At 43.8% G+C, this 72089-nt stretch overlaps 2 protein-coding genes and 1 long non-coding RNA gene across 3 annotated transcripts in view; all 3 read right to left on the bottom strand.

The window, feature by feature from the left end:
• Positions 1-9826, bottom strand: part of LOC138792699 (retinol dehydrogenase 7-like) — a 15182-nt gene extending 5356 nt beyond the window's left edge. Inside the window, exons 1-4 of the mRNA XM_069970412.1 lie at positions 9646-9826; positions 5195-5528; positions 3542-3800; positions 1132-1298 (exon numbers count right to left, since the gene is read on the bottom strand). Coding sequence (XP_069826513.1) covers positions 1132-1298; positions 3542-3800; positions 5195-5507 — 739 coding nt within the window. The 5' untranslated portion in view covers positions 5508-5528; positions 9646-9826. The remainder of the gene's footprint in view (positions 1-1131; positions 1299-3541; positions 3801-5194; positions 5529-9645) is intronic.
• A 14060-nt stretch (positions 9827-23886) lies between these two features.
• LOC138792698 (uncharacterized) lies at positions 23887-25620 on the bottom strand. The gene is made up of 2 exons (XR_011363175.1): positions 24915-25620; positions 23887-24569 (listed from the first exon to the last, which is right to left on the bottom strand). It is a non-coding gene; the product is annotated as an uncharacterized lncRNA (long non-coding RNA).
• Positions 25621-25622: 2 nt separating this feature from the next.
• LOC138792697 (retinol dehydrogenase 7-like) lies at positions 25623-50207 on the bottom strand. The gene is made up of 5 exons (XM_069970411.1): positions 50096-50207; positions 33565-33896; positions 29300-29558; positions 26676-26839; positions 25623-25977 (listed from the first exon to the last, which is right to left on the bottom strand). Exons 2-5 carry the CDS (start codon positions 33875-33877, stop codon positions 25757-25759), a joined length of 957 nt encoding a protein of 318 aa, XP_069826512.1. The 5' UTR covers positions 33878-33896; positions 50096-50207; the 3' UTR covers positions 25623-25756.
• Between the last annotated feature and the right edge of the window lie 21882 nt (positions 50208-72089).

Raw genomic sequence — 72089 nt, 5'->3', positions numbered from 1 at the left:
CTGTGGGGTGCAGGAGGAGAGGCTGGGGGTGCAGGAGGAGAGGCTGGGGGGTGCAGGAGGAGAGGCTGGGGGGTGCAGGAGGAGAGGCTGGGGGAGAGGCTGGGGGGTGCAGGAGGAGAGGCTGGGGGTTGCAGGAGGAGAGGCTGGGGGGTGCAGGAGGAGAGGCGGGGGGGTGCAGGAGGAGAGGCTGGGGGTGCAGGAGGAGAGGCGGGGGGGGGTACAAGAGGAGAGGCTGGAGGGGGGTACAAGAGGAGAGGCTGGAGGGGGGGGTACAGGAGGAGAGGCTGGAGGGGGGGTACAGGAGGAGAGGCTGGAGGGGGGGTACAGGAGGAGAGGCTGGAGGGGGGTACAGGAGGAGAGGCTGGAGGGGGGGTACAGGAGGAGAGGCTGGAGGGGGGGTACAGGAGGAGAGGCTGGAGGGGGGTACAGGAGGAGAGGCTGGAAGGGGGTACAGGGCCCCCCCCATGTCTCTTAGGGTCCGGGCCCCATATGGCAGTACCGGTTGTACTGCCCTATCGGCGGCCCTGATCACATGCACAGATTTGCTTTAAATAATTGGGAGGGTTTCAACCACCATGAGACTTAATAACCTTGTATTTTCACTATTGTTATATAAGGTAAAAAAATGCCATAATGTCACTACCTTATTTATTACATTTATAAATGCTGATGAAATAAAAGTTATAATCAAGTCTAGCGTCTTATATATCATTCTTCTATTTTTTACTAAGGGCCCTTTTACATAGGCCGATTATCAGCAATTATTATTGCTAGAAGTGCTAATTTGCCTGATAATGGGCCATGTAAAAGTGTTAGCAAGAGCAGGAAAACACCCCACTCATTGGCTCATCGCATCTTTTGTGCAGGCCTAGTCATCACTGGTTATCAACCGAACATCTCTCTGTGTAACCAGAAGACATGTGGCCGATAGTGATACATTAGAATGTCCACACGAATGATAAAAGGATCGTTCATGTGACCTAGCTGCACGATTAGTTATGCAGTGTAAAGGCACTACAAAGGAATGCCAATCTTGCTGATCGGTCGTCTCTTGTGGCTGCAGGCCGCCGATGACTCTTTACTATAAAAGGACCATAAGCTGTAACTAAGTATATGTACACATCAACTTACATTGTTCATAGTATTTCTGGCCATAGCTATCTTTAACTCCTGCAGGGAGATTTTCCCAAAGACGTTTCAAGTTATTTACATGAACATCAACTGAGAGTGTCATATGTGTCTGGAAACAGCCAGGTTCTATGATTGAGACTTTTATTCCAAAGTCACATACTTCCCTCCTAAAAAAAAAAAAGTTAAAGTTACTATAGGTACCTCCGCTCCCCTTCTTTCCCTCCCCTCCCCTCCCCTTCCTCCTCTGATGCCGTTGCAACAAAGGCATTGTGGCTGATACCCCAATGTACACACCATTTTTCTTCACTTTGGGCCTTAAGTATGATTCCCTACAGGTGTTACATTTAGATCCTTATACATCACACTTTCTTTAGTTAGTTAGTGCCTGGTAGGATGTCTATAGCCTTTTCTCTAGAGCTAGTAACCCCAACTATGTGTTGCTAAACTTAAACCCCAGGGTAACTGGAGATAAGGGAGCAACCCCCTTGCCTACCCCCTTAAACTCAGGACAGTCAACCCCCTAAAGAAAGGAGAGGAACACTAAGACTATGCTGCAGCAAAACACAGTGCAAGACAGCTCTCTACTGACTTTCGCTCGGCTGAGCAGGAAGGAAACTAGTACCAGAGACAAAGGCCTGGGACTCATACTTCCAATCAGGACAGAAACCCAACACTGAGAAGCAGAAGAGCAGTCAGATGAGATAACTGAGACTCATCAATACGAGAATACGAGGAGTTCTTCAAGTACTTAAAGCACTGTTATTACTTTTATTGCACTGAAGATATTATTTTTCTAAGTAAAGCTGAATACTGTTTAAAGTGGGACTCTGTCATCTCTGTCGCCTCATCCACACCTACACTCTTACCTCACATCGGCCCTAACTAAGGTCCAGTTACCGTGTGTCCGGGGGTGGGTGTTACTGTGGGGTCCCACCATGGGTGTTACTAGTATGTTACACCCCTCGCAAAAGCCTGTACTTGTGGTGGTGGTACTTGTAACTGTGGTAATGAAGTAGTACCTACGTTTTGCCACAGGATACCGCTATTGTATGTAACTGTACTTGTATTTTGCACAGCTGCAGGTAACTAAAGGGGTATTGTTTGTTGTAATTTGTACACCAATGAGGACCTTCTCTTCTTCTCTACCTATCTCTAAGCTCATTTCTTTCTATGCTTTCTTCTTTACCACTCACAGGGCATATTACACCTCTCTAGGAAGTTGTCACATGGGGAGAGGAAGTATACACCCACTCTTAGGCTTAGTCTGGTTATTGAGCAGAGAAGACACAAAACAAGTTGGTCCCTGCAGTGGTCCAGCTGGGCCCTGGCTTTGACAGGTCCCTACTCCAGAACTAGTCTATAGTGTGATCTAGTTGGTGGTAGTGAACAGACGCTCATGGGAGATGCAGACACCAGTTTCTTGAAAGCAGCACTTCTACACACTATGCAGTGTTAAGCTACTTAAGGGAGAGGACAAGTCAGAGAAACCCCAGCCCACGCCGAGAACAAGTCTAAAAGTGCAGGACAGTATCCTGATAACAAGAGGAACTGATCCGGATAGAGCAAAGTTGCTAGAAGCCTACATACTCTATCTTGCAATGCATGTGTAACCAGGAAACCTGGACCACTCTGCTCAACCCAGGTAACAAGGTCTGGGGCTTGTGTCACCCTCATAGGACGGGTCACCGGACACTGGCGGGCAAAAGGTGGTATAGCGACAAAGGTCAAAACACGGGCACAAGTAAACTTCTATTTTTAAGTCTAAAGTATTCTACTACTTCTTCTTCTTCTAAAGTTCCGGTCGAGCACATTACTACTTGGGTTGGGACTCTCACGACTATTCTCAGCTCTACTACTCTAAAGATCCTCAGTACAGCTTCTGTCTTGTCAAGTCTACAGACTGCTGTCAGATATTGTATAAAGTATTCTCTCAGTAAAGAAGATCTATTTATGCTAACGGGACTCAGTGAATATTACTCAGGCATCTACACAGTAGATACCACATCCTTGGGTCATCTCCCCTTTCTAATGGGTGGCGGTGCCGATAGTCCGGGTCGGTTACAAGTACCCAAGGGACCCCCTCGCAGCCGGCAGGTAACCAACCACAAGGGAAAGGGTATAGCTCGCCACTCTAAAAGAAAAGCAGGTGTGCCTCCATACCTGTATGCCCACTTGGCACTGTCGTCACAACAGTATACCATCTGGCTGAGCTATATCTCAACCAACCACCACAGTAGTGGCGTCACACAGTACCATCTGGCAAGTGACCGGTTGAGCTTCACACGAGTGCACCACGATACCAATCCTGGCCACCGTGACAAGTAGCCCCCAAAACACCAGAGCCCACCGGCAGGCTCAATACCAGTCCAAGCAATAAAAATCTTTTCATCACCATTTTATATACACTCACCTTATACTATCTGAGAAAGCCTCCACACCATACTTGGATACGCAATATCCTCCACCAACAGTAGACAGCCTTCCCATAGCACTAGCTACATTAACAATACGTCCTTGGGCTTTTCTCAAAAGGGGCAGAAGCTGTAGGGTCACGTCTATCATACCAACCAAATTTACATTCAGGACCTTCAAGAAATCCTCCTTCTTTTGCCATTCATTGGGAGCAAAACAAAAGCAAAATCCAGCATTATTAACCAAGCCCCAGAGTCCTGAAATGCAAAAAAAAGACAAAGCAAAACTGACAAACTAAATCAACACACTACATATCAATATCAAAACTGTATTTATGTCTTGCAGGGCACTTATTGTGGCTGATTTATGAAGATGTGCGCTGATGTATGCCACATAAAAGGCACAGATGTTTGCCCAAACCACCCGGTTGGAACAAAAATCGGTGCCTTTTATGTGGCATACAGCCTGCTCGCCTGATGGGCGGACAGGGAGGCATGGAAAGGTGGGGAGGAGGTGTGCTCTTTCAGTGCCTTATTTATCACAATTTGCCTCTATTTAAAAGCAAAAATTATGAAAAAAAATGTATACCTGCTGCAAATCACGTGTAGATTTCTGCGCCTGCCAGTGTACTAGTATGCCAGGCTTAATAAATGTCCCCCTTTGTGTTAATCCTTAAAGTGGTATTCTTATCTGGAATAAGGGATTCTTGACCTATAAAGCCTGCTTGCATTTGCCATGGGTGATTTTAAAGTTGAAAAACAACTTCTAACCTGCTGATTTGTCCCTATAGCACACTGAACGCTGAGGATGAAGGTAAGATTCTCACCTTCGTCCTCTGCACTGTTTTTGGCATATTAGTAGTTTATTTAATATGCTAATGAGGCATTTTGGTGCACTCAGGGTAGGGCTATCACCCTTAGTGTACCCATCCAGCCAACCTGCCCCTACTGACTAATAGTAGTAGAGAAACACAGAGCACTGCACCCCTATTTATAAGGAGGGCCGGGCTGGACGGGCCGGATTGCTGCACTGAAACGCCTTATCAGCATATTTAGTTAGAGTAAAAAAAAATCTTCAGAAGACCACTGTAGATAGGGGAGAAATGTATGATTGTGAGGGGTCCAACTGCTGGGCTCTGCTATCTCTGGCAGACCCTATAAGCAATAAGTGAAGTGTTCATGCGTAATTACATCTCCATTCCAACGGGAGACTTGGGACCCTATTCTTGAAGTCATAGGGGGTCCTAGCATCTGAACCTCCCACGGTCAGTGGAAGCCTGATCTGTAAGACAGCTGACTGAACAACAGAGAAAAAGCACCATGTGAGTCTAAACAGTGACAGTAATGGAAGTGTTAGGGATCAAAAAGGATTCCAAGTGCAGGAGAAGACCATCGATCACGTCACTAGTGTTAGTGCAATGCTTAAATACACAGTATGGTGCCCAGAAGCAGGGTCTGTAAATATAGAGAGAAAGTTATTATCTTTCTATTTTTGGGATAAAAAAATCACAATTGTTTGTGTAATCCCCCACAAAACAAGAGGGCCACTGATGCTACATAATTATTATGAAAATCTGGCAAATCTATAAACCTTATAGCATGGCATAGTATGGAAGTTATGTACAGTAGGTAAGAAAAAAACTACTGATCACCTGAATCTCCAACTATAGTTGACACACTCTCGGCAGCAGAGCTTACACTTTTGCTGTTAGTAACATCCAGTATTATTGTTTGCAGTCTACTAGAGGTCTCTTTCTTTAGGTCCTTCGCCCCATGATCGGTCAGACAAGCAGCCAGAACCTTCATCCCACGTTTGTCCAGTTGCTTGGCCAGCAGGTTTCCAAATCCAGTGTCACATCCAGTGATAAAGACATATTTGTCTGTAAGATTCTCCAGAATCCAACTTTGTCTGTACCATCTGTACAAGAACATCAGGGCAAATACCACCAGCAGAAGGAGCCACATGATTATGGATATAGTGATATCCTGCAATAGAATTCAGTAATTCAATGTATTTTTTTTTTTTTGTTCTATATAAGTATTATGGGGAAAAACATGTCTAATGTACAATTACAGGTATAACACTAAAAATGTAGTTTTTACATTTTTAGCCAGATATATGGATCTCTAACGGTGCACAAAGTTGGATTAATTAGAAAATGGTTGTTACAGATATGTTATGTTATCCCATACTTATGAGAGAGAATGTGAGAGAATGACTAGGAAAATCCTAAAAAATAAGCTTGTATGGGGTCTACTGGAACCCAACGAGCATTCTACTATTGGGCTTGCTGGGCTGTTACTGGGCCTTCTTCTAAGTGGGTATTCTTCTATTATGCATACTGGACTTCTACAGGGCTTATTGGACTTCTAATGGGCGATCTGCTGTTGGGTCTGCGAGGTCTTCTCCCAATAGGACCTTTTATTATTGGGCCTAATGAAATGCTACTAGATATACTGAAAAGTTATAATGCCACCCGAACCTAATACTGCAAGATGATGGTATAAAAAGCTTTATAGTAATAATTTTAAAACATTGGAATTAACCAAGCAATTTTCTGTCTTTATTTCTTATGTATGTGGTATTATATGGTACACAGCAGTCCCACATAAATCATTAGCAGTAGGACCATCTATTGCCCCATTGGCCGAAATGGAGCACATTGCTGGACATATGGACTATACCTTCCCAACATCTGGATTAAAAATTGCTGAATGCAGCATTTATTGATCTGATGCCTGCACATTGGATGGCAAAAATGCCAGATGATGCAGATGCATGAAACCAGGCTAATAACTTTTATATAAAGCATTGTTATAATGAGTATAGTAAAACATTATTATTGCTTGTCAGTGTAGCATTGGCAGATTATAGCCATGGCAGCCCTGGTGAGTGTTTGTCAGGAACAGCACACAGTGAATGCTATCACTCTTTAGTAGTAGTAACAGGGGGTCTCCTTTCTCATGTCAGTTCCTTTGTATGCCATGTGGTAACTACTGACCACCTGGCATGTGAAGAGGTAACTGCCAGAAAAGGAGTAGTGGTGGTCTAGAGGCGCAGACCACTTTACATGCTCCATAGCAGACATAGATTTTTGCCATGATTTACGCCTGATAGGTGTAAATCCTGATAAATCAGGCACAGGAGATGGCCACGCTACTTCCCCGCTTGCTGCGCCTCTGCCTCCCCATTAGCCGAGCTGAGCGTACACCAGGGAAAAGGCACAGATTTTTGTACAAACCAAGTGGTTTTGTGCAATAATCCACATCTTTTCCCTGACACCCACCAGTTCAATGCATCCATCAATCAAAGGACTGCTTTCCCTAAGAGCTACCTTCTCAAGTAAGTATAGTTTTATTTTAGCATGATAACAAAAAAAAAAAAAATCAGAATGTAAATTGCAAACATTTTAAACCCTTCCTACCTACTATAAAGAGCTGGCGCAATAGTACAACTCAGTGATTGCTAGGTGTGTTATGTAGTTACACCCTGTTCTAATGAATGGGATCATAAATAACTCTGTATTATCCTGCCAGTTCATTTTACTGCCAGGCATAGTGTACTGCAACACTGCTTTAGGTAAAGTATATGCTAATGTGTTATCCATTACATTCTCCTCTAGGAGAGTGCCACCTTAAGGGGGCAAAGGGCCCTATTACACAGAAAGATTCTTGTGTGAAAAATTGTTATATCGTTTCAATCTAAGCGATAATTATAATCTTTCCGTCTGAATACAGGCGATGATCAAACATGTTCTCAAAAGTTTGCAATCATTTGTCGTTAATTGGTGGAAACGGAAAAAATTGTTTAATCTAATAGGACCCAAAGTCATAGGGATGTACAGTATGATGACATAGGTGTATTTGCTGTGTTAAAGATTAGTACAAGACAGATCCTGAGGTCAGCTTTATGTATATCAATAGGACCATTCCTGTGTATAAGATTGCAGGTAACTCTGTTTCAACCTATAATCTCATAAAGTAGAAAAAAAGCATTCCATTGTCATTTACTATAAACATGTTTTTCTGTATGTAAATTCTAAAAAACATCACATAAGCAATAGTGGAGACATGCCACCTCTTGCGTGCCTACAATCTTTTTGTGCCCTAGGGCACTTTCTCAAGGCTTGCTGATCTGCACTGCATCAGGTATAGCTGATCAGCTTCCATAGCTATGATACTGGAGCTCTCGTTTTCATAAGAACCTTCAGGGCTGTATGATCGCTTCGCACAACCCTGATGGTGAAAAGAGGGAGAAATCGCCCATTGTTTTGCCCTATAGCTGCTGCAGTTGCACTGACCACAGCATCTATAGTGTTAACTGCTAGGATCCGAGCGTGCCACAGTTGTGGCGGGTGCCTAGCTATTACTGACAGCCAAGTCCTGCCACAGATGGCACAGGCATAGCTTCGGTGCCCGATTCATCTGCTGCTGTAACTGTACGTCCATGAGCAAGATCGCACTGCAAAAGTGGATGTCCAGTTACGTCCCTGGTCCTGAATTTGTTAAAGTGATAGTAATTATTTTATTTTCTAATTAATACTTCAAATTAATTGATCAGCAATCAATCACAGGTCCTAACAGAATCACATCTGCAGTCTGGTTCAGAAAACATGGGCAGGAAGAACATGCACGTGTAATGACTTGTTTACATACGATGTAAGAAGACATGTATGCAATGTAGAAGGTATAAATAATCAGATAGCAATAGTGCAGGTGCAATATGTATGAAATAAAGAAATCGGGGTGGGCACCACCAAGTATGAATAACAACAGATCTGAAAAAAATGGGTGCAGCTGACAACCCTAGGTGTGCAACAGTGTATATAAAGAGAAGGACAGAGGGAAACTAGGGTTATTGAGTCAAGCGCACACCATGAATGATGAAATGAAAATAAACTTTATTAAACACCGGCTAAACACACAACATTAAAAACATCTAAAATCCCTGTCAGCATGCTCGGCGAGATGATTGACAGGCAGAGAGGCCCGTTACTGGTGCCTCTCCCTGTCAATCATCCCCGCTGAGCACGCTGACAGGCAAAGAGCGGTGACTAGACAAGAGGGCAGTAGGGCAAAAAAGTCTGGGCTATTTCAATCTAGTATAATACGCATTTTTTCATCCGTATTACAGCTACAAGTAAAGGAATGACTGTATGCCTAATGGCCCTCTGGTTCACCAGACCTGCAGTCAGGCCAGGACCTGTAGATATAGTATGAATGCAAAAAGCTATTCTTATTATGCTACGGTAAAACTGGCCTAAGAGTTGACATTCATGTGAAAAGTAGCAGCATGAGAGGCAAGTATTAAATCACATCGTAAAATAAAAATTCTAACATATTTCATGCAATAATAAGCAACTACAATAACTACTTTATTAAATCCATTTGATAAAAGAAAAATGTAACCTGTACCTGAGGAACTTGCTATGTTAATGCTGAGCTATGTTATGCCCTGCTGGGGATGTGACATTTCTATATTTGATTACTGGTAGAAAACAAAGTTTGGGATTTACATACACCGAACAGACAGGGAAGGGGGGGGGGGAGGGGGGCAGAAGCTGTTCAGTGTAACTCATTTAATAAATCCACAGATCCTGTCTTCTGCAACAGCAGAAAACTAAGGTCTAGTGTATTATCAATCACGAGTGAGACTGCTCCTATGAAATGTTATGTGTATAAAGTTCTGTTCACACTTTGACTGTCGGATTTTATTGAAATGTACGTTTTGACAGCCAGAAATGCCATTAAAAATTTTGATGCTCTCTATGTAGGTCGGCATAAATTGTGTATTTTTTAATTTTATCTTAATTTATTCATTGTATAATTTAAGTATAACCTGTATTGTATTTATATATTCAAACAAGCGCTGTGGAATCTGTTGGCGCTATACAAATAAATATTATTATTACTATTATTAATTATTATTAAATTTAAATCAGTTCAGCATACCTGATGTGAAACCATTGAATAATGTAAATTTTTTTTAGTTAAAATAATAAACAGGCAACTATGTTTCAACAGAACTATTGTGAAGAATGTGCTGTTTCTAAAGATAATAATGTTAGGTAGTATCAATGTGATAATATGGCTTTATACTTACTTCTTCTTTGTCTGCGCTGTCCTCGTGGACTAATGTTCAAAGCTGATTGGGCAAGTACCGTCTCCAGATGGGAACTGAGTCCTGGCAAGTCCTGCCAGTGCTGTCTGGTTGATGAAGAATACAAGTGATGAACCTTGTCTGCTGACACTATAAGTTGTGGAGTAATTCTCTAGTAGGATGTTGAGTCAGACAACTCTAGGGCTGGGTAGGTGCACCTCAAGGCACGTTTAGGCTGGGTCATGTTCTGCTAACTCTTAAGCAAAAGGTTCAGCTACGTTGTAAGGATTAAAAAGATTATAAGCAATATATAAAAGGATTATAACAAAAATACAATACGCTATGGCAGAAATACAATAACATTTTTTTTAAATAGTAAGTCGTCTTTGGAAATAATAAGAAATTGCGTACACTTTTGCATAGATGTAAATACAAAGATTAAAGGGGTTATCCGGGTAACAAAAACAATATTCAGACATCATCTGCATCATCTCCATGCACCTGTGCTGCTTCCATAGACTTACATGTGTCCCTGAGCCTAGGTTTCTGTAATATGAGAAGGTATAGTTCTATCTCTGCTTGCTGTCAGTCAACACAGGCCTAAGTACCTGTCTTTGTGTCACAGCCCTGTATATTTTAAGTGTTATAGATGTTCTTCGAATCCGGATGGAACTAGAATGTTTTCATTCACAGTAAGCAAGCAGAGATTTAAACCTAACCCCCCCTCCCCCCAGTAAACAGATGCCTGTTATGCGCGTCAGCTCTGCTACATCTTTAGCTAGTGTGGAATACATACTGGGGTGATGTGATGCAAAATCTATGAAAAAACAGTCCTGTGTTTACGCAAATGGACCAATCAGGGAAATGCGTGATGGGAAATGTAGTTTCGAATCTTTGTTATAGATCAGCTTTTAGAAAACCTTTTAACCTTGTAATGGCAGCAGCTAGAAAGACAGGAGATGGCTCAAAATTCTCAGGGGGACTTGGCGAGTAAGACCAGCTCAGACCATTTCATTTTTTTGCTCTTTGGTGCATAACCCATTCATACTGTAGTTGCCAACATCTGAGGTTTTTTTTACAGGGACATTTTAGCGTTGACAGCAAGTGGTGTGGCTTATTGTGGGTGTGGTCTCAGTGGGGTGTGGCCTATTGTGGGTGTGGTTTGCGGGTTGTGGCTTGTCACCAGTGGTTTTTTTTCAGACTTTTCCAGTTATAATTTTACAGTCAGAACAACACAAAAGGAGCATTACACACCTCAGTGTCTGGTCCCCAGTATATTACACACCCCAGTGTCAGGTCCCCAGTATATTACATACCCCAGTGTCAGGTCCCCAGTATATTACACACCCCATTGTCAGGTCCCCAGTATATTACACACCCCAGTGTCAGGTCCCTAGTATATTACACACCCCGGTGTCAGGTCCCCAGTATATTACACACCCCGGTGTCAGGTCCCTAGTATATTAAACCCCGGTGTCAGGTCCCTAGTATATTACACACCCCGGTGTCAGGTCCCTACTATATTACACACCCCGGTGTTAGGTCCCTAGTATATAACACACCCCAGTATCAGGTCTCAAGTATATTACACACCCCAGTATTATGTCCCCAGTAACCCCCCCCCCTCATCATCATCCTCATCATCATCACTGTGTGCTCACCGCCACTGATATCTGTAGGAATTAATCCTCCCATCATCATCATCACCACTGTGTGCATCATCTGTAATACTGTATCAGGATGCAGGAACAATGCTCTGAGGCTCACTCTGCTGCTCTGTCCCTTTCTATGATTTACACTGCAGCTCAGCTCCATTACAGCACCTACAGAATATAAGAGGATGTGATGTCCTCCATGATCAGCACTGCAGCTCTGCTAAATCAGGACACATACATGGAGTTGATTTGTCTATAGGAGGCTGAGGGGGATCAGTAATACAGGATCAGCTCTGGTCAGTGTAGAACCCAGATCATCATCAGTAACTCCAGCAGATGACTATAAAGCCTCAGGTGGTGCTATCTGCAGCCTAGACACAGATACCTCACCAAATCTGCTCTGACAGAAATGTGAATATGTTCCACTGGAGGAGGAACGTCTGCTTAAAGGGTTTCGGACCGGGGCTTCCCGCGACAGGGGGCGGAGCTTCCCGGGCTGTACCCAGGACATAGTTTCGCCGGGCCTTTCTCCTCAAAATCGGGACATTCCGGCAAAATCAGGACTGTTGGCAACTATGTCCATTTAAGTACTACTATCATTAGTGCTTAGTAACACCATCTGTCATTCAAGCATCAGCCACTTGCAAAGCCACAAGTGGCTAAAACAAAACATTAGCTGCAAATCGGCGCAGGACATAGGGCAGTCAATTAGGGCACCCAGTGGCCTGCTTAGTCCTGCAGTCTCCCTGGTTAGCCACTCAGGACCTTTGTCCTGAAACTGGCTAACCACTAAATAGTGTATACTGCAGTCGGCAACCACCACCACTACACTAGGGTGCCCGGCACCTCAGTCTCCCCTCCTCCTGGCTTCTAAAACACTGCTGGGCAAGCAGCACTGGGGAACCATACAAAGAGGGAGAAAGAGTGGGACCTGTGGGTCACATGACCCACAGGTCCTCAAATTTACTGTGTAGAGATTGGCCTGAGGGAAAGAGGGGAGAACAGAGCTATACCTGCTGTGTGTGGGTGAGTATGTGTGTATCTTAGCGTGTGTGTATATGTATGTCTGTGTCAGTGGAGTGAGTCTGTGTATGTGGCAGATGAAAGATGTCTTCCCTCTATCCTGTCCCCTCCTGCTGTTCTTCCGCTGTATAACTATAATGCTTGAAAAAGCACTATATTGGTATTATCTGTATTCTTCTCCCGCTTCCGCTTCTTCTTCTAGATATTCTTCTGTGATTTATACAGCCCGAAGTGCTTTGCGCACAGACTGTTCAAGCTGCATTTCTAAGCCCTCTGCAGTGACAGGTGTGCTATCTATTTTTGGTTACGATCGGATTTGTCATTTTTACGAAATTTATGTAACGGCCCATTGAAAATAATGGCCACACTGTAAACGCTAACATCCACACAGTCACATATCCACTATTGGCCAATAGAAAATGTAGAAGTTGGAAGGTTCTTAACAATTTTGTCTCACTGACATGAGTAAGATTGTCATAGTAACCGAGCAATGATCTTTACCATTATAAGTAGCAGAGTTCAGTGAGTAACGTAACAAAGCTGAGCCATCCCGACACCCGCACTGCGTAGCAGAGCTGAGGCAGCCGTGTAGCAGAGCCGACACCCGCACAACATAAGAGAGCTGAGGCAGCCATGTAGCAGAGCTGACACCCGAACTATGTAGCAGAGCTGAGGCAGCCCTGTAGCAGAGCCGACACCTGCACTACGTACGTAAAGGGAGGGTACCCAAGTCGCTCTTAAAGGGAGGGTACCCAAGTCACTCTTAAAGGGACAGTACCCAAGTCTCTCTTAAAGGGACAGTACCAAAATCTCTCTTAAAGAGGCGGTACCCAAGTTTCTCTTAAAGGGACCGTACCCAAGTCTCTCCTAAAGGGACCGTACCCAAGTCTCTCTTAAAGGGATGGTACCCAAGTCTCTCTTAAAGGGACGGTACCCAAGTCTCTCTTAAAGGGACACTACCCAAGTCGCTCTTAAAGGGACTCTACCAAAGTCGCTTTTAAAGGGACTGTACCAAAGTCGATCTTAAGGGAGGGTATCAAGGGTTAAAGTTTATTTTAAAGGGAAGTCACTGTTGAAGGGGTTCTCATTTCATACACTATGTATTTCCCTGGTAATGCAAATCTAGTTCCACATAATGTCCACTTCCAAAGATGTTGTGCAGCAGCTGCTATTAATGCTGGATTCATTATTATTCAAAAGGGTCTCCACCAAACATTGAAGGCTCCATAAATGTGTCCCTTTATGTTACACTTAAGCTTGTTTCAGCTATTAGGTGAACTAGGAGGCAGTTTTGCTTCTAAAGACGTTCTGCAGCAGCTGCTATTAATGTTAGTCTTTAATCTTAATTATGTAATATCGTATAGAATGTATTTCAATATACAGTAAATCCCAAATGTGTATAAAGTGACCAGTGTACTATGCAAACATTTGAGCATGTGAAAAAACACACAGAAAGATGGATGACCTCTCAAACAGTAATTTATAGCAGTATGCCATGGATCACCACACACTGCTGCCCCTATGCACGTTTCAGCATCTGCCTCTGTCAAGGGGTTGGCAAAGGCAGATTCCGAGAGCAAGACAGCATGCATCTTTTTTCCAGCTGTCACTCATATCCCACTCATTTACTTCATTAGAGTCTGGACAGAAAGGGGGACATTTATCAATGCTGGTGTATGGGTAAAACAGTCTTATATAAAGCCCTGCCCCCAATTTTCCGGACTGATTTACTAGGAGGCGGGCACCTCTTAGTAAATCCACCAGCAGTAGATTTCTGCCATGATTTACACTAAGCTTTCCACGCTCCCTCCTTCCTCCCCATCAGGCAAACGGGGGATACAGCTGGCGAACGCCACTGAAAAGGGCATCGTTAAATGTCCCCCAAAGAGTTGGACATTCAGCAGCCATTCAGCATAGCAAAAGTTTGTGTGTGTGTGGGGGGGGGCAAGCCATTTTGAGTTAAGCCCCTGATATCAATACCTTATCTGTGATCCTGCAGCTATGTCTCATTAACCCCTTAAATGCTGCGTTGGGGTAAGTCACTTACCTCCGTCCAGTCGGATCGGCAATCTATGAATAGAGTCTGCTCTCAGGCAGGCTCCATGCATAGATCGCCAATAACACTGATCTATGCTATGCTATGGCATAGCATAGATCAGTACATGCAATCTATTGAGCGCATGTGTTACAGTGAAAAAAAGTGTAAAAAAAAAAAGTGTAATTAAAAAAAGTTTTTTTTAAAAGTAATAAAAAAAAACCTATAAACCCCCCCCTCCCAATAAAAGTTTAAAATACCCCCTTGCCCATTATAAAAATAAAAAATGTTAAAATATAACATTATTGTTCCCGCACGGTGAAAAAAAAACACACACACACACACACCAGGATTGCTGATTTTAATAAATTATATATCAAAGACAAATTAATAAAAAGTGATCGAACATTTTCTGTTACCAATATGATATTAGTAAAAACTAGAGATCATGGCACAAAAAATGACACCTCAACCAGCCCTGTTATTGGAAAAATGAAAGCGCTATGGCTCTTAGAAGGTGAGGAGCAATCACTGGCTGCGGTAGCACAGCGCAGTGGTTAGTGGTTAAGTGGGCTGTCACTGAGCAGGGAACCCAGAGAAGCATGCGGGAGAAAGCAGAAGACACATGGACAGGTAAGGATGTCCTTATTGTTTTTTAACATCTCGAGAGCCAAATAGTTAACTTTTACAAGGCTCTATATTCTTACAGTGAAATGAAAATCCACTGCGCAAATGGAGTGCCATAGGCTTTACTAGAAACTCGCAGTGTGAAATTTGCTGTAATACATAACGTGTAGGATAAAAAATGGTCGTTTTACATTACAAAAAACTGATGTATTTTTCCCTTTTAGTTCTACTGAAGTCATGAGCGAAATGTCCCTAAGGGTAGCTTCACACATACCGTATCACTGCGTTTTTAACGCTGCGTTTTTGGTGCGATTTTTACATGCGAGTTTTGATTTTCACATGAAAATCATGTGAAAATCAAAACGCGCATGTAAAAAACGCAGCAAAAACGCAGCGATAAAAACGCGATAAAAACGCAGCGTTAAAAACGCAGCGATACGGTACGTGTGAAGGCACCCATAGGGTGCAAAATTCAAAACATGCATTTGCACTTTTTCTGGCATTTTTTTTTTAACTTTATGTTTGAATAATCTTTTTTGTGGTTTAGGCGTTTTGACTTCCGGCTAACATCTGGCCATGGCATTTTTGTTGGCGTTTTTCCATGATTTTAAGGCAATATGAAGCCAGCTTCGAAGGTGTTGTCCAGGATTAGCAAACTACTACAACTACTTTCCTGTAAAAACAGCACCACCCCTGTGTATGGTAATACAATGCAGCTCCACTTACTTCAATGGAACTGAGCTGCAAAACCCCACACCCAAATTGAGGACAAAAAGTTTCAATTTATGGCCATAAATGTTTCTGATGAAAAAATAATTGCAAGGCACTTTGAACCATTTGTGTGGCATGGTATTTGGGACATATTTCAGGATACAAATGTACAAAATACAGTGGTGCTTTAAAGTTTGTGAACCCTTCATAACTTTGTATATTTTAGCATAAATGTTACCTAAAATTACATCCGATTTTTTAAAAGATGTGAACTTTTAGGGTTGACAGATCTAGGGCCTTGAATATGGTAGGTTTGGACATCAGGTGCATTGTGAGGACTTGAGAGGCCATAGGAGAGCTGCGCAGAGGGTCACCTATTGAAACAAGTCTCTGCTGTTTGTATTGTCCCATAACCACCTTTGTGACCCTCCATACATGTTTTTAAGGTGGTCACTAAAAGGCTTTATGCTTTTTTCCTGCTTTTTTACAGCTGAGATTGCAGAAGTTTGGCTGTCAGTGTGAGTGTCATTGTGCACCAATTAACAGGACCACATAAACCTGAGATCAAGTTTAACCTGTTACACAGTATAAGGGGGGCCAGGCGACCCTGCTGCAATCCTCATACTCACCACTGCAGCCATCTTCTCCCATCTGCCATGGGCTGTGTCCCTGCTCTCTGCTGCTGCCCTGCTCTCCATTGCGGCCTTGATCCTTCGGGCCTAGCCACATGGAGCAGGATGTCTCCTCTCTCTGCCTCCCTTCATGCAGTATAGATCCAGCCTTTAGAGTAGGCACTTGCACCAGCTGTGTCCTCCACCTCTTCCTGTGGCTTTGAATGATAAAGTTTTTCTTTGGGCTGCTAAAGCATTCTTGTATTCTCCCACCTTTGTTTACCCTGCCTGGTGTTCCCGTATCCCTGTCTCCTGCTGTCTGACCCTGCACTCTAAGAGGGTTTCTGGATCCCATGTTCCTGCACGTTCCTGCTCTGTGGTGCAGGGCCGCTTCTGCCATGAGGCGGAATAAGTATTCAACCTCATGCGGCAGATTCTGCGGTCCCAGAGGGGGCGGCATTGTCTTCCCTGCTGCTGTCATTTTTGTTAAGTTTAACTTAACAAAAATGACAGCAACCACAGCCCTGCTCACCTCCATCCCACCGTCCCGCCGCCCACGCTCACTGACGTCCCCACGTCCCACCAGGTCTGGTCGGCGACGTCACCCGCCTCTGCTCTGCGCCTTTGTGAGTACTGAGAAGGGCAGGGGTCGCACCGGGGGAGGGGATTTCTTGCATTGATGATGGATGAGGGGGTCATCCGGAGTGCTGGGGGGATAGTTAGGGGGTGGGCGTGCATCTGAGGTTCCGTGATGGGGTGGCCATCTGAGGTTTGCCCCAACCTGATCTAACCCGTGTTCGTCCCAGCCCAAGTGAGTTTCACCGTGTGACCTGCACCTGTGTCTTTGTCCTTTGCTCCAGCACCTACCTTTGTTACCTGCTCCGACTGTGTCCTCTGCCTTCGAGGTTGCCAGTACTGTCTGGTTGGCGACCCCGGTGGCTAGCATCCCTTGCCATCTGGTCCACTTGGACTAGCTGCCTCGTGTCCCATCTTATGTCAAGAGATAGCGACCTTGCGTATCCTCTGGGAAAGAACAGGGTAAAGCTTAAATAACGCCCTTAGGATTGACAGGCATGTGACACAGTGGGCTCACTGATCTTAACACACTGCGAGAATCGGAGCACTCCAGGCTTCACAAATCCCTATGCTACACGTATAACTTTATTAAATTGGATGGTGGTCTTTGTATATTCAATGCAAACATATAAAGCTAAGCAAATACACAATGTAAATTTGGTAAACACACTGTGCAAACATTGTGATCAGTATAAATAAATAAACCTACTATAAGGTTTGCATTATACTTATATTTATTGTATTATTTTATCCTTGGATTGGTTTAGGGATTTGTCATGTTGAGCTAAATAAGGAAAGTTTAACGAACATTTAATAGATGGGTGGAAGAGAATAAACTATTTCCCCTGTAGCAAAAAGTAAACTCATGGCACATGATTCAAGCATCTACCTTCCTTTAATCATTACACTGAATAATCCATCAAGAATGTCATACATCATGCAACCTAGTAAACCCCCACCAAAGAGAAAAAAAATGACCAAACTGACCAGAAATATATAAGAACGCGGCGCCCCTGTAATCAGCTCATACCAAATGTAATTGTACTAAATAGTACAGAATCAACCCCATAGTGGGTAACTACAGCATTGCATGCAGACTGTCAGTACCCCACATGCCCTATGCATTTTGCCTAGATGGTTCATTATGGAAGCATAGAAGAAATTGATGTAGTCAGTTTGCGTGGAATTTTTCTTTATTTTAAACCTGTAATTGGGGATGAAAATTAGGAACTGTGGAACTTCTGATAAACACAAATACTGGAAATTTCATAGGGAAACAATAATGTAATATTTTAATAGATCGGACAATTCTGCATGCTACGATATATAATATGTTTATTTATTTAAAATATTTAGATTTTTATAATGGGCAAGGAGGTATATTAACCCCTTAACGAACAAGGGCATAAATGCACGCCCTGGCGTCGTTAAAGGAAGTTCAGAGGGGGGCCGCGCAGCGACCCCCGCTCTGATCCCAGGTGCTATTTACAGCCCGAAACCGTGGCTATAAGTGGGCACGGTCCAATCACTGTGCCTGCTAATTAGCTTTTTAGTTGACAGCTGCATTTGAAAAGCTGATCACGGAGGAGCGATCCCCGCATCTTTACCAGGCCGGGGTCTGCGCCGTAATTATGCCATTTGTCCCATGTCCGATGACGCTTGTGTTAGGGCGAAACTAGTCGCGGGCTGTTCTGTTAGTTGTTTCTCTATCCAGAGGCTTAGACAGTGTTGTGAGTAACAGACATTTTAATCAGTGCCCCTGTAAGCTGCCATTACACATGAGGTAACCACTGAACAACAACCAACAAGATATCACAGTACAGTTGAGCCATATGAACAATATAAGTAGTGAGACCCCTAGAGGCCATACACAGCATATACATATTGCTACATCCTTTCTCTTTTGAATAAAAAAAGAATGAACTATAATAAACTCAGAATTGTGAACATAAAAATATCAAGAATAGCTATAAGTCATATATAATCCTTGAGGTGGACTGGCTTTCTGATTATTCTGCCAGCTCGTGTAACATACGGGGTTTCATCACCCACATCTTGGTGCTCTTCTGATTCTGGCACATTACTTTCTAGAACTGGCTGTCTCTGGCCAGAGGCAGGGCCGTCTTAACAGTATTATGGGCCCCTGGGCAGAGGTGCGAATTGGCCCCCCCCAACCGCCACCATCAAATCCCCCTCATCTTTGCATATAGTGCCCCCCATAGTAGCCAATCCCCCATAGTAGCCAATCCCCCCCATATAGTGCCCCCCATAGTAGCCAATCCCCCCATATAGTGCCCCCCATAGTAGCCAGTGCCCACATAGTAGCCAGTGCCCCCCATAGTAGCCAGTGCCCCCCATAGTAGCCAGTGGCCCCCCACAGTAGCCAGTGGCCCCCATAGTAGCCAGTGCCCCCCATAGTAGCCAGTGCCCCCCATAGTAGCCAGTGCCCCCATAGTAGCCAGTGCCCCCCATAGTAGCCAGTGCCCCCATAGTAGCCAGTGCCCCCCATAGTAGCCAGTGCCCCCCATAGTAGCCAGTGCCCCCATAGTAGCCAGTGCCCCCATAGTAGCCAGTGCCCCCCAAAACAACAAACCAGTTACTCACCCGTCCGGCGGCCCCAGCAGCTGATGTCTCCCGTCAGCGCGCACTCCCGACATCCTCACAGGCACAGGCAGCGGGGTACAGAGAGACTGCCTGTGCCGGAAGTGACCTGCTGCATGACACATCCAGGACACAGGCAGTGTCTCTGTACTCCGCTGCCTGTGCCGGAGGATGTCGGGAGTGTGTGCTGACGGGAGAGGAGCTGCTGGGGCCGCCGGACGGGTGAGTTCCTGGACCGCCCCTTCTATCGCCGCTTAGCTGAGTCGATCAGAAGCCCAGGAAAGTGCTGCTCATTGCACTTTCCTGGGCTTCTGATCGGCTGTCAGCTGAGAAGCGATAGAAGGGGCGGGCGGAGGGGGTGGCTCAGGGCCGCTCACTATGCATATGCATAGTGAGCGGCAATAGAGGGGGCGGACGGGACAGCTTCCTTGCGGTGCTCAGCCCTGCTTGGGAGCCGTCTTTGCTTTATAGGACGCACTTAGTTTTATAAGTGCGTCTTATAAAGCTAAAAATACAGGTCACAGCGGGCAGGGGGCCCCCTAGGACGCAAGGGCCCCCGGGCAGCCGCCTACCCTGCCCAATGGATAAGACGGCCCTGGCCAGAGGTCTCCCCAACATTCTCTGTTTCGTTCTTGCCTGTATTCATAGTCTCATTGCTTTCAGTGTCCATATACTGCTCCACAGATCCTGTATTATATCGTTCTTGTGTTTTTCTCAGATGTCTCCGATTTCTCCTCAATCTTCTTCCTTCCTCTGTGAATTTCATAAGACCGCGGTCCCACTTTCTGAACAACCTTCACCTTTTGACAATGTTTGTCATATTTGTCTATTGGCTGAATCCGTATATTTTCATTTCTCTGGAGAACAGGCAGATCCTTTGCCGATTTATTGTAGTAGAATGCCTGCCTATCTTGATTCCTCTTCAGTTTGGCTTTAACATTGTCCACGAGTTTTGGCTTAAGTAATCGACTTGCCGTTGGTAGAAGAGTCCTTGTACGTCTACTCATAAGCCGCTGTGCTGGACTGGTGTCTAGGCCTTGTGTGGGTGTGTTCCTGTGGTCCAGTATAGACAGGTATATATCTGTACCTGCCTGTTTTGCTTTCCACATTAGTCTTTTGGCTGTTTTCACTGCTGACTCTGCTTTACCATTACTTTGGGGATATCCTGGAGAGGACGTCTGATGTTCAAATTCCCAACTTTCCCTAAATTTTTTAAACTCTTCCGATGTAAATTGAGCAGCATTGTCAGAGAACACAATCTCAGGGATGCCATACCTGGCAAAATGGGCCTTGAGTTTTTTAATTACTGTCTTTGCCCTTGTATCCTGTAAATAGTCCACCTCCCAGAAGTTGGAAAAGTAGTCCACAGTTACCAGATATTCTTTGCCATTCCATGTGAACAGATCTGTTCCTATTTTTGACCATGGCCTATTGGGAATTGCATGTGGTTGTAATGTTTCTTTCGGTTGCCTGTCATTGCATGAGGTGCATATTTCACACTGTGAAATAAAGTTTTTAATGTGGTCATTCATTCTAGGCCAATAAACACTTTCTCGTGCCCTACGTAGACATCCCTCTACACCTAAGTGGGAAGAGTGCAATCTCTCTATTATGTCTCTTCTGAGGGTTTCTGGTATAACAGCCCTTTCTCCTCTAAAGATTACTCCATGTTGCACAGACAGTTCATCTCTTATGTGGAAAAATGGAGAAACTTCCATTGGAGCATGTTGCTTGTATTTTGGCCACCCCTTCAAGATGACAGTCTGTAGGATCTGTAGAGTTTTATCTTCCTCTGTGCAGGTCTGTATCTGTTTCAGCCTGTCTTTTGTGACTGATAGATATTCACACATATTGATGCTTTCAATGTTTTTTTCTTCTTCCTGTGTGATGGGTAAGTACGCTCTGCTTAAGGCATCTGCTATCAGTAAGTCTTTCCCTGGACAGTAGCAAATTTCAAAATCATTTCTGAAGCCTTAGAAGCATGCGCTGTAGTCTTTTTGGGGCATTTAGTAGTGGTTTCTTTGCAATACTTTCTAAAGGCTTGTGATTGGAATGCACCATTACTTGTCGACCATAGGTGTACTGGTGGAACTTCTCCAACCTAAATACTACAGCTAGTAGTTCTTTCTCAATTTGAGCATATCCCTGCTCTGTTAGAGTTAAAGCTCTGCTTGCATATGTGACTGTCTGTTTATCCTGCATTAATGTGGCTCCAAGGCCTGTTTCTGAGGCATCACATTGTGCTTGATCTGGATCAAAATATTTTAGGGTTGCTGTGTCTGCAATAGCATGTTTTACTGTCTGGGAAGCGGTATCCTGGCTTTCTGTCCATTCCCACAGTACGTCCTTGTGAATTAGTTGTCTCAGTGGCTCACACATGTCTGACAACTGCTTATTTTTAGTTTGAATTTGTCCAGGTTCAGTTTGATTCGTTTTTTCTACATCTGTCCAGGAATTGTATCATCTTTTGATCGTGATCCTTTGTTGCAGATTCAAGGTCATCACCTTCTCCAACTATCAGTATATCATCTGCTATTGTTTTTACTCCAGAAAGTCCTTCCAAGGCTTGCATCAATTTTTGTTGGAACACTTCTGGAGCCGGGCTTACTCCCATGGGCATCCTCAGCCATTTATAGCATCCAAATGGAGAAGAAAACGTTGTCAATAGACTGGACTATGCCAGAACCCATTTTTCACATCACACACTGAAAAAAGTTAGGCCTTTGAGAGATCTGGGAGAACGTCTTCTATTGTAGGCATTGGATAATGATTTCTTTTTAGAGCCTTGTTCAGTGGCTTAGGATCAATACATATTCTTAACTTGCCTGATGGTTTTTTCACTACCACCAAACTGCTTATCCAGTCTGTGCTCTCCTGTACTGGTTCTATTATGCCTCTGAAATGCAAATCCTGCAGTTCCTCTTTAAGTGGTTGCATTAAAGCTATAGGTACTCTTCTTGTAGGCAGTCTTGTAAGCTGTTCTGTATGATCAATTTCTAGTTTGTATTTACCTTCCAAGCATCCATCACCTTCAAATAAATCAGCATACTCTGCTTTTATTTTCTGAAAATCCAAACTGCATTCTGCCTTTTGTTTAGCATGTTCATTGTTCTGAGAAACTTCCAGAACCATATGAACAATATAAGTAGTGAGACCCCTAGAGGCCATACACAGCATATACATATTGCTACACGGGCACAGAGAGTGTGTGTGTGTGATTTTAACTGCAGCCTTGCTCCCATCCCGTAAAGATGATATTAATTTGACAACAGTTTGATAGGATCTTTATTGTCATCTGCATGGTTGAGCAGACTGTGTTTTCAGTTCACATATCATATGATTTTCAGTATCACTTTCATCCTGGTTTTAGGAGTTATAGGTTACGTTTTATTGATTGGGGAATACAAGTCAGGGGACCTCTTTGTGGGCTTACGGCCCTATGTGTGTGCATAGATTTTGATTACCCCCTTCCCCAAATCATTGGGCACACCTCATCACTTAGGACCCTTCTCCCCCTAAGACAAATTAATCCAGTTACTTACAAGCTCTGCTTGCCTCCATCCTTGCATATTCCGAACTCGTTTCACATGTCTCTCCTATAGCCACTCATACTTAAGCAGTACTCACGTAAAATCACTTCTCCTACCCTTGTATCTGACACTGAAGATGTCTACAAGGTTAAAGAGATCTTGGATATGAAACATTTGAGAGGCCAAGTTTACTATCTAGTAGATTGAAAAGGCTATGGACCAGAAGAAAGGTCCTTGGAACCCCAAGAGAACATAAATGCTGTAAAATTGATCCGACGTTTTCACTAACTTCGGTCCATGAAGGGGAGTGGCCCTAAGGGGGGGGGGCTACTGTAGTGGCATGCAGCCATGTCCATTATCCCCTACCTACTGCGGGTCGCTCTGTCCTGTGGTCATCTTTACATTCTCCTGGCTGTTCACCTTTATATTTAGCCACATCTTTGTGCTTAGTCGTTGGTGTTTTGCAGTTAGCAAACCACATTTGTGCAATCTGTCACTTCCTTGCTTCCTAGCATTCTTCTAGTCGATTGGATCTTGCTCCATTTCTAATTCTCAGCTCAGCTGAACAGTGCCTTTTCATATTTTGAAGTGAGACTGCAGAAGAAGAGCATCTAGTTCTAGGCTCCAATGCCCTAAAAAGCATTTTATATTTCCCTGGTAAATTTCAGCTCACATCTGGCCACAGTGTTTTTTGGCCCCCCAGAAAAAAAAGCAGGTGAAATTGCCTGGAAAATGTTTCAATAACAAGATATACATAGTATATTAATAGGTGTTTGACTTTTAGGATTTCTACAATTAGTTTCGTCTTGCTATTGTACAGTATGTGAGATTCCACGACCTGAGGTACTCGTTCAGAAAGACAAAGATCCTTTGGCTATTGCCAGGACAATGTTTATTAGAGAGAATAGGAGTAAAACAAAAACTGACACCCTATAGATTTCTAGTAAGATAAAGTACAGTGGTACCTTGGTTTAAGAGTAACTTGGACTGAGAGCATATTGCAAGAATAGCTCACCGTTTTTCAAAATTTAACTTGGTTTAAGAACTCCCTGTACTGGGTGGGAGGGAAGGTCGGGGAGGGACATGGTCTGCAAAGCGGGGTCTACAGCACTGTACTCGGATCCAGGAAGTCTCCCGCACCTTCCAAATCATAGCAGATCCGCTTCAGGCTGGGACATGCATCAGGGAACAGGACTGTGGAGGTAGTCTCTTTATGGCTGCGTTCACACTACATATATTTCAGTCAGTATATGTATATTTCAGTCAGTATTGCAACCAAAACCAGGAGTGGATTAAAAACACAGAAAGGATCTGTTCACACAATGTTGAAATTGAGTGGATGGCCGCCATATAACAGTAAATAACGGCCATTATTTCAATATAACAGCCATTGTTCTAAAATAACAGCAAATATTTGCCATTAAATGGCGGCCATCCACTCAATTTCACCATTATGTGAACAGATCCTTTCTGTGTTTTTAATTCACTCCTGGTTTTGGTTGCAATACTGACTGAAATATACATATACTGACTGAAATATACGTAGTGTGAACGCAGCCTATGGCTGGGTTCACACACAGTATATTTCAGGCAGTATTTGGTCCTCATGTCAGGTCCTCATAGCAACCAAAACCAGGAGTGGATTGAAAACACAGAAAGGATCTGTTCACACAATGTTGAAATTGAGTGGATGGCCGCCATATAACAGTAAATAACGGCCATTATTTCAATACCACAGCCGTTGTTTTAAAATAACAGCAAATATTTGCCATTAAATGATGGCCATCCACTCAATTACAACATTATGTGAACAGAGCCTTTCTGTGTTTTCAATCCACTCCTGGTTTTGGTTGCTATACAGCCTCACAAATACAGCCTCAAATATACATAGTGTGAACCCAGCCTATAGCTGTAACCCTTCCCTGCCTGGACAGAGAGTGCTGCTATACAGTGCCCTGTACATTCCTTCATGCTCCCTGCAGTCTCTGTCAGCCCTTGTGTTTACCATCCTCTCCATTCCTGCTATAATGTGCCTGCACTTACACTCAGCTATGCACACTGCTGCTATAATGTGCCTGCACTCACACTCAGTCATTCACACTGCTGTATAGAGAAGTTTCTGTTACTGTCCTCCTGCACAGCTCTGTGATTCTCACTTCCTGATTGGTCCATGCTGAACACACCCCCTTCCCCATTGTGGTCATGTGACCACACTGACCTCTGACAGCAGCCCTGCTTCTCTGCTTCTGTATTCTAGCCTATTGTACTACGCTGCTGCATTATAGGGATCTGTGCCTCCATCCTAAATCTACAAACTGCTGCTGTTTTTTCAGGTTTATGCACTTACTATACATTATACACCACATGCTGTTTGCTATACTGTACCGTAACTTATAATATGACATATCCAGCTTTCTAAAAGTTTGTTTAATTTGTGTTACATGTTATCCAGGATTTAAAAAAATCATTATTTTTGAGGTGTGGTACCACTTCTCTGCATTTTAATGATTCCTTATGGGAAAATTTGCCATAGAGTGATTTGGATTACAAGCGCGGTCCCAAAAGGAATTATGCTTGTTATCCAAGGCACCACTGTACATATTATATAGCAGGTAAAGGTGAAAAGTAAACTGATTGCATTTCATGTTAGATTATTGAAGATTTCAATGTCAATATTTTTCTATATGCTTGGCAAATTTTCCGAGGATGGATACTGTAAAAGCTGAGTAGTAGCCAAAAATGTGTTTATAGCAATCCATGTGCTGGTTTAGGTGCTGATCTACACAGCAGATAATCGGATAAGACAGCAGGTAGATAAGATACAGGAAGGTAGTAAAGCTTGCAGTCCCAGCCAGGTGAATATCTTGTCCATGGATAAACAGCTGTCAGGGCATGTTCCATGCAGTCTGTGACACGGTAGAGTTTGGTGCTGGCACTGCCAAGTAGAGTAGAAAGGCCTTGGGCATCTGTGTGTATAAGTAAATAGAAATTATCTGTAATTGATGGAAGCAGGTTGCTTTAATTTAACATGAAATAAATGAATAATCAGCTTTGTCTCATTTGTAAATAAAAGTCCATGGGAGTGTACATAAGCCCATAGCTAGATAAGACTAGTTGTCATGATTGCTTCCAGTGCCAATATATATGCTAAGCCTTTTTGTTAATACAGAAATGAGGCTTAAGTGCCCAAGGTGCATTCCCCAGCATGGTAGTATTAGATGACCTATCTTCCCTCATTCACTGCCTTCAGCATGGAGACAATGAATAAGAGGAGATAGGCTGGATAACCTTGCTGTGCTCATTTACATATTAACAAACATAATCCCGCCTACCTCAGTGTCACCCAGTGTCTCAATGGGATGGCTCGTATGCCTCCACTCAAAGAATTGACAAGTCAGTTCTTTGAGCAGAGAGTGACGGAAGTGGAGGCGTGCGAGCCATCCCATAGAGATACCGAGGCGGGCTAAATTCTGCGGCAGGGGGCTCCGCCTCAGAATTTTGCCTGTTTTGCTCAGTGTGAACATACCCTAAGGCTGGGTTCCTACTGGCGCAATATGGACAAATTATGTCACAAGTCGAAAAATCTAACCTGCTGATAGCCCCTTTTGCATACAGGGCGCAGAGGAGGAAGGTATATTTAACCTCAAAGAACATGTTGACTTACATTGATGATAATACTTTTCTCCATAGAAAGTCTTTATTGGTTCAGGAACATTTGACCACAGGCGCTCTAGATTTTTCAAATGAGGTTCTATTACTCCCAGTGCTGTCCTAAAGGCACCTGGTTCAATTATAGAAATCTTCACTCCAAAATCTTGAAGCTCCCTTCTGCATTGAAAAAAGGATGTACAGTTTAGTTCATTATTGCTTTACTAAATTTTTTGTTGTTGTTATAATTCAAGGCGTTTTATAATGGGTGTCACAATATTTTATGAAGATGAGGAGGATATTGGGGTGAACTATGTAAATTGTTAAAGAGAATGCATCATCAGAGTGATCTCTGCAAAGTTTAAAGAGCAAGTCCAGAAGGCTTAGTGAGCAGAGGATCAGCTCAGACAAAGTGGTTTCCATTAGTAAGAGTATATAAGATAAATTCCCTTTAGTTGCAAGAGAGTGAGGTATGGGTGCCAGGGAAGGCACAGAGGGTGCTGTCACACCAGGGAATTAGGACCTGAGGGAAGATCTGCTGCATAAGAGACTACAATTGATCATTTGATTGATCAATTGATTGATTTCCTGTACTGGGATATTAATAAATAGACTATGCCTATTGTTATTACTGGGTGACATAATGGTAGGAATTATTCCCATCAGGGCTGTGGAGTCAGTAAGCCGCAGGTCTGACCCTGACTTCTAAATTTTATTAGGACCGACTCCAACTCCGAACCTCGACTCTGACTCCAGCTCCTTCATAAACGGCCAGTCAGACACCAGGGGACTTATTTGTCCAACTAGATCCTGATGATCCTGGGTTATCTTCTGAGGGAATAAGGCACAGATTCTCCCGTGTGTGCAGTGGATGCAGCCAGTCTTCAGCCACCATGTTCTGAAGAACTCAGAACTAGACTAGATGGAGCAGGTGATCTTTTCTGCTGATAATATTTTATGTTTCTAACTAAATATTCACCATACATAAAGAAACACTGGTAACAGTGCCAGATACCTGTGATATAGATACAGCTGTGTCCTGCCTCACTCACTGATTGGCTGGTCGGGCATTTCTGAGGTGGGCTATGACATCACAGGATTGGGAGCATGTTGCACTGCGGGGGCATAGGGATGGGTAAATAGGACTTCTTTATTATGATCCCAACCCCCTGACCCTCCTGGATTTTCACTGTTGCCCAGACTACCCCTTTAATTTATGCCTCTCTCTCTAACAGACACACAGCCAGCTGCAGCCATAGTACAGACACACAGCATGTTGCATCCATAGCACACACACACAGCCTGCTGCAGCCACAGTGCACACACACAAACAGCCTGTTGCAGCTATAGCACACACACACAGCCTACTGCAGCCATATCGTGCACACACACAGCCTGCTGCAGCCATAGCTCGTGCACACACACGCACACACAGCCTGCTGCAGCCATAGCATGCACATACACACAGCCTGCTGCAGCCAAAGCACTCACACACAAACAGCCTGCTGCAGCCATAGCACACACAACACAGCCTACTGCAGCCATAGCGCACCCACACACACACACACACACACACAGCCTGCTACCGCTATACAACACATGCACACACAGCTTGCTGCAGCCATAGCGTGCACACACACACACAGCCTGCTGCAGCCATACACACACACACAGCCTACTGTAGCCCTAGCACACAGCCTGCTGCAGCCATAGCGTGCACACATACACACACAGCCTACTGCAGCCATAGCACACACACAGTCTGCTGCAGCCATAGCACACGCACAGCCTGCTGCAGCCATAGCACACACACACACACACACACAGCCTGCTGCAGCCATAGCACACACACAGCGTACCGCAGCCATAGCACACACACTCACACAGCCTGCTGCAGCTATAGCACACACATAGCCTGATGCACCCATAACACACACCCACAGCCTGGTGCAGCCAAAGTGCGCGCACACACTCTTGTCCAAATTACATGTGAAAAGGACATGGAGACTTAAAGGGAACCTGTCACCCCCCGTGCCGGGGTGACAGGCTCCCGACCCCCCGTTAGAGACCCCTATACTTACCTCATCCCGCCGGGTCCCGCTTCTGGATTCGGTCGGGTCCCGGAGATCTCAGCCGCTGCAGCCCGGCGCGCGCGCTGACAGATGAGTCCAACACCCATAGAGAATGACGGAGCGCTGGACTCTCCTGTCATTCTCTATGGGTGTTGGACTCATCTCTTAGCGCGCGCGCCGGGCTGCAGCGGCTGAGATCTCCGGGACCCGACCGAATCCAGAAGCGGGACCCGGCGGGATGAGGTAAGTATAGGGGTCTCTAACGGGGGGTCGGGAGCCTGTCACCCCGGTACGGGGGGTGACAGGTTCCCTTTAAGCTTCTTTATGGCTCATTTTAATACAGATGATGTTAATCATCACCATCATCATCAATCATTATCACCATTATTAACCATATGGCTTTGTGGCCCTTCAACATTCTACAGAAGGCCCAAAACTTAGTATAGTCTCTGGAATACATTGGGGGCATTATATGTTAATTTTTGAACGTCAGTGTGTCATTTTATATTTTCATTTGTTTTATATTACCCACCCATTTATAAAGCATAGAAACATACATTATGCTTACCTAAGACTGTCAGATAAAGCTTCAACGCCAAACTTAGATGGGCAATATCCTCCCCCAACATTGGGCAGTCGTCCGCCACAGCTGGAAACATTGACAATTCGCCCTTTTGCCTTTATGATGAGAGGCAACAAGTTCACTATAACATCAAAGAGTCCCACTAAATTTATGTTCACCACCTTAGCAAAATCTGCTCTTGTTTGCCATGCATTAGGACCGAAGGTAAATCCGAAAGCGGCATTGTTCACAAGGCCCCATAAACCTGGAAGACATTAGAGATAACTGGTTAACCATTTGCCTGTTAAAATGCTTAATATGCTATTTCAGCTTTTAAGAATTGTGTGGGGGGGGGGGGGGTCTGTGGGGCCTCTGAACCATGGTGCACTGTGGCAACTGCAACCACCATAGCCGCTAATGCAACTAATGTGCACTGCTGCTACATTCGTTAAAGTACACAGTTAAATGTACACAGTTTTTCTTTTTCTTTTTTGAAATGCCGCCCGATTCCCGTGCTCGGCGACATTCTTTTCCTGTGCACCGACCCGGAGGCTGACCTGGCATCAGTGTGATCATATTCTCTCCTCTGTGTGATGCGGCTTCATTGATTCTAATGTACAAGAGCCATTTCTAAAGGTACAGCAACTTTTATCAAAAGTATTAGTAACATTTTTCATTATGGAACCCACCATAGATGTGCACGGTGCCAGAAGGGCGCCAACAAGTTACTGTGCAATGGCAATTTATGAGCAAGACCAGGAAAGCAGAAAGTCCGGTGTAAGGGAAAAGAAGATACTAATTTACTTGCAGCCACAGTCAGTTTCATCATACACTATATAATACTAAACATTATTATGTCTCTGAGTGTATGTACAGTATAGGTTTTACTGAGCAGGTACGGCAGCTAAAATTTGTGCAGTAAAGTGGAGCATGGAGCTCAAAACTTTGCACATCTAGAAATGCCTCATGATGAGCTTGTCCTTTCTACTACCCACAGCATTATAGTTAGCTATAGCCCACTACATAGCACTCATGAAAGGATGTGGAAACGTGAATGTCATGCAGTTATATGTCATCAGGGCCTCTGTGTTGGGCTGACACAGGGGAAGGAGTAGTTATTGAGTGTACAGTAATCAAACTGAATTTCTGGTGCTCCTTATATCAGGACCTTCTAGGCGACGCTGTAAACAATATCCTGAAGCTTGCCACGTTGTATACTGGGCAGGCACTGAAGAGCTGTCTGTGGCAGGAGAACCTGTGGACTATGGGACCTGGTCACAATTGCTGAGCTTTAGCGATAGCACCAAGCCAGAAAAATGCCTTTGAGGTTCTTTACTGGAACTGTCACAGATCTTCCGATCTTTATTCAGTTGTGCTGATTTTCAGTGGGGGTGCAACTTACAAAGCCTCCCTGTCAATGTGCACCAGGGGTTCAACAATTGGTGCTGCTTCCCTGATTTGTCAGTTGGCCATAATTGCCACCACAGCAACCACTGAGGTACTGTCTTTGTTTTTTACTTTTTCTTTGAGCTTTTCTGAGCACTTGTAGGCAGAAACATTTCTTCAGACAACCCTATTAAGGAAATAGTGGACACATGGTTCTGGATGATATATGTATTGAAGAAGCACTGCCTCAATCGGGGCAAAAATAAATAAAATAAAAAAATCCTAGATCTGAATGAATAATATATACTCATTGAATACTTTGTTCTGTACAAAGTTGAATGTGCTGACAACAAAATCACACAAAAATCGTCAATGGAAGTAAAATTTAATAACCAATAGAGGCTTGGATTTGGAGTCACACACAAAATTAAAGTGGAAAAATACACTACAGGCTGATCCAACTTTGATGTAATGTCCTTAAAACAAGTCAAAATGAGGCTCAGTATTATGTGTGGCCTCCATGTGCCTGTATGACCTCCCTACAACGCCTCGGCATGCTCCTGATGAGGTTGCGAATGGTCTCCTAAGGGACCTTCTCCCAGACCTGGACAAAAGCATCCACCAACTCCTGGACAGTCTGGTGCAACATGATGTTGGTAGATGGAGCGAGACATGATGTCCCAGATGTGCTCAATTAGATATAGGCCTGGGGAATGGGTGGGTCAGTCCATAGTTTTAATGCCTTCATATTGCAGGAACTGCTGACACACTCCAGCCACATGAGGTCTGGCATTGTCCTGCATTAGGAGGAACCCAGGGCCAACCGCACCAGCATATGGTCTCACAAGGGGTCTGAGGATCTCATCTTGGCAGTCAGGCTACCTCTGGCAGCACATGCAGGGCTGTGCGGCCCTCCAAAGAAATGCTTCCCCACACCATTACTGACCCACTGCCAAACTGGTCATACTGCAAGATGTTTCAGGCAGCAGATCGCTCTCCACGGAGTCTCCAGTCACATGTGCTCAGTGTGAACCTGCTTTCATCTGTAAAGAGCACAGGGCGCCAGTGGCATATCTGCCAATCCTGGTGATCTCTGGCAAATGCCAAGCATCCTGCTCAGTGTTGGGCTGTGAGCACAACCCCCATCTGTGGAAGGCGGACCCTCATACCAACCTCATGGAGTCGGTTTTCTAACCATTTCTGCAGACATGTGCATATTTGTGGCCTGCTAGAGGTCATTTAGCTGGGCTCTGGCAGTCCTCCTCCTGTTCATGCTTGCACAAAGGTGGAGGTAGCGGTCCTCCTGCTGGGTTGTTGCCCTCCTACAGCCTCCTGCACGTCTCCTGGTAGCGCCTCCAGCCTCAGGACACTATGCTGACAGACACAGCAAACCTTCTGGCCACAGCTCGAATTGCTGTGCCGTGCTGGATGAGGTGCACTACCTGAGCCACTTGTACGGGTTGTAGAGTCTGTCTCATGCTACCACGAGTGTGAAAGCACCACCAACATTCAAAAGTGACCAAAACATCAACAAGAAAGCATAGTGAGAAGTGGCCTGTGGTCCCAACCTGCATAACCAATCTTTTATTGATTGTGTCTTGCTAATTGCCAATTTCCATCTGTTATCTATTCCATTTGCACAACAGCATGTAAAACTGATTGTCAATCAGTGTTGCTTTCTAAGTGGACAGTTTGATTTCACAGAAGTTTGATTACTTTGAGTTATATTGTGTTAAGTGTTCCCTTTATTTTTTTGAGCAGTGTATATACAGTATATATGTATATATTATTCAGCTAGCATTACCTCATTTTGTCTTTTCAATCAGTTGGGTCATGTGATCTTATGATGACCCACTGGAAAATACATGTGTTTCTGTGCTCACAATGCCAGAACTTCCTATATGATCAAGCTGAGTGGACTGTTCCACACAAGCTCTTCACAGGCAGTTACTGATCATTATATAGCTCCTGTCACACAGTTATAATGGAACTGGTGACTATTTAGCCTTCAAACTGTATATTTATAGACTCTTAACTTATTCAGAGATATATAGAGAGGAGGATTATTACACTGTCCTCCCAGAAGTAGGAATAGATCTGGATTCAGCTGTTTATGTAATGTTGTGCTTTTGCATTGTGAGATTGTCAGCAGATTTAAAAGGGAGAGGATGCAGTTTGCAATCTAAAAGCCAAGATGGTGGCTAATCACATGATGCAGTAATAAAATGTGTGGCTACAGCACAGCTACAATATGACTGGAGATGAGCAAACCGGGTTCGGGTTCGAGTCGATCCGAACCCGAACGTTCGGCATTTGATTAGCTGGGGCTGCTGAACTTGGATAAAGCTCTAAGGTTGTCTGAAAAACATGGATTAAGCCAATGACTATATCCATGATTTCCACATAGCCTTAGGGCTTTATCCAACTTCAGCAGCCACCGCTAATCAAATGCCAAAAGTTCGGGTTCGGATCGACTCGAGCATGCTCAAGGTTCGCTCATCTCTAGATATGACAGATCACATAACAGGGATAGTGGTGGTAAGTGTTTGTGTTAGATGGTAAAAGAAAAAAAATGCCGGAGTGCTTTTAAAGGGAACCCAATTGAGCTAATTTGGTTTCCTGGAGCACTGTATGAAGCTCCTGTGCAGCCTGCAGTATGTATTGGCCACAGCTGCAGCAGAAGCTTTATACCGGAGAAAATTAAGTTTTTATCTGGCGGCGCATGGCAGGCAGAGGCGGGCAGGTAGTCATCTGGGTGGCTCCCCATCCAAGTGAAGTAACTGCTCTCTGCCTGTCAGCACGCTTGGAAGGGATGATTGACAGATAGAGATCGCTGATTGGTTCCCTTTAAGTGCATTTAAACTTTATGTTTTATTTTTACTCACCGTGATTTCCAACAATATTAGCAACCCATTTGGCAGCTTTTCTGACACTCTCACTATCTCCAACATCAAGAATTACGGTTTGTAGCCGACTTGATGACTCCTTCTTCAGCTGTTCAGCTCCTTTCTCAGTCAGACAAGAAGCCAGAACCTTTATGCCACGTTTGTCCAGTTGCTTTGCCAGAACATTTCCAAATCCAGTGTCACACCCAGTGATGAACACATATTTATCCGAGAGATTTTCTAAGATCTGACTCTGCCTGTACCATCTGTACAGGAGAGCTAAAGCTACCAGCACCAGCAGGGAGAGCCACATGATAGAATTTTACTGCCACCTAGAAAAAGAGACAATGTATAATGTAAATCACACCATTTATTGAATGGGTTCTGTGTTGTATAATATTGTGCTTGTTGTCCTTTGTATAGTTACTCCTTCCCCAGTATTACAGCTCGCAGTATATTGCTACACTGTTTACATTTCCTGTATAATTAACAAAACGCAGCTCTGAAACGACCTTTGATATCAATTGTGATTGCCTTATATGGGTAATTGTACAAAGGTTGTTACATACAGAGTATAATACAGAGCACAATACTTTCCTTTTTTTTTTTTTTTGTGCATAATTTATTGATATCACCAGGATGTAACATGCACATTCTAAATGTGGTAATAAAACAGAGGTAACAAATAGATGGTTTTCTTGTACATTGATATCCAAAAGGCAGAAATCTCTGACAAGTGGTCAGGGAATCAAGGCGACATATTTTTTAAAAAATAAAGCATACTTGTCATGAATGTGCCTGTACCGAACTCCATGCGCCCCTTGGCTCGTGCTGCGCGCCTGAGATGGCGCTGATATTCAGTGTTTTTGTATGTTTGTGCAGTGTCCTGAACCTTGTCTGAACACTGCTCTATTTCCTTCTGTGTTCAGCCACACCAGCTTTGCCTGAGATACTCCTGGCCACTCCGGAGTTAACTCTGATGCTGGTTAGCTAGTCTTATTGACTGTTTTCTCTGCCAGTCAGGTTGCTCTTGCCCCAGGTGTTCTGAGGAGATTAGGGGTCTGGTCCAATCAGCTACTGCACTGGACCTCTGGTCTCCTATATAGTGTCTGCCAGCCTGCCTCTCACTGCCAGATATTGAGCTTGTCTCTGCCTGGTTCTGGTTCTCCTGCTCTGATTATTCTGACTCTTTTGCTTTGTATTTCTTACCATCCCTGCTAGCTGCCTGCCCCTGACCATATTGCCTGTTTATTGACCTTGCTTCTTGGATTGTGTTTTTGTACTGCGCTGCCCGATTGTTGTGACCCGGACTGTCGACTATTCTTTATTGTGTTTTGTCTGTCTGTCTTGTCTTTGTGTCCCACCAAGCCAGTACAGGGACCGCCGCCCAGTTGCTGCCCTAGGGTTTAGCCTAGGGGGGCAAGTAGGTAGAGGACAGTGGGCGGGGCTGAGCTTAGGGTGCACTATCTCTGTGTGTCTGGTGTCACCGGTTCCTGACAATACTAGTATTTAGGTGAGGTGGTCGTTCCACTCCGTTGGTGGTAAGTTATAGCAAAGTGCTGTGGCAATGTTCGGCAAGCGGTCGGCCAATCCCTACCCAGGGAGCTTCAACTTACCCAGAGTGCCTTTTAAATCCTCGGTACATTACCACCCAGTACACGTAAAGTGTTTCATTATATTTTCTCTATCTGAGAGGATATTCTCCATCTATGGTCTCCATTTCTGGAAGAATTGCTTGGTCGATTTCTCCTGTTACAGTTGGGATTGAATCCTTAAACCAGCTGCCAACAGTGAGAGGTGTAAGCCTTTAGATCTGCATAGGCCTAATGAGGGATCAGAGGACTGAAGGAGGATGTAGTGAAAGAGACAGGTCAAAGGTTAAAGGGGCACTTCATTCGAACAAGCTCTCTTCAAGAAAGGTATGAACTCTGCCTAGAACCGTTGAATGTCAGGACAATCCCAAATTATATGGTATAAGCAGTGGCGTCGCTAGGCAGTTTTATTCGGGGCTCATGCCCCGAATAAAATGCCTGCTGCCCCGGATTTCTTCAGCCCCGCTCTTGCGAGCCAGATGCGGCTCTTTTGATGGCCGCATCTGGCTCGCAGATCGCGGCTGCTGCCCGCCTCGCCAGCTGCTCATCTTATCTACTGCCCACCCGTAGCGCCCGCCGTGCATGCTGCTCCAATCCAGCGGAGACCGGAAGTGCGGGGCCGCTGCGGCGGGCCGTGGCGCACGCGCTGATTGGATGCGTACACCACGGCCCGCCGCAGCGCAGCACATCCGGCGGCCGCTACGAGCGGCCAGTAGGTGAAACTCGGTGGAGGTGAGGTGAGGTGGAGGTGACTGTGGAGGTGAGGAGGCATGGGGGAGAGAAGCATGGGGGAAGAGAGGTATGGGGGAGAGGACCACGGGGGAGAGAAGTATCTGGGGGAGAGGAGCAAGGGGGGAGAAAAGCGTGGTGTAGAGAAGCATATGGGGGAGAAAAGCATATGGGGGAGAGAAGCATGGGGGAAGAGAAGCAAGGGGGAAGAAAAGCATGGTGGAGAGAAGCATGGGGGGAGAAAAGCATGGGGGAGAGAAGCATATGGGGGAGAGAAGCATGGGGGGAGAAAAGCATGGGGGAAGAGAAGCAAGGGGGAAGAAAAGCATGGTGTAGAGAAGCATATGGGGGAGAGAAGCAAGGGGGAAGAAAAGCATGGTGGAGAGAAGCATATGTGGGAGAAAAGCATGGGGGAGAGAAGCATATGGGGGAGAAAAGCATGGGGGAGAGAAGCATATGTGGGAGAAAAGCATGGGGGAGAGAAGCATATGGGGGAGAAAAGCATGGGGGGAGAAGCATATGGGGGAATGAAGCATGGGGGGAGAAAAGCATGGGGGAGAGAAGCATATGGGGGAGAGAAGCATGGGGGGAGAAAAGCATGGGGGAAGAGAAGCAAGGGGGAAGAAAAGCATGGTGTAGAGAAGCATATGGGGGAGAAAAGCATATGGGGGAGAGAAGCAAGGGGGAAGAAAAGCATGGTGGAGAGAAGCATATGTGGGAGAAAAGCATGGGGGAGAGAAGCATATGGGGGAGAAAAGCATGGGGGAGAGAAGCATATGTGGGAGAAAAGCATGGGGGAGAGAAGCATATGGGGGAGAAAAGCATGGGGGAGAGAAGCATGGGGGGAGAAAAGCATGGGGGAGAGAAGCATAGGGGGGAGAAAAATATGGGGGAGAGAAGCATGGGGGGAGAGAAGCATGGGGGGAGAAAAGCATGGGGGAGAGAAGCATGGGGGGAAAGAAGCATATGGGGGAAGAAAAGCATGGTGGAGAGAAGCATATGGGGGAGAAAAGCATGGGGGAAGAAAAGCATGGTGGAGAGAAGCATATGGGGGAGAGAACCATGGGGGAGAGAAGCATGGGGGAGAGAAGCATATGGGGGAGAAAAGCATGGGGGAGAGAAGCATGGGGGGAGAGAAGCAGGGTAGAGAAGCATGGGAGGAAAAGCAGGGGGGAGAGAAGCAGGGAAGAAGTATGGGGGAGAAATATGGGGGGAGAAGCATGGGAGAGAGAAGTGGGGGGAGAAGTATGGGGGAGAGAAGCAGAGGAGAGAAGCAGGGGGGAGAATTATCGGGGGAAAAGCAGGGGAGAGAAGCACAGGGGAGAAGTATGGGGGATAGAAGCAGGGAAGAGAAGCACGGGGAAGAGATGTATGGGGGAGAGAAGCAGGGGTGAGAAGTATGGGGAGAGAAGCAAGGGGAAGAAGTATGGGGGAGAAAAGCAGGGGGGAGAAGTATTGGGGAGAGAAGCATAGGGGAGAGAAGCGGGGGGGGGGGGAGAAGCATGGGGAAAAGAGGGGGCCGGGTGGGGTAGTGTGTGTGGGTGGAGAAGGTGAGGTGGGGTAGTGTGTGTGGGTGGAAGGGGTCAGGTGGGGTAGTGTGTTTGGGGATGGCAGTCGGGTTAATTGCAGGCAGGATGAGAACTTTATTACTATGGTATGTACAGCAGGCGCATTATTACTATATAGGAGGCACAGCAGAGGGGGTATTACTATATGGAGGGTACAGCAGGAGGCATTATTACTACATAGGAGGCACAGCAGAGGGTGCATTATTACTATATGGAGGGTACAGCAGGGGGCATAATAACTATATAGGGCACAGCAGAGGGCATTATTACTATATAAGGGTACACAGCAGGGGGACATTTTACAATGTGGGGTAATACAGCAGGAGGCATTGTTACTATAGGGCACAACACTGGACATTATTACTATTTGGGGGCACAGCAGAGTATCCTACCTACAGGGGGCAACATACTTACCTACCTACTCACTGACACCAGGTAGTGGAATAACTACTGTATGGGAGCCTATAGGAGGGGAAAAGGGAAGAAAATTGAAGGAAAAGTGCAGAGCCTGAGATGTTTGTCTGGCAGGTTCTGAAGAGATGAATTGCAACTGAAAGAAATCATCATGGTGGTTTGGGCCGGATGGAGAGGAAAAGGGAAAGAGAACAACTCAGATCAAAGAAGACGTCACCTGTGAGTCACTGAATGAGGTTTTTGCATTTTGTAGAACGTTATCTGGTAGGAGTTCCCCGAGGTAGAAAAGGTTGGGAAACACTGGCCTAGAGGATAGGAGCTAGGGCAGACCTCCCAGAGGCTGTGTGTACAGGGGGAGCTGTGAAGGAGCTGTCTGTGCCTGCTTAGCCACAGTTATTAAGAGTGGAGGCAATAGAGCAGGACTAATTGAGCAGTCATTGGGGTTACTAGCTTCTGCATCGGGCTCCTTCGCTAAGCGCTTATGACGGCACTCAGAGGGCCCGGGCCCCGGATGTTTTAGGACCCTAGCAACGCCCCTGGGTATAAGCCATCTCTGGGAAGTGAGCATTTGGAACAACTACGTACAGTAGGTAGTTCGTGCGAGCATTTGCATGAGAAAGGTTGAAGGCCAGGGTTGCTTTTTGGAGCAATCGCAAATATATTTCCCTCCATATTTCATCTGACACCGAGTCCCTAAAGGCCCTTTTCCACGGAACGACTATCGTCCGTATTCGGCCGTTATCGGCCGCTACAGACGATAATCGTCCCGTGGAATAGAGTGCAACGATCAGCCGACATCGTTCATGTCGGCTGATTGTTACATGTTGAAAAACAAGCGACTGATAGAGCAACGATCTGCTGCCGTCGCTCCGTTGAATAGGAGCATCAGCAGCAGACCCCCCCGCAGCTCCCCGCCACCCCTCCCGCACTCACCCGCTCCCTGCAGCTGCGTTGAATAGCGGCAGCAGCGAGCGGGAAACAAGGAGCAAACAAGCGCTGAGAGCGCTCGTTTGCTCCTCTAAACGACCCGTGAAATAGGGCTTTAACTGCCTTTGAGAAATTTGTCTCTAATATTATCTTCAGATAATACTGAGTGCCTTTGTTGGACCAGTTGTGAGGCAGTGTTTTCTCTTTAATGCTCACAAGGAAGTCAAAGTTCCCGGGTTTCTCCAAAGCTGCGAAATCTATGGCCAAAGATTGACTGAAAGATTGGATTCAAGAGTATTGAAGGAAATGTGAGGAAGGTAACTTATAACGCTGGTAGACTTAATTCCATGACAGCATGGTTCCTGTGTCTGCGTCGAGCAAGTTCCCAACCTTTTGTACAGGAGTTGTTTTCCACAAGGAAAATAGTTTGTTGTAATATCCCTTGGAGAAGGCAGAAATGTTAAACAAAGGCATACATTTTGAGATGCTGGAAGGCAATTTGTATATTTTTCATACAACCTTCCATGTAGCCATAGAATCCATTAACAGAACACGGGAACGGTTATTAGAAGGTATGCCCTTGTATTTTGTGTGTAACAAGGCCCCCAGTTGCCATGGATGCACTAATTGCCTCTCCAAGGAGATAATAGAGAAAAAGTTTGTGTCCCAATTCCAATCCCTCACATGCCTAAAAATGGCTGCTAGATTGTAAAGGTGAATGTGGGGCATTTGTAAGCCTCCACCCTGTTTTGGTAGGCACACCTTTTGGTAAGCGATACACAGGCGTTTTTTTTCTGCCATAAGAAGGAGGTGAATGAGGATTGGAGGCTTTGAATGTCTGAATGCCTCAAAAGTAGTGGTACAGTCTGTAGGAGGTAAAATAATTTGGAAAAGCTCATCATGTGAGCTCTGTCCGCCAAGGAGAGAGGCAGGCTTCTTTCCTATCTGCATTCTGCCCATCAGGCTGCAGGGCTTTGGAGTCTGCTTCGCTCCATGTCACTCTTCCTCAAGTTCTGGGAAAAGATGGATCCAGTCCTGAGAAACTTCTCCCAGTTTCCCAGTGCTGGATCCATCTTTTCCCAGCACCTGGGGAGGAGTGACATGGAGCGGAGCAGACTCCAAAGCCCTGCAGCCTGGTGGGCAGAATGCAGATAGGAATGAAGCAATTCCCTTCATTCCTACTATAGATTCTAATTGAAAAGTAGAGGTGAGGGTGGACATCCCTGCCTAGATTCCTTGTGGAGGGGGATTACATTGGACAAAAACCCTGGGGTACATACTCTTGGGGGGATTGGTAAAGAAAGCTGTAATATATGACCGAAAGTCCCCTGCGAACCCAAAGGTGACTGAAGCCAGTCCCACAATACGTTATCAAATGCTTTCTCCACTTTGATAGCATTTGATCCTTTGCACCATTTTCACTAACTTAGATAGATATGATATATATTAGATATGTAAATGAGGAGGTTTAGTGCACTGAAGATGGGACTACCGCCCACAGTATATCAATCAACCCCGACTATCCCACCCCTTTTAATAAATACTGTCACTCCGGTGCCCATCACTGCAAAGCTCTTAATGAATATTCATTAGAAGGGGTGGGCTAGTGGGGATGAATTGGTGCATTGAGGGTGCATCCACCCTGCTTTTAATTTTCCTTTAAAGGGGAACTCTGTGTAAATGAAAAGGGGAAAAAAAATTCTAAAAATTCTTTACTTTATTCCAATATCAGCGTTACAGGTAGAGAATGCAGTGTGCTGTGAGGGTGGGGCAACAATGAAATGATAAAGTACTGCAAATAATTCAGTAACACAATGAAACTGCAATGTGTGGACACAGCCTAGATGTTCTGCAATAGATTTGGGCGGGGAATGGGCAGGGTGGGGGACTATGATGAACAACTGAGGGAAAGCAATGCATTTTGGAACCAGTACTGCATTCTGGGAACTGATCAACCAGGAAGTACAGAAACACAATATAGAACAAAATCCCCCAAAACAAATACATTTTTGGTAGTTTCAAAACAGGAACAGATAGGTAAGTAATGCTTTATGCTTCTGCAGAAGTTTCATTTTTTAACCTCTACCTGGAGTTCCCCTTTAATTCATTTGGCACAACCTTTGGTTGTCTGTTCCTAGAAAAGTAAATCTAAAGCTGCTTATAGAAGGCATTTGTGTTATAATCTAAGCCATATACTGACCAGTCTTAAACTAACCTACAGGACATGCAGCCAAACCCAATCCAATGGCTCGGCAGTTGATTGATTTAGTCTGCATAAAGTATTGCCACTTTCAAAATGCCTGGAAAAGATGGATACTGTCTTAGGAGACTTTGGAATAATTCTGCAGACTAAAGCAATCACTGCCCAAGCCATCAGGTTGAGCTCAGTCACATTAACTATAATGCCACCCGCTGTACTGTACTAATGGAGGATTAGACAAATTACTGGATAAACCACAAGATACTTGGTTCTCACCAGTGGAACAGGTAAAATATCCTATTACTTTCTTTCATTGGCATTACAGTGTGATGTACTTCTTTAGATATGGATCAGTAATGTATGGTGTACAAATCTATTAGCAGCTATGCTAAATTGACTGGGGGATATTTATCAAGACTGACGTACTCCAGCCAGTCTGGCGCCAGTCCTAAATAATGCCCCACGCCTTTTTCCCCGCTGGATTTACTAAGAGGCGCTGTACTTCTTGATTTTTTACATGGGCAATGTATTCTGAATTTTAAAAAGTCTGGCTTTTGATACTTGGTCTTTGTGATTTTACCTGCCACAATCACAGTGCTGCAACACAATATGGTTATATCATTTTGAGGTATAGTTGATTGTGATAATATTTTGAGTTGCATCTGTCAGCTACACCGCCCCATCACTTTAATGTGATCTCTGATAAGCCTGAGTACATTTGCATGTTGGAACAGAAGTCATTCAATGAGAACTTTAAATGTACATACAACATTTTGTTGACATGTTTTACAGTGTGCAATTAAAGTTGTACTCTTGGCAGTATGCCCACATACCAATCAAATGTATTACCTTTTACACACTAGTTGCTTTTTTTGTTTTTAAGGCATATGAACTAAAGTTTTAGTACTTCCACAGAATATATGAAAAAAACAAACAAACATCCATAGCAACTTATTGAAAAAATGCATTTTTATTATGAGATGTTACATAGATGTCAGTTTTAGCACCCCCTGCTTTTTCTTGTTCTGTTGCAATTGCACTGACCCACTAGATAACCAGTAATGAGCGGAACCATGGACATTCGGGTTTGCAAATAAAATAAAGTAAAGTTTGCAGACCTGAACTTTTACTCTAACTTTTGCGTGAGCCCAAACTCCATTGAAGTCAATGGGGACCTGAACTTTGGGCCACAGAAATGGCTGTAAAATGGGTGTAGAAAGGCGTAGAAGACATTCTACTCTGATCAGGTTTTTTAAATATCCCCTCTATCAATTCATTCTCATGGTGCATTTACACAGGCAGATTTATCTGACAGATTTGGAAAGCCAGGATTTGAAAGCCAGGAATGGATTTGAAAAGAGGAGAAATCTCAGTCTTTCTTTTATGACCCGTTCCCTGTTTATGGTCCATTTCTGGCTTTTGCTTCAAAAATCTGTCAGATACATCTGCCTGTGTAAACGCAGGTTGCTACTCCTACAGAACGATATCAATGGGGGCAACTGGGTTCTTTCTTTTAACTGTTCATCTTCCTTTAGTATATGCCAACTATGGTGAAATATGTTTCTTATCCATTCTGACATCAGACTGAACAAATCTAATCTGTTCTTTTTATTTTTATTTTTATTTTTTATTTTTTAAAAGTTCTTTCCTATCTACACTGACTGTCACATCCAGGAAGTTTATCCGCGGATAGAATTGACATGCCAATTCTTTTAGCGGAGAGCCGCGGAGAGGCCCTATAGGGACACTGAGGCAGGTGGAATTCCGAGCGGAGTCAGCGGCAGGCATTCTGCTCAGAATTTCTTACTCCTTATATTTATTCTGAAAAATAACACATTCGTGTTTAATAATAAATGGTTTGTTCAATACACAGGAATTGCTATGGGGACTCCTGTTGCCCCTACCTTAGCAAACTTATTCCAAGCCCTCTGGGAGGAGGCATATATTAATTCTGTTAAAAAAACATATATATATTCTGCTAACAAGACAATAAGATTCATACTAAAGGATATAGAAAAAGTACTGCCACAAATTCACTGTTGCATTTCAAATGTTACCACCCACATTATGTTAAATAATCAGTCCCATATGGGCAATTTATACACTTACATAGGAATAACAGTGGTTATGAAACATTTTTGATCCAGGCCCAGGAAAGATTAAGAAAAGAAAATATCCTGAAGATGTTGTTGCAAATGCATTTTAGACAGCGCCCAGAGTAGATAGGAAAGAATTTGTTTTTAAAAATTAAAATAAAAAAGAACAGAGTAGATTTGTTTTCTCTTTTGAATTCAGTCCGATGTAAGAATGGATAAAAAACATAATTCACCATAGTTGGCATATACTCAGGGAAAATGAACAGTTAAAAGAAAGAACCCAGTTGCCCCTTTCATATCGATCTGTAGGAGTAGGAACCTTAGGATACGTGCACACTACGGGATCCCAAATCCCGGAAAACCTGTTGCGGATTTCACAGCTCGCACCCTCAGCCGCACACATTTCTGCCCGTGTCATAGACTCCATTCTATGCACAAGCGGATTCTGCAGTCCGTCCAAAGAATTAACAGGGGGATCTTTGTAAGAGACAATTCTCAATGCAATTCTTGGCAGACTAAAGCACCTGGCCATAGTTGTGACAGGAACCTAGTGTGACCCTCTGATAAATTCTTGGAGGGCAAGAGTGACAAGAAACCTAAAGACAATATTCATGCCAAACATGATGGACAATTGTGAAGCATCCAAAGTGGGCAAGAGCTAACAGTTACCAGCTCCCCACTGATGAGGGGCAAATACCCTGAAACAGCTGTCTGAGGATGGATACCGTGCTTGGAAGTTTCCCAAGTACTCTAATTTTTTACTGTAGCTTGTAAGTAGCTTAAGGTGGTTTTCTTAACTTTTGGAAGATGACCCACAGACCTGCACCATTCATCCTTTTTTGTGCTACATTGATGGAGAAAGTTCTGAGGTAAGTAGAGCACAGAATAGCTCTGGGAGATGAAGAGACACTTGAGACAATGTTTTAGGCTTAGGAAAGGGAAGTGACCAGACTTACAGTCTCTGTAAACAGGTGGCCCAGTGAATCAATATAAACACATGAAAAACACAATTAACCCTTGCATATATTACTACAGTGTATGCTTACTGTCAGTTGAAATACAATATGGACACACATTCCCCCTAAATAAAGTGTGAGCATTGCTGCCCTACAGTACACATCACATTCAACAACAGAATAATGGGAACTGGAACACTGCATATGCACTTAAATCTAGTACAATAGAACACTTTTGGGGGGTTCCCAGGGCATGAAAACAATGATCTTATTAAAAAAAAACTCCCCCATATGTTTTTGCAAAGTACTTAGAAATTTTTTTGTTGACTCTATTTTTTGAGTGTGTCCCAATTTCTCTTTACTTTTTTTTCTTTTTACATCTGGTAAAAATCAGCTCTAGCTGCTTACTTCCCAGATGGAAAGATTATTTGTCTCCTGAATTACTTTGTATTTTCACTACTGTGATCTAACAGTAGGTCTTTACAGCCCCATAAGAGCAGAAAGCTACCGTTTCGAAGCTCAGTACAGCAATCATTTTATAGACGTATATTCCTTTCTGCAGTGGGGAAAATAAGTATTTGATACACTGTTGATTTTGCAACTTTTCCCACTTACTAGGAATGGAGAGATTTGTAATTTTTATCATAGGTACATTTCAACTGTGAAAGAAAGAGGGGCAAACGTATCATTCTTTTTGTGATATTATGATATGCAAGCCATAACATTTTGCATATCATTTATGAATCAGTTTGCACTATTTTTGAGCATTTTATACCAGCTGTTCCATTTTTGAAATTTTTTGCTCAGAGGGGCGTGTTAGAGGTGTGGTTTGGGTTAACTACTTTTTTTTTAGCCAGATCTTTCATGTGTGATTTTTTATTTTGTGCAAAATCCTGATCCTGGCATAGTTTTTTTTAGCCATGTAAAAGAAAAAAAGTGATTTTTCAAAATCTTTTTATAACAAAAAAGGGTGAATCTATCTACTAACATTTACTACTAATATAAAGTACAGTTTGTGAAGAAAAAACAATCTCAGAATCACTTGAATAAGGTAAAATTTCACAAAGTTTTTAGCACATAAAACAAGACCGGTGATATTTGTAAAACAGGTTTCACAGATTCACTGTTCTCATAGTAAAGAAACCTTGTCGCCACCAAATTGAACCTTTTTCTCTCCAGGCAACAGGAGTGCCCCCATGTCTTTTGAGGGGTTTTTACCTGAAACATCTTTTCCCTGGGACAATTTTCAGTTTTGCATTTTTGTTTTTTCCTCCTTGCCTCCTAACTCTTTTATTTTTCCAGCTACAGGGCCATATAAGGGTTTGTTTTTTTCAGGAACAGGTGTACTTTGTAACAGCGCCTTTTAATCTACCATAACATGTATGATGGAACCCCAAAATATCATTTATGGGGGTATATTGGGAAAAAATATGATTCTGCAAATTGTGTGTGTGGGGGGTAATGCATTTTACGGTAAAAATTACATTTTATTTTTATTCTATAGGTCAGTCTGAATACAGCGATATGCAGCTTATATAGCTTTTCTAATGTTTTACTATTTTTATTAACAGTAAAACTTTTTTTTTTTCAAATAGGTATGATTACAATGGCCCTATTGTGACTCTTAGGGTATAAACCCACACACCGTATAAGCAGCGTATTTACTGCTGCGATACGCAGCAAATACGCAGCAAATACGCAGCAAATACGCAGCAGATTATATCTAAATAACTGAACACAGCATCAAATCTGTACCAACAAATCTGCTGCGTATTTGCTGCGTATTTGTTGCGTATCTGCTGTGTATACGGTGTGTGGGTTTGTACCCTGATAGCGTTTCTATATTTTCACGTACGGGGCTGTATGTGGTGTCATTTTTAGTGCCATGATCTCTAGTTTTTATTAATACCATATTTGTGTAGATAACACATAATTGATAAATTTTTATTCATTTTATTTCAAATAAATGTAATTAAAGTAATCAATCTTGTTGGTTTTTAACCGATTTTTGTTTACGCCATTCACCGAGCAGGAACAATATTGATTTATTTTATTAGATCGCACGATTACACACTCTACGGTATATTATATGTTTATTTATTTATTTTTATGTGTTTTATTTATTAAATGGGAAAGGGGGTGATTTAAACTTTTATTGGGTAAGGGGCTATGGTGTGTTTTTTAAAACTTAAAAATGTCTTTTTTACACTTTTTATGTCCCCCTAGGGGACTTAAACATTTTTACATTACATTCTATACACTGATCATTGCTATGCCATAGCATAGCGTTGATCAGTGTAATCTGTGATCATTGCATAGAGCTTGCCTGTGCAGACTCTATACACTGATCACCAATCTAACTGCCGGGAGGAAGGTAAGAGACCTCCGGCAGTCAGATACAATGATTGGAACCCCCACACTGCAGGGGTCACGATCAGACAGTGACAGGAGCTGCAGCTCCTGTCACTGTGTTAAGTGCAGGGGTTAATGGCGGGCCGTGACGCGATTGCAGCGGCTCGTCATTAACAGTGAGGACCTGGCTGCATTTAACAGCCTGTCCCCGCGTGCTTTGAAGTGAGCTCAGCTCCTGAGCTCACTTCAAAGCACCAATGGACTTCATGGCGTACAGGTACGGCATGGGTCCTTAAAGGAGAAGTCCGGCCAAAATTTATTTTTTATATGTTATTACTTATGGAAAGTTATACAATTTTCTAATGTACATTAATTATGGGAAATGCTCATATACTGCTATTTCCCTTAATTTAGTGTATCAGGAAGTGTTAGAATTCTCTCCGAACCAATGACGTCACGGCGAATGGTGTAATTCCTATGAGTACCATTGACTTCTATATATAGTGCGCCCCTGCTGGACACTCCATTGGAATTACAATGGATGTGTGTATGTAATGTAATGTTATGCACTGTACTTTGCGATTGAATACATTTATGGAATACTTTGGGGAGCAAATGTCCTTGCTCCCCAAAGTATCCCATAAATGTATTCAATAAATACATTTGCAGGGCAACGAGCAGGGAGGGAGAGAAGTGCCATCTACCTCCCCCTCCCTGCTCGGTGCTGGGCACATATACAAAGTACTACTCCCCCATTATCTGCAGATAATGGGGGAGTAGTACCTGTGCTATCTTATCGCCGGCCGTGCCGCCACTCATAGAAGTGCCTCCCGCTCCGCCGCCGCTCACAGAAGTGCCCCCTCCTCCTCCGCCCCCCCTCCACCTCGAAACACTATGGCCCCGCTGACTCTCCGCCACTCGCGCCGCTGACTCCCCGCCGCCACTCACACTATCCGGCCGGCCGCCGCTCTCTGCTCCTGCAGGCCGGCCGCATCAGCCCTCACCCACCCCGACCTGGGACACCAGGAAGCACCAGGAGCGCCGTGCTCCCGGCCGGGGTGGGTGAGGGCTGATGCGGCCAGCCTGCAGGAGCAGAGAGCTGCAATGTACTACAAAGCTTGGTGTCATCTGCAAAAATAGAAACAATGCTGTTAATTCCACCCTCAATATAATTAATAAACAAGTTAAACAGAAGGGGGCCCAGTTCTGACCCTTGGGGTACACCACTTATTACCGGGGACCATTCGGAGTAGGAATCATTAACCACCACTCTCCGGGTACGATCATTAAAGAGAAGCAATCAAGAACGAAAATCCATTTTTTTTAATTCCCTAATTAGATAAATTAGTAAATTATTATTTTAATAACATTTGTAAATATAATTAATTATTTTTATGGCTGCGTTTTTAAATTATTCGCTTTTTATTTTATTTTCTTTTTTAGAAAAGAGCTGGCGCCAGCCGGGAACTTCCCGGCATGCAGAGTGGTGGGATAGGATCCCATGATCCTTTTCCCGCCCATCTGTTAATACACTGTGATCTTGTGCTATCCAGCGGGAGATCGCTGTGTATTATTGTGTCCCTAATGTGTCTCTAAGTGTCCCTTAATCTCACTATCAGGCTATGTTCACACTGCGTATGAATCCGTCCGTAGATCGTGCGCCGCCGTACATGTGTGGCTGAAACTACGGGCGTGGGAAAATTAGACATGCGGCCGGATGCGTACGAACCGCGAACACACGCCCATAGTACAGTTATGCTTCCCTAGCTTGTTTTGAAGCGATCTGAGGCAGGTCATTTACTTGGAAATCTTCGCCCAGCCCCGTAAACCACACAGAACCTTTTGGATCGAAAAATCAAGTTCAATTTGGCTGAAATAAGTACTCCGTATGGGACCGCATGGAAATCCACAGCCGTGAGTTTCAACATTTCCGTCCTCAAACAATAGTCTTGTTCATTTTTCACGCCGCCGTATACGATCTGGCCGTAAGCTCATATGTAATGTGCACTGTGCGGGCGTATATCGTATACTTTCAAGCAAACGCATCAACCTCAAAACTACGTGCGTATATTCACAGTTCGCACTATGGACAGATTCATACGCAGTGTGAACATAGCCTAAAGATACAAACTGCCTTTGCAGTCTGTATCTAATACTTTACCCGATCCTCTGTTCCTTGGCTGTTCTGGTGGGGGCCGCCATCTTGGTGACGTCACTGCATTCCCACGGTGCGTTCCAGCCGTGGAAAGCAGAGGCATCATCAAGATGGTGGCGCCCACTGGAACAGCCAGGGAACAGAGGATCGGGTAAAGTATTAGAAACAGACTGCAAATGCAGTCTGTATCTTTATAGTGAGATTTAGGGACTCTTATAGAGACACATTAAGGACAGTAGATAGGTGATAGGTTCTCTTTAAGCCAGTTTTCAATCCAGTTACAGACTAAACTTTCCAAACGCATAGATCTTAACTTCAGACGTTCATGAGGGAGGGTGTCAAACGATTTTGCTAAATCTAGGTACACGTTATCCACAGCCACCCCCCATCCAGGCTTCTACTCACCTCTTCAAAGAAACATATTCGGTTGGTTTGACAGCTTCTATCCTTAGTAAAACCATGCTGGTTATCACTTATAATACTATTAGCCACTACATATTCCTGGATGTAGTCCCTTATAAGCCCCTCAAATAGTTTCCCCACAATAGATGGTAAGCTTACGGGTCTATAGTTACTTGTGGAAGACCTAGAGCCCTTTTTAAAGATCGGCACTACATTTGCCTTACGCCAGTCCCTCGGGCACAATATGAATCACCAAACAATCACTAAATATTTCATACAATGGTAAAGAAATTACAGAACTGAGTTCCCTAAGAGCTCTGGGGTGCAATCCATCAGGCCATGGAGCTTTGGTTACATTTTATTTAATTTATCTTGGCATATATCTATAGTAAGCCAGTTCAGTACATTACACGTGTTAGCAGCATTGGCCCCGCCTACCTCAGCACTGGCCCTACCTACCTGAGCTCCACCCTCTTTTTTTGTATATACAGAGATGAAGAACCCATTAAAGAACTCAGCTATCTCTTGATCCCCAGTTAATAACTCCCCGTCACCATTATTTTGGGGTCCTACATGCTCTGACCTTGTTTTTTTTGTATTGATATATTTAAAGAATTTTTATTAACCTCTTTGATTTGATTTTAATCATTTATATTTGTTACCCATAGGACTAAATTTAGCAGTACAGTTATTTAATGTGGATTTGAAGATTTCCCATTTAATAGCTGTATCAGTATGTGACAGCAGCTGCTCCCAGTCTATGCCCTGAAGTTCAGCCCTTAACCCAGGAAAATTGGCCCTTTTAAAATTAAACTTTATTGCTATCCCGACATGTCTTTGTTTTATACACTTTAAGCTAAAAGTCACTATATTGTGGTCACTGTTCCCCAGGTGTTCATGGACAGTGATATTCTCAATCAGCTCAGCATTGTTAGAAATCCTCACATTCATGACCCACTATTGAATCTTATACATTTACTTTTATATGATTTCTGACATACAGACATACAGTTCCCTTTCTGTCCACCCTGTCCCATCTGAACAAAGTAAATCCCTGAATATAGTACATTCTCATTTACATAAGGAAAGCTTGTATTTTGTGAAATGACAGTCACTTGAAATTAAGCTGCTTTAACTCACCTTTAATAGAATAAAAAGATACTTCAGGCACTCCTATGCACAAAATGTATAAAACACACTCCAAGGGAAAGAAGTGAGTGTGCGTGTAGCTGTGTAACAACACATATTGCAGGAGTGGGTGGAGAACAGATCTGAAAGGACATCTGAAACCTGGCCAGATCAGCTCTAGCAGTACAATCAGAAAAGTTCTTTACCTTTGATACTTTTTAGATACATACAGCTACAGTACCAGTCACAATTTTGTACTACAGTCTAGATTCATATTAAAAACTATAAAGGAACACATCTGGAATTAAGTAGTAATCAAAACAGTGTTTAAAGCTGTCACGAACACGCGCGCCAACCTGCGCCGGCCCTGACAAGGGGGAGGGGAATCCTAACCACACCAGGCGGAAAGGATCTAAAACAAGGACCAAAAGGGGGGGGGAGAAGGACAAGACAAGGGAATCAAAGGAACTTGGGGCTCTGGACTCCCCTGGGTTGCTCTAGCCCTACAGGTCGATTCACCTCATGCACTCACGCTTTACGCCCTGCTCCCAGGCCGTAACTCGGGCGTAAATCGCCACCTGCCGCCTTCCGCACACCCAGACACCAGACACCCACTTGGCCACGAACACTGCCTGCTCGCTGGCCAACACAAATACGACACTTCGCTGTATCTGGACCCACTAGTCGCTGTCATACACGTGACCCACTGACCGCTGCCAGACACACATCCACGAAGCACGCACACAGAACTTTGCTATGTTGGGACCCACCGGCTGTCGTCATACACGTGACCTTCCAGCCGGTGCCAGACACCCAAACACAACATACATACACAACTTTGCTGCCACCACCCTATCTATTACGTTACTGGGGAGACAGGGAACCCCAAGATTGTTCCACCCGCAAGCAGACACACCCACAAGGTAGAGTAAGCCACCTGGTCATACACTATACGGTCACACACCGCACATGCACTCTTCCTGGAGCTAACTAGGTTCGTTTAGGCTACAAGACAAACCATCAAACTTTTAGGTTTAATGCATTAAAATGGACAGTACTCGGTTACAAAAAGATGGTTACAAAAAGACATACAGACACTGCAAACAAAGAAAACAAAAAGGATAAAATAAGAAAGTTCTAATACTTAGCACAGGATGCGTCGTATGGGTTCTTCCTTCCCAGGGGATTTGGGCTTAGAAAGTGGTGCACAAACCAATTCGATTGGATCCCCAACTTTGTGACAATTACATGTTCCCTTGGTCTCCCTTTTATGTAAGATCTGAAAGGGTTGGGCTGAGGGCGTCACCTGACATCTGTAACTCAGCCCCTTTGGGCAGAGCTTCAGCCATCCCCCCTCAGCCCTCAAGGGAACACACTTGGACATATAAAAAAAAGATACTTTCCCAGGCACCATATCAATGGTATGGGCCCCTGCCCTTCTTCATAATTCATATCTCGCCGTTCTGATTCCTGGCATATCAAACATCATATGCCTCGGACACTCAGAAGGTGAGATACCCCTTATGGCATGATGAGGACAGGTAGACAGGCCATGTTTGGACTCCCCGCGATGTCCTCATCATAACCGACGCTAAGAAATTGGTTCTGTGGCTCTATGTTTTATTTGAAGAAAGTTATGGGAGATTTCATATTCCTATTCCTTTCCTCAAAGAGAGTCCACCCCCTGCTGGCATGGAGTCAGTGAGCCTGCCTCAGAGGTGCGAAGTCAACACTCTAGTCACAATCTACTCCACCATCTTCTTTACAGCTCCATGCTTATTCCCCCATGCAGAGAGACTTTTGGTCTTTTACACAGCGTAATCAGACGGCCTGACTCCAAGCTAATCAATAAGTCCATATGATTAACTTGCATCAGCTATGGGCTATTGCTATTAGACTAAATCTATAAAATATCAATCACAATCTATAAAATATCCACTGCATGAATACATATAAACCAAACCACACCTAAAACCACTTTACATATTTATGAATAAGGACAGGGCTGTCCATATTCCTTACAAAAGCATTTATATATTAAACTAATCAAAGTTGCCCCTTTCTGCATTAATTCCATATGTTCTGTCATCAGTTTTCATGTCTTCAACATAAATCTAAATGTAGAAAATAAAGAAAGCAAAAAAAACCATCAGAAGGAGCGTCCAAATGTTTTGTTGGCATTGTACATATACTGTATGAGCCTTTTCCAGTTTTCCAGATGAACTGTGTTTAGACTGTCAGGCACAATAAGCATTCAAACATAGCTGATGTTGGGGGCAGCTCCTTGAACAGATTACTTATTTAGTAGCTGGGTAGGATATGTACAGTGTATAGAAGTAATCCAAATATCATGGCCACTTTCTTCCTGAAATAGTTATGCTCAGCCAACCTGACGGGGACGACGTGCGTCAGGTATGTATGTATGTATGTATGTACACTACACTTCCGGGTCCACGTGCGGGGGTGGGGGAACACGGGGAAGGGGGCGATTCACATACATAACATACATTACAAAGTTGTATAACTTTGTAATGTGTGTTATTTTGTGAATAATTTCTTAGCGCCGCACTACCCCTTTAAAGGGGAACTCCAGATAAGAAAAACTTGTTTTCTATTAAAAGTACATTAAAAGTTATATAGATGTGTCTATACAATGTATTACCATATCTGTACGGTTCTGCCACATCGGTAGCTGATAGAAATCCAGGAAGTGAAAAAAATGGCCTCTGTGCGGATTCACATTGTCTCCTGCTCTCACTGCTCTCCCACCTTAGGAGACAAATCTTCCATGCCTCTGTCTCACATTGTGTGTGTCTGCTAGGCACAGGCTGATGATGCAGACAGGGGGCAGGGCGTGATTCACCATCTCTGACTGGCCAGAAGCAGGTGTTTCAGCTTCACTGATTGTGCAAAAGTCTACAGAGAAATTAGGGCTGTGTTCACACATGTTGGAGTGTCCTTGCAGTACTGCAGCATCTGCACAAAAATGATGCAGAAACACAATTAGATAATGCTAAACAGCAGAGAGGATAAGAGCCAACACTGCCAATCCCACCGGCACAAAAAACAAGGCATAAACAGTATATCCCATGTAAGATAATATCGTATAAAGTCCTTTTTGTGGGAATCAACTTCAACGATAAAAGATGCTTGATCATAATATGTGCGTGGAGATGAAAAGAGAAAAAAAGAAAAATTTAATTTAAAAAGTTCTTTGATTTATTGCAATATCAGCATTACAGGTAGAGAATACAGTGTGGTATGCGGGTGGGACCACAATGAAATTATAAAGTACTGTACTCCAAATAATTCAGTAACACAATGAAACTGCAATGTGTGAACTCAGCCTGCAACAGATTTGGGTGGGGAATAGGCAGGGTGGGGGGCTGTGATGGAACAGCTGAGGGAAAGCATTGCATTCTGGAACCTGTAGTACTGAGTACATCTGCTCAACCAGGAAATACAGAAACACAATACAGTACTCACAGTAAATGACCATCAGCTTTCATGCTGGTGTCAGTCATTTAACCCCTTAACGACATCGGGCGTAAATTTACGGCCGATGTTTACCCAACCGCTGCATGTAAACACGCGGCGATCGGGTAATGATGGCTGCTGTTACTAACAGCAGACCACCATAGCTTGTCGGCACGGGGGGGGTGATTAACCCCCACGTGCTGACGATCGCTGTAATTGGCTGATTTATTCAAATCAGCCAACTACAGTGATTTTCCGGTTCCCGGGTCATCGGTGACCCGGGGACCTGGAATTTAATGATGATTGGTGCTGTCCGAGACAGCACCAATTATCATTAGTGTTTACAGTGGGAGGGGCCACGGTGCCAGCCTCCCGGTCGCCGCTATTGGCTGATCAGGCCCGGCCGGCCAATAGCGGTGATCAAAGTAAAAATAAATATTTTTACTTTGATCTGCACACCTCAGTCGGTTAGCTGAGGTGTGCAGAGCAGGTGAGTGTGGTGTGTAGTGCACCATACTCACCTGATCCCGGCGTCCGGTGCGGCAAATCGGCGATCCCGTGGCGTCCGCTTCTCTGCGTCTTTGTTCGGCTCTTGTCAGGTAACTTTGTTTTTTTCCGGAGATCTTCGGCTATTTCCGTCAGGTACATAGTACTGCCCCCTAGCAGCTGGTTAGTGTATATCATACACTAATCAGTTGCTTTGGGGTGAAGAAATAGCTTCTTTTTTTTTTCCGCCCTTTCGCCGCTGAGTGCTGATCAGCATAAGTGCGCCGGGTAGGGGTTTCCCCCCCTCCTTTTTCCTTCTTTTTTTTTTATATCCTACCGCCACTGTTTGCTGATAAGTACCACACATAAGTGCGGCATTTATCAGCAACTCTTTTTTTGGCGTAGGTTTTTTTCCCCCCTCTTACTGTGAAAAACACGTAAAACACAAAACACTACACTACACTACCACACATTACATTACAATACATCTAATAAAGTTTTACACTACACCACTACACCACATTACATTTACATACCCCCCATACCCCCCTACCCCAATCCCCGTATAAAAATGTCACAGAAACGGTTTTCGGTGGAAGAGGCGTACGCACTTATCGCCTCTGACACCGAAACAGCCAGTGAGGATGAATGGGGGGATCCTTTATTCCTCCATTCATCCTCATCCTTATCATCACCATCATCATCATCCAGTGATGATGATTATCCACCACGGCGTCCAAGGAGGACGCCTCGGGCTGCCCCCGTCATTCCATCCCACCCTCTGCCCCCCAGACAAGTCATCCCATCCCGCCCCCTGCCCCCCAGACACGTCATCCCATCCCACCCCCCATCCCCCAGACAGGTGACCCCATCTGGACCCCAGACTCCCCAAATCATCAGCCCTGGATTCCTGGCTTTATGGCTATGGCGGGAATCCAGGTTAACCCCACAGGTCTCAGAGAAATAGACTTTTTCAAGCTCTATTTCTCTGATGACTGTAAATTTGATGGTGGCGCAAACAAATCTGTACGCGCAGCAATTCCTGGCCCCAGAACCCCTCCTCTTCTTTTTCTAGGCCCATGGCGTGGACCCCTGTGGATGCAGCCGAAATGACAACATTTTGGGGGCTCCTGCTGCACATGGGCCTAGTAAAAAAAAACACAATGCGGCAATACTGGAGTGGGGATATTATATATAATACCCCACTTTACAGAATGGCCATGGGACGGGTACGATTCGAAACCCTCCTAAAATTCTTGCATTTTAATGATAATGCAAGTTGCCCCCCGCGATATGACCCCTCATATCACTGACTGTACAAAGTACGGCCGTTCATAGAGCATTTCTTATCCAAATTTGCTGAGATGTATATCCCAGAGAAATACATCTCAGTAGATGAGTCCCTCCTGAGCTTTAAAGGACGACTCCATTTCCGTCAGTACCTTTCCAGTAAGAGATCACGGCATGGCGTGAAATTCTACAAACTCTGTGAGAGTACCTCAGGGTACACTTACAGATTTAGAGTATATGAGGGTAGGGACACCCAAATCCAGCCCCCAGAATGCCCCCCCCCCCCATCCCTGAGTTAGTGGGAAGATCATTTAGGAACTGATCTTCCCACTGCTGGATAAAGGTTATCACCTGTACGTTGATAACTTTTATACCAGCATCCCCCTGTTTCGGTCCCTCGCTGCCCGAGCTACTGTAGCTTGTGGCACGATCCGAAAAAATCAAAGAGGCCTCCCAAGTCATCCAGTTAGAGAAACGATGAGAAGGGGTGCATGCAAGGCCTATGCCTGTGAAAACATGTTGTTGGTCAGATATAAGGACAAGCGCGATGTCCTTATTCTGACCACAATTCACAGGAATTGCATCACCCCTGTCCCTGTATGTGGTACCACGAACGTGGTGAACAAACCTGATTGTATTCTAGACTACAATCAGTATATGGGAGGAGTTGATCTCTCAGATCAAGTCCTCAAACCATATAACGCCACGCGAAAAACATGAACGTGGTACAAAAAGATGGCCGTACATCTGGTACAAACAGCGATGTACAACGCTTTTGTGTTGTACCGATGCGCCGGCCACCCGGGAAAATCCTTGATTTCCAGGAAGCAGTAATCAAAGCCCTGATATTTGGCAGCCACGGAGCGGGCCCCAGCGCTTCTGGATATGAAGGACCCCGTATCGTACAGGGACAACATTTTCCAGGTCAAGTCCCCCACACTGGAAAAAAGGGGAGATCCCAAAAGAAGTGCAGAGTGTGCCACAAAAGGGGGTTCAGGAAGGACACCATTTACCAGTGTGACACCTGTCCTGATCACCCCGGCCTCTGCATAAAGGATTGCTTCCTTGGAGTTCTAAATTTTCAATATTCTGTCCCTTTTTCTTATTTCAGGGGTTACGTTGATCCAGGGATTATTCTGATTGCCATTATGGAGTCGGGAAGGAATTTTTCCCCTGTGATGAGGCTACTGTTTTCTGCCTCACGAGGGTTTTTTGCCTTCCTCTGGATCAACACAGGTTGAATTTGATGGACTCCTGTCCTTTTCAACCTTATAAACTTCTAATTGGCCTAATACCCCCAAATTAATTAAAATTGTCCCTTTTCCCCAACTAAATAGACATGACCTCCATTCCCATTAGAGGCTTGCCATGATGCAATTAGAAAGCCCCTGTGCGGCCAGGACAGTACAAACCCCCCACAAGTGACCCCATTCTGGAAACTAAACCCCATAAGGAATCTAACAAGTGGGGTAGCGGGGATATGGACCCCTAGTGACGGCCACATTAGTGTCTTTACAGCACATGTTCTACATATGTTCCCCATCACCAGTAGGGTCCATATCCTCACTGCACCCCTTGTTAGATTCCTTGAGGGGTGTATTTTCCAGAATGGGGTCACTTGTGGGGGGTTTCTACTGTCCTGGCAGCACAGGAGCATTGTAAATGCAACATGGCCTCCATCCTCCATTCCAGCCTTTAAATAGCGCTCTGTCCCTTTGGTGGCTTGCCCTGTGCCCATATGGCATATTATGTCCACATGTGGGGTATTTTTGTACTCAGGGAAAATTACCCTACACGTTTTGCATTTATTTTCTCTTTTAACCCCTTTTGGAAATGAAAAAAATCAAGGCTGGACCAACATTTAGTGTAAAAAAAATTATAATTTTTACACTAAGTCATTGATCTAGTCTTTATTTTTTTCATTTTCACAAAGGGTTAAAAGATAAAATAAACACAAAATGTGTAGAGCAATTTCCCCCAAGTACGGAAACACCCCACATGTGGACATAAAGCGTCATGCGGGTGCAGGGTAAGCCTCCAAAGGGAGGGAACGCCATTTGGCTAGAATGGATGGTGAATGCATGGTGAATTGACGTCACATTGTTCCACATATGTGCCCGTCACCAGTGGGGTCCATATGCTCTTTGCACCCCTTGTTGGATTCCGTGAGGGGTGTAGTTTCCAGAATGGGGTCACTTGTGGGGGTTTACCACTGTCTTGGCAGCATAGGGTCTTTGTAAATGAAACATGGCCCTTGAAATCCATTCCAGCCAAATCCAGCCTCCAAAAGCCAAATTGCACTACTTCCCTTTGGAGGCCGTCTTGCGGCCGCATGGTACTTTATGTCCACATGTGGGGTGTTTCCGTACTCGAAACAAACTGCTCTACACGCTTTTAGCTTTTTTTTCTCTTTTAAACCCTTGTGAAAAGGGAAAAAATCAAGTATAGACCAACATGTAGTCTAAATTTTTTTTACTTTTTACACTAAATCATTGATCTAGACTTGGTTTTTTCATTTTCACAAGGGGTTAAAAGAGAAGAAACAAAACAAAACATGTAGAGAAATTTCCCCCGAGTACGGAAATACCCCACATGTGGACTTAAGGCACTAAGCGGCCGCAAGACGAGCCTCCAATGGGAAGGAGCGCCATTTAGCTTTTTGGGGCTGGATTTCGGTAGAATGGATTTCGAGGGCCATGTAGCATTTAAAAAGTCCCTGTTCTGCTAAGCCAGTGAAAACCCCCCACAAGTGACCCCATTATGGAAACTACACCCCTCAGGGAATGTAACAATGGGTGTAGTGAGCATATGGACCACACTGGTGACTGGTACAAATGTGGAACAATGTGGCGTGAAAATGAAATATTACATTTTTTACACTATAATGTTGGTCTAGCCTTGAATTTTTCATTTTCACAAGGGGTTAAAAGAGAAAAAAGCCACAAAATGTGTAGAGCAATTTCCCCGAGTCCGTAAATACCCCACATGTGGACATAAACCGCAATGTGGGTGCAGGGCAAGCCTCCGAAGGGAAGGAGCGCCATTTGGATTTTGGAGGTTGGATTTGGCTGGAATGGATGATGAACGCCATGTCGCATTTACAGAGCCATCGTGCTGCCAAGACAGTGGAAACCCCCCACAAGTGACCCCATTCTGAAAACTACCCCCTTCATGGAATCTAACAAGGGGTTCAGTGAGGATATGTACCCCTGGATGACGGGCACATATGTGTAGTGAAAGTGAAAAAATGAAAATTTTCACTTTCACATCACATTTTTCTACATTTGTGCCCGTCACCAGTGGAGTCCATATCCTCACTGCACCCCTTGTTAGATTCCTTCAGGGGTGTAGTTTCCAGAATGGGGTCACTTGTGGGAAGTTTCCAGTGTCTTGGCAGCACAAGGGCTCTGTAAATGTGACATGGCCCTTGAAATCCATTCCAGTGAAATCCAGCTTCCAAAAGCCAATTGGCGCTCCTTCCCTTTGGAGGCTTGCCCTGCACCCAAATTGCGCTTTATGTCCACATGTTTGGTATTTCCGTACTCGGGAGAAACTGCGCTACACATTTTGTGTTGTTTTTTTTTCCTTTTATCCCTTTGTGAAAATGAAAAATTGAAGGTTAGAACAACGTTTTAGTGTAAAAAATATTTTTTTCTTTTTTCACGCCATATTGTTAGGGTTTAAATGCTCACCGCACTCCTTGTTATATTCCTTGAGGGGTGTAGTTTTCTGAATGGTGTCCCTTTAGGGGTGTTTTTTACATTTTGGCACCCCAGAGCCTCTGCCAACCTGAAGTGGTACAGTCAGAAATGACCAAATATAACGGAGCCATTGAAATTCACTAGGCGCTCCTTTGTTTCTGAGACTTGTGGTTGTGTCAAATAGCGCAATAGGGCCACATATGGGGTATTTCTATAAACTGCAGAAACGGGGAAATCAATATTGGCGTGCATTTCTCTGGTAATAAGTTTATAAATATGAAAAATATTGGATTACAATAAAATCTCTGCACAGAAAATTAAAATGTTCAAATTTCTTACACACTTAGCTTTTATTTATTTGACTCTCCTAAAGGGTTAAAAAAACTTTCTGGATATGCTTTTGCAGAGTGTGGGGGGTGCAGTTTCTGAAATGGGGTGCTTTGTGGGGCTTTCTAACATACAGGCCCCTCAAATACACTTTAAACCTTAACAGGTCCCTAAAAATATCTGATTTTGAAATTTTACTGAAAATTTGGAAATTTGCTGCTTATGTTTTAAGCTTTCTATTGTCTAAAAAAATGAAAGATAGTTTAATATATGCCGCCAACATAAAGTAGGCATGTTGCTAATGCTATTTAATATATAATTTATGTGGTATAGCCACTTTCTGTATAAGCAAAAAAGTTTCAAAGTTGGAAAAATGCATTTTTTCACAAATTTTCACGTTATTTGGGGTTTTTTCATAAAGATTCGTTATAAGTATCTACTCTAATTTACCAGAAATGTAAAGTACAATATGTCACGAGAAAACAATCTCAGAATCAGCTGGATAGGTAAAAGCATCCCGAAGTTATTAATGAATAAAGTGACACAGGTCATATTCATAAAATTTGTCTCTGTCATTAAGGCCATTTAAGGCTCTGTCTTTAAGGGGTTAAAGGGAATCTGTCATCTGCAATTCATGTGGTCAACCACGTTTTTGTGTATACTAAAAAAAAAATATGTGTTTTATCTGTTTTCAATCACTTTTTTTAATAATGGAAAAACAGATCGAAACAGATGAACATAAATGCATTTTTTTTAATTTAATCTTCATAAATGTTTTTTTTTTTTTTGCTAAATATGGATGAAAAAAATGGACTGCAAAAATGCAGTGTCAACCCAGCCTTAAGTGCCACTAGCAATAGCAATAACATCACTTAAAAAGGCACTGTCACAAAACAAAACTTTTGACATGTCAGGGAGACATGTCAAAAGTTTTCATAAGTTGGAGTCTGAGTGTTCACACCGCAACTGATCGGGAGAATGAGCCAGGAGAAGTCCACGCAGAGTGGATCTCTACTTGCTCTGTCACGTGTGGCGATGGATACATAATGCAAGTCTCCCAGCTCATTCCTCTGATTGGTCATTGCCTGAACATTTAGAGTCTGACTGATAAAAAAAAAGTTTTGACATGTCTCCCTGACATATAGAAGCATCCAAGATTTCAACAAATATCCAACGATTTTATTGCATATATAAACAGTATAAACATTGACATTTTGATCAGAGATGGTCTTTATCCAGACCATTTCACATCAAAACGTAATCCTCTATCTCAGTATCATATCGCAGTTCTGTGTTGGCAAAGACTTCAGAAGAGAAGGATTTAGGGGTAGTGATGTCTGACAACCTTTAAATGAGTCACCAGTACAACCAGGCAATGGGAAAAGCAAATTGCATGCTGGTCTGCATAGCTAGAGGTATAACCAGTAGGAAGAGGGAGATTGTGATCCCGCTGTATAGAGCTCTAGTGACATCACATGTGGAATACTGTGTCCAGTTTTGGAGATCTCACCTAAAAATAGGACAGGTCCAAAGACAGGTTACAAAAATGGTGAAGGGTATCAGGCATAAAACATATCAGAAAAGATTGAAAGGGAATGTGTCATTAGAAAACGACTTATTATTTTAATAATGTTAAACATATTTTTTAAGAATTTTTGGTGGCATTTTTTCTAATTTTGCATTTTTCTATATTATAAAACAATCTGAAAATCTTGCAGTTAAGACTTCCTGTTGTGTCTGTGGTAATAAGAGAAGTCTGCTGTAAAGTGATCTATACAGCATTACAGCATCATGTGACACCAGTAGGTAGATAGCACCAAAAAAGACAATAGCAGCTCCCTGTGGAATGACCTTTTCAAAGGTCATAGAGCACACATAATGATATTTTAAATTTGTTTCAAGGTGACAGGGTCTGTTTATTGTCATCTATATCCATAAGTCTGGCTATAAAGCATGGCATTAAATGCTGTTAAAAACAGCCCATGCATTATGGCAGCCCCCATAACAATGTACAAAGAGTGAAAAAGAGAAAAATTAAAGTCAGAAAATAAAAACAGATTAGAATAAAAGAACAAGTTTTAGTATGTGATTTCAATCAGTAAAAGAAAATTTAGGTGACATGTTCCCTTTAAGGACACAAATCTGTATAGTCTGAGGGGGAGGAGGGAAAGGGTTGTATGATCAAAACCTTTCAATATGTTAAAGGACTAAATAAGGTTTAAGGGGAAGTGTTTTTAATTAATCTCTTAAGGACGGAGCCAATTTTCATTTTTTCGTTTTCATTTTTTCCTCCTTGTGTTTAAAAGGCCATAGCACTTGCATTTTTTCACCTAGAAACCCACATGAGCCCTTATTTTTTGCGTCACTAATTTTACTTTGCAATGGCAGACTTAATTTTTGCATAAAATATGCTGCAAAACCAGGAAAAAATTATATTCGCTGTGAAATTGAAAAAAAAAAAGCAATTCTTTTTCTTTGCGTTTTTTTCGCTTATACGCCGTTTGCTCTATGGAAAAACTGACATGTTATATATGTTCCTCGAGTCGATACGATTAAAACGATATGCAACTTTCATAACTTTTATATCATTTGAAAAAAAATAAAACCTTCTACAGAAAAAAATGTTCCTTAAAATTGCTCTATTCCCAGCCTTATAGCACTTTTATCCTTCGGTCTATGGGGCTGATTTAGCGGTAGCAGCAGAGAGGACTGTGTCAGACTGAAAGGAGTAGAATACGCAACTTCCTGCAGGACATACAGAAGCTGATAAGTACTACGGGGCTTGAGTTTAAAAATCTGTCAACTTCTGGCACCAGTTGACTTAATATGTCACTGTCGTTATAACTTTTAAAAAACTAAATCAACAGAAGATGTGAAATAAAGCACTTTGAAATTTACATTAGTTTTTATTTTATTTTTTTATCATGGAAAGCACAGCACTTCCTGTGTTCTGATTCTTTTTATTTTTTATTTTTTCAAAGAGTCTAAACACAGGAAGTCCAACGTTTCCCAGGTCATTTGAGCACTCACAGAGAAGGCAGTCATGTGATTGATGGTTAAAAACAATTTTTTCCCCCTGAGTACCACTTTAAGGGGTTAACACTTGGGATAGAAGGTTTTGTAGCCCAAAGGTGTGAAACGACCGATTCCATGTTGTGCCAATAAAATTTATTCACACTCTGACCTTGTCCTCATTGGATTTTATGTCACCATAAGCTTATTTGTCAATCATTAACAGAAAAGAATGTAATCTCAAAGAGAAAACAAATCTAGAGAAAATAGAACAAAGATCATTTTTAATAAGTTGTTATAGGTGCCCTAAGCAAGCAACTTACTTTTTAGTCAGTAAGACATTTTTTTTTTAAATTTTATCTAAAGACAATCCATAAAAATATAATAATAATAATATTTATTTGTATAGCGCCAACAGGTTCCGCAGTGCTAAATCAATCAATCCAAATAAAAAAATTTTTAGCTTTTCTGAGCACTAAAAATGCAGTGGCAGTTTTCCAGCCTAAAGCCTCCCATCCTCTTCTCTACCCTTATCCCACATTCTTCTTGAATCAGATATACAGTTGGGCCCCCAATCCAGAATGCTCCCTAATTCTTCATCATTTATGTTTTTTATTACCAATTTTTGCCCTACCATTGTCTAATGCTCAGATATCTTAGGTTTGAAATAGTTAAAGAACCTGCAGCTTTGGTGGAGGTCCCCACTACCTTACAAGTGATGAAGTACCAGCCGCACATGCCTTTAACCCCTTAGTGACCGCCATGCTGCCACTAATGGGCTTTATTCCGATGCGTACGCCTTTTAATGGCGGGCGCATTGGTATAAATTACCGCCCGGGGGCGGCTGCAGTACGGGGCATCAGCAGTCAGTGTGACCGCTGACCCCCTCCTGTACCTGCCCGGAGCAGAGGATTCTCCGCTTCGGGCAGTTTAACCCGTTAAATGCCGCTGTCAAAGCATGACAGCGGCATCTTACGGGTTCCGGTGTGTACCGGACGGCGCCGCAGGTCCACTTACGTGATCGGAGGTCCCGCAGCGCCGTCCGGTCCCCCCGATGTCTCCATGGTAACTCTGGGGGCCTAATGAAGGCCCCCGGGCTTACCATGGATAAGCCATCCTGCTGACAAGGGTGGCTGTGCTACTGCCTGTCAGCAGGATGGTCACATGATACAATACACTGTACTGCAGAAGCAGTACAGTGTATTGTATACTGTAATCTAAGTCTTACACTAGTGTACAGTAATGTACACTAGTGTAAAAAAGTTAAAAAAAAGTGCACCAAACACAATCAAAACAAACACAAAACCCACTCTGTCGCGCAAAAGATGAGAATGCTATGGATCTTGCAATGTTGCGACAGTTTTTGTGGGTTTTTGCTAGGAAGATAGTTTCTATTGCGCCATAGTGGTAATAGTTAAAAAAACCTACACAAATGTGGTATCACCGTAACCGTAGTGACCCAGAGAATACATGTATTATGTTATTAGTGACCGCCGATATGAATTTTTACGGCGATCACTAATGGGCTCTATTCTGCTGCCATCAGCTCTTTATGGCGATGGCGCAGTATAGTGCAGGGGCGCCAGTCCCCTCATCGGTGATCGCCGTTATTACCAGTATTACCGATGTACATCCCTGCTGCGAGTTTGTCCAAAGGCCGACCCGTTAACCCCCCGGCCGCCGGAGACTATATATCACCTGGTCCCGACTATACATCACCTGGTCCTTCGCTGATTCCAGGCACGTCCTGCTCAGCCAATCAGTGCGCTGCCCCACCACAGCACTGATTGGCTGAACGGGCAGTGAAGACGTCGGGAGCCCCGTAGCCGGGATCATGTGACGTATAGTCTCCGGCGGCCGGGGAGTTAACGGTGCGAGCTGCAGACAAACTCGCAGCAGGGATGTACATCCCTGCTGCGAGTTTGTCTGCCATTGAGTACACATGGCTGGGATCCTCAGCGAGTCTCACTGCGAATACGCAGCCAGAAACTTGCTGCGGATACGACAAGTGTGTTTGTACCCTTAAAAAAAGATCAAACTTTCATTCTCTCCACCAGAGGTGGCGGAGAGCATGGGGCAATGATCAGGGACTAGCCGATGTGGTCCTGGCACAAGTGATCAGCGGTATATACTATATACCACTGATCACTTGTTCCAAATGCTTCCGGCACCCGTCAAGTGCCCCGGATTACCTATAACCACCTCGCATTACCTGTAACCACCTCGCATTACCTGTAACCACCCTAGATTACCTGTAACCACTCCGCATTACCTGTAACCACCCCAGATTACCTGTAAACACCCCACATTACTTGTAACCACCCCAGATTACCTGTAACCACTCCGCATTACCTGTAACCACCCCAGATTACCTGTAACCACCCCAGATTACCTGTAACCACTCCGTATTACCTGTAACCACTCCGCATTACTTGTAACCACCCCAGATTACCTGTAACCACCCCAGATTACCTGTAACCACTCCGTATTACCTGTAACCACTTCGCATTACCTGTAACCACTCCGCATTACCTGTAACCACTCCGCATTACCTGTAACCACCCCAGATTACCTGTAACCACTCCGCATTACCTGTAACCACCCCAGATTACCTGTAAACACCCCACATTACTTGTAACCACCCCAGATTACCTGTAACCACTCCGCATTACCTGTAACCACCCCAGATTACCTGTAACCACCCCAGATTACCTGTAACCACTCCGTATTACCTGTAACCACTCCGCATTACTTGTAACCACCCCAAATTACCTGTAACCACCCCAGATTACCTGTAACCACTCCGTATTACCTGTAACCACTTCGCATTACCTGTAACCACTCCGCATTACCTGTAACCACTCCGCATTACCTGTAACCACCCCAGATTACCTGTAACCACTCCGCATTACCTGTAACCACCCCAGATTACCTGTAACCACCCCAGATTATTCATAACCACTCCAGTTTACCTGTAACTGCTCAGATTACCCGTAACCATCCCAGATAGCCAGTAAACACCCCCAGATTGCCTGTAACCACCCCAGATTGCCACAGGCTACCCATAACCACTACAGATTGCCCATACCCACCCCAGAATGCCTGTCACTCCTCCCCCAGATTGCCCATCACCACCCCAGTTTGCCTGTGACCCCCCCCCCCCGATTGCCCGTCACCACCCCAGATAGCCGGTAAACACCCCCAGATTGTCCGTTACCACCCCATATAGCCAGTTAACACCCCCAGATTGTCCGTTACCATCCCATATAGCCAGTAAACACCCCTAGATAGTCGGTAAACACCCCTAGATAGCCAGTAAACACCCCTAGACTGCCAGTAAACACCCCCAGGTTGCCCGTAACCAACCCAGATAGCCAGTAAACACCCCCAGATTGCCCATAAACACCCCAGATTGCCACAGACTGCTCGTACCACCCCAGATTGCCCATAAACACCCCAGATAGCAAGTAAACACTCCCAGGTTGCCTGTCACTACCCCAGATTACCTGTAATCTCATTGAAAAAATTTTTAGCACCTGCGCTATTCTAATAACCGATACTAGCTGCGGTTTTGCACCAGCAAAATGACGCTCCTTCCCTTCTGAGCCCTGCTGCGTGCCCATACAGTGGTTTATGCCCACATATGGGGTACCGTTGTACTCAGGAGAACATGCTTTACAAATTTTGCAGTGCATTTTCTGTCCTGTTTCTCGTAAAATTGAAAAATTTCAAACTAAACAAACATATTATTGAAAAAGTTCATTTTTTTTTCATTTTTACTTTCTAATTTTGAATCCTTTCCTCTAATATCTGTGGGGTCAAAAGGCTCACTGCACCCCAAGATGACTTCATTGAGGGGTGCCCTTTCCAAAATGGGGTGACTTTTGGGGGTTTCTCTTCTGCGGACACTACAGGGGCTGTGCAAACGCACCCGGTGCTCGGAAACTTCTTCAGAAAAATCTGCACTGCAAATGCTAATTGGCGCTCCTTCCGTTTTGAGCCCCGCTGTGTGCCCATACAGTAGTTTATGCTCACATATGGGGTACTGTTGTACTCAGGAGAACCTGCGTTACTGATTTTGGGGTGCGCTTTCTCTCCCTTTCCTTGTGAAGTTGAGAAATTTCAAACTAAACAAACATATTATTGGAAAAATTATAGTTTTTCATTTTTACTGTCTAATATTGAATACTTTCCTCTAATACCTGTGGGGTCAAAATGCTCACCACACACCAAGATGTATTCTTTGAGGGGTGTACTTTCCAAAATGGGGTGACTTATGGGGAAGTTTCACTCTGCTGACACTACAGGGGCTCTGCAACCGCACCTGGCGCTCAGAAACTTCTATAGCAAAATCTGCACTGAAAATGCTAATTGGCGCTCCCTTCCTTCTGAGCCCTGCTGTGTGCCCATACAGTGGTTTATGCCCACATATGGAGTATCTTTCTACTCGGAAGAACCTGTGTTACAGATTTTGGGGTGCCTTTTCTCTCCTGTTCCTTGTGAAATTGAGAAATTTCAAACTAAACATACATATTATTCCTGTTTTTGTCCAAGATGAGAGATAAGTGGGCCCTCAGGATAGGTGACATAAGTGACTCTCAGTGGGAAGAGATGAAGCGTAATTTAAGTTTATTACCTGTTAGCATCTCACATCGCTTTATTTATTTTAAAATCATGTATAGAGTATATTTTTCCCCGGAAAAGTTGTTTCTGATGGGGTGTAGAGAGGACTCAAGATGTCCAAAATGTCAGCAAGAACATGCGGATTTCTTTCATTTATTGTGGGATTGTTCATCTGTCCAGGTTTTCTGGAAAGAAGTGATTGATTTTATGGCAAACCCTATGGGTATGACGATTACGGATGATATTTTCCCAGTTATTCTAGGGGCATTCTCTGCTAAGGAAGCCGATAGCAGGATTATTAAAAAACTTACTTCACTGGCGAGGGTTTTAATTTCTAGGTGCTGGATGGGTCCCTCTCCCCCCGGTCTTTCGGGAATGGGAACTTTTAGTGGATAGGGTATATAATTATGAAAAATTTCTGGCTAAAAAACAATCTAGTAAGTCTTTTGTTCGTTTCTGTAAGACATGGGAGAAGTGGGAAAAAGTAAGGTCCAGGGTCCCTGAGGGGTAGATGGGTATGTGCACATGGCCTCCTTCTGTTTTTTTTTTTTTTTTTTCTCCTTCTTTCTCTTTTTTTTTTTTCCTCCTCTGCTGGATATGGGGGGGGGGTTGTTTTGGGGTTAGGATAAAAAGATGACTGCTAACTCTCTAAATATTATGTTGATCTTTGTTCTTTTTTCTTTTTTCAATTGTTGTGAATCTATTTTTTTTTATTGTGTAATAAAGAGGTTTAAATAAAAAAAAAAACATACATATTATTGGAAAAATTCTAGTTTTTAATTTTTACTGTCTAATTTTAAATACTTTCCTCTAATACCTGTGGGGTCAAAATGCTCACCACACCCCAATATGTATTCTTTTAGGGGTTATTTTTCCAAAATGGGCTGACTTTTGGGGGGGGTTCACTTCCCTGGCACTACAGGGGCTCTGCAAACGCACCTGGCGCCTGAAAACTTGTACAGCAAAATCTGCACTGAAAATGCTAATTGGCGCTCCTTCCCTTCTGAGCTCCGCTGTGTGCCCATACAGTGGTTTACGCCCCCATATGGGGTACCATTGTACTCAGGAGAACCTGGGTTACAAATTTTGGGGTGCTTTTTCTCTCCTGTTGCTTTTGAAAATGAAATACTTTAATGTGAACGAACATATTATTTGAAAATTTCTATTTTCCTTTTTTTTCCGGCCTAATTGTGAACACTTTCCTCCAGCCCCTGTAGGGTTAAAATGCTCATTATACCCCTAGATTAATTCTTTAAGGTGTCTAGTTTCCAAAATGAGGTCATTTATGGGGGTTTCAAGTATACAAGCCTCCTAAACACACTTAAAAAAAGAACTGGTCCCTAAAAATTTTTTTAATATGCTGATAAATTTCTAAGCCCCGTAACACCGAAGAAAAGTAAAATATGTTTACGAAATTATGCCAGAATAAAGAGGACATATTGGTAATGTGACCTAGTAACTAATTTATGTAATACAACTTTCTTTTCTTAGAAGCAGAGAATTTCAGTTTGTAAAGTGCAAATTTTTCAAATTTTTCATGAAATTTTTCACAAAAAACACAAAAGATAGTGACCAAATTTTACCACTAATATAAAGTACCATATGTTACAAAAAAAACAATCTCAGAATCGCTAGCATATGTTAAAGCATCACTGAGCTATAAAGCTTTATATTTCATAAAGTGAGACAGGTCAGATTTTGAAAAATGAGCCTGGTCATTAAGGCTCAAATAGGCTTGGTCCCTAAGGGGTTAATATAGCCCTGCGCATTTGTATTGGCAAAAACTCTTAATGGTGCGTTCACACCTACAGGATCTGCAGCTGATTTTCTGCAGCAGATTTCATTTAAATAACTGAACACAGCATCAAATCTGCTGCAGATCTGCTGCAGATCCTGTAGGTGTGAACGCACCCTAAGTGTACAAACCCACACACCGTATACGCAGCTTATTTACTGCTGCGATACGCAGCAAACACGCAACAAACACGCAGCAAATACGCAGCAGATTAGATCTAAATAACTGAACACAGCATCAAATCTGCACCACCAAATCTGCTTCACATCTGCTGCGTATCTGCTGTGTATACGGTGTGTGGGTTTGTACCCTTAAGCAGATAATCGTACATGTAAACGCAGAGAACGATAAAAACAACGAGCGAGAAATCGTTCATTTTGATCTTTTAACGTGTTCTTAAATCGTCGTTCGTAGTTCGAAAAAAATTTGCCGATCGTTCCGTGTAAACAGTTGTCACGCGAAAGTCCGGCCGCCCGGCCCCCCGCTCGCAGCCCAGACCCCCGCTCATCCGCAGCCCCCTGTGCCGGCTCGATCGCCACTCCCGCCACCGCTCTGATCGCCACCCCTGCCGCCGCAGGTCCGATCGCCCCCGCCGCCCCGGCCACGAGCATACGTTACCTGCTCCGCGTAGCAGGTCTTCGAAATCCCCGTCTCCCCTCTTCAGTGCATTGATTGGCTGAAGAGGTGAGCCGGGAATTTCAAACAGCATTCGGGAAAATCAGTGCACGGCAGCACTGATTGGCTGAAGAGGAGCCGTTTGAAATTTCCGGCTCCCCTCTTCAGCCAATCAGTGCTGCCTTGTATTGATTGGCTGAAGAGGGGAGTCGGGAATTTCAAACAGCTCCTCTTCAGCCAATCAGTGCTGCCTTGCATTGATTGGCTGAAGAGGTGAGCCGGGAATTTCAAACGGCTCCTCTTCAGCCAATCAGTGCTGAAGAGGAGCACTGATTGGCTGAAGAAGAGCCGTTTGAAATTCCCGGCTCACCTCTTTAGTCAATCAATGCATTGAAGAGGGGAGCCGGGGATTTCGAAGACCTGCTATGCGGAGCAGGTAACGTATGCTCGTGGCTGGGGCGGCGGGGGCTATCGGAGCGGCGGCGGGGGTGGCGATCAGAGTGCCGTCGGTGGGGGTGGCGATCAGAGCGTCGGCGGGGGTGGCGATCGGGGCGGCGCAGGGGGCTGCGGTTGACCGTGGGGCCGGGCTGCGAGCGGGGGGGGCCGGACTGCGAGCGGGGGGCGGGGCTGCGAGTGGGGGGCCGGGCTGTGGGCGGGGGGCCGGGCTGCGGGCCGTCTAAACGCTGATTGTTATGAAAAAAAATCGTTACTCCGACATCGTTAATTGTACGATCGGGCCAATTATCGTTTCGTGTAAACGCACCATTATTTTGTCATATGATATTACCATTGTTAATCTATTATGCTGCGCAGATATTTTTCTACAAATGAACCCGGTTATCACTTAGGAAGTGAAAGGCGGCATACCCTCTCCGAGGAGATCAAACACTACAGCAGATTTTTTTCAAATACGTAAAGAGCAGTTTTGAAAAAAAAAAAATCAGCTTTTAGTGTGCAGTTAAATAGAAAATGAAAACCATATACAGTACTTGCTTCTCTCATTCTGCCACTACCACCATCTCTGTGTTGGTCCCCCACTGCCCTAAACCTCCTTGTATCTATGATGTACAAGGACCTTCCCACTAAGCCGATCAGGCAGGATGTGGGCCACCACCACCACTGATTTGTTGAGCAGGAAGGTCTTTGTGTAACAAGGACACAAAGAAATGCAGAAAGGCAGGGATCAATGCAAAGACAGCACTGTTGGGGGAGCTAGGGAGTAATGTAAGGTGCGCCCTGAGCACAATTAAATTGACACATTCTCTGGAATAACCCTATTAATAAATAGCGGCATTTAAGTGCCCCTAACAAAGCCTTCCTTCTTGTCTAGTAAATGGATAGCCGCTTCCCAGCGATGCTATCGTGAGGGCAGGGGTGATCTGAGTTATCATAGCAATGATGGCTCCAGCAGCCCATAGTAATCAAGTGCCGGTTCCATAGATCAATGCAGCACATACTGTAGGTACTGCATTGATCACTATGTAAAATAAGTTTAATGTACATTAAAAATTTATGCAGTTAAAGAAAAAAGTTCTTTTGATTTTGCCAAAGACCCCAACAGTAGCGGAATGGAAGGAAGAAGCAAGCAATATGCTGGGACATGAGCTGTGGCTTCAAAGAGAAAAGCGGGGTACAATAGTGTGAATAAATGTGTACAAAAATGGAAGCAATATTGGAGAAATGATGGTTAGTAAAAGTGTTCTTAGAATGGAGGAAGAGCTATTAAGAAGTTGTTGTTGTGTTTTTTTTTTTGTTTCTTTTCTTCTCCCCCGCCATTGTGTCCAAGGAGGTGGGGGGTGGGGGGAGAAAAAAAATCTTTTATTAATAAAAAATCCCATACCATAACAAAAGTTTAAATCACCTTTTCCCATTTTATAAATAAAAATTTATTAAATAAACATATTTGGTATCGCTTGTGTGAATTGGCATTCCTGATCTTGCATGATAAACAGCAAAAGTGGAAAAATAAAATGCCAAAGTGCAAAATTGCTAATTTTTGTGTCATCAAGTCTGGAAAACCTAAAAAAAAGTGATTTAAAAGTCACATATATAGGCAAGCAAGCTACAATACAATACAAGCACTACGGCCATAAAACCACAAAGAGGAAAAAGCAAACGTGCAAAAATGAAAATTGGCTCGGTCTTGAAGGGGTTGAAGCTCTCAACTATTCAACGAACACATTTGTGTCAGCTCATTAGTTCAGTTCAGCTGTTAAAGAGTTCACTGCATTATAATGAATTATGATGCAGAGAGTTGCATAAGATTTGAACAGTTCAGTCCGTGGTCTACAGTCAGCTTACAGACACTTGAATGCAGCATCCTTCAGTTTAATATGTTGATTAGGTAGTTTGGTGCACTAGGGATGGGACTAGAGCCCTTGGTGCATTGAGTCATCATTGATAAATATTAATCTGCCATTTTGCTGTAACGGCACTCTGGCTCTCATAGATATTCATGAGGAGAAGCATGGCCCACGAGGTGGATTGGGGTAGTCCCACCCCCAGTGCTCCAAACCACCTCATTTACATATTAAACTAAAGATTTAGCAAAGACTGCACCAGCGTCCGGTCCATATAGAAACATAACGAAAGATTAGTCTCTTCTAACCTGCTGTTAGTTTGGGTGTGTTTGATGGATTTTTGAAGCCAAAGCCAGGGACAGACTATAAACAGAGAACAG

The sequence above is a fragment of the Dendropsophus ebraccatus genome, chromosome 5, assembly GCF_027789765.1.
Source record: "Dendropsophus ebraccatus isolate aDenEbr1 chromosome 5, aDenEbr1.pat, whole genome shotgun sequence".
In the NCBI taxonomy this organism is placed as follows: Eukaryota; Metazoa; Chordata; class Amphibia; order Anura; family Hylidae; genus Dendropsophus; species Dendropsophus ebraccatus.
This window is presented reverse-complemented; position numbering and strand designations above follow the sequence as displayed.

Excerpts from the sequence above, each read along its gene's own strand:
- LOC138792697 (XM_069970411.1), bottom strand. The coding sequence starts at position 33,877 with ATGTGGCTCTCCCTGCTGGTGCTGGTAGCTTTAGCTCTCCTGTACAGA. Across the intron at positions 26,840-29,299 it reads GCTTTATCTGACAGTCTTAG|AAGGGAGCTTCAAGATTTTG; the intron begins GTAAGCATAATG and ends TTTTCAATGCAG. Across the intron at positions 25,978-26,675 it reads AGAAAAGTATTATCATCAAT|ATGCCCAAGGCCTTTCTACT; the intron begins GTAAGTCAACAT and ends TTATACACACAG.